The sequence below is a fragment of the Pseudophryne corroboree genome, chromosome 10 (genome assembly GCF_028390025.1).
Source record: "Pseudophryne corroboree isolate aPseCor3 chromosome 10, aPseCor3.hap2, whole genome shotgun sequence".
Lineage (NCBI taxonomy): Eukaryota > Metazoa > Chordata > Amphibia > Anura > Myobatrachidae > Pseudophryne > Pseudophryne corroboree.
This window is the reverse complement of record NC_086453.1, coordinates 367448508-367520596: the sequence shown is the minus strand read 5'-3', so window position 1 is coordinate 367520596 and position 72089 is coordinate 367448508. Positions and strand designations below refer to the sequence as shown.

Below are 72089 nucleotides of genomic sequence, written 5' to 3'. Positions count from 1 at the left end.
CTATTTGAGAGAGTGAGTACTTGAGCCCCATGTTCTGAATAGGACCCACTCATGATTGAATTAATAAGTCAAGTGATCACCAAAAAGTAGAGGGAGTGGATCTGTAAAGCCTATAAAATACATTCCAGTAACACAATCGGGTTAGGCTTGATAAAGCTTATATAGTGAAACGTTCGTTGACGGATCACTCATTATTGTACTATTATGTTGAAATATTGAAAATGTGTTGTGGTCTAAATATGTCAACCTTCAAGACAGAGCAAAAAAGGTTCTGAATAACTATGTGCTGGATTCAATTACCAACTCTCTATGGAACACAACATTACAAAAATGGTTCTCTCCACACAATAAATCTTCCCATGGCGAACTTACTTTCACTTAAACTACACTTACTGTACATTCTGATACATGTAATGGAGATTATACTATATTCAGAAGTGGTATTTACTGTAACTGATTCATTATGATTGTATATGGCCAATGGAGATAGATAAATGAAGCAATAAATTACATATTACCCAGTAAATATATACATTTGGGCTAACCTCATGCTTTAGGTACTTAGTACTGAGAACCTGGTATAAAAATATAGTGGGGCATTTTGACACTTTTAATCATTATTGTTGAGTCAGTCAACTGTGGCCATTGATGTTATTTATTATATACCATACACACACATATTGGAGTTACATTTACTTATTAATAATTTAGATTTTATAGTTCAATATAGGATAAAAGCATAAAAGTAACATATAATGAGACAATTGTTTTAATCACTTTTCTATCTTTATTTCAGAATCTCTACACATTGTATTTTGTTCACTATGGGGGTAATCCCAAGTTGATCGCAGCAGAAATTTTGTTAGCAGTTGGGCAAAACCATGTGCACTGCAGGGGAGGCATATATAACATGTGTAGAGAGAGTTAGGTTTGGGTGTGGTGTGTTCAATCTGCAATCTAATTTGCAGTGTAAAAATAAAGCAGTTAGTATTTACCCTGGACAGAAACAAAATAACCCACCCAAATCTAACTCTTTCTGCACATGTTATATCTGCCTCCCCTGCAGTGCACATGGTTTTGCCCAACTGCTAACAAAATTCCTGCTGCGATCAACTTGGAATTACCCCCTATATTTTTCTGGTAATGTATATATTTTATTGATAAATAGTAAGTAATTTTTTAATTACTATCCTCTTTTTGTGCATCAACACATGACAATCATTCCTTCTTTTCTTGTGTTCTTATTAATATAGGTTGTCACATACAGCACCACCAGTATTAAAACACAATTACTGTATATATGAGACAATTAATAAGTGGTGTTTACTCTAATTAAGAATCATACTTCCAGAGGTTATTCCTTACTTAATTCCTTATTTTGTCCTATACCAGACACCCTGATAGCCAGATGCAGGGGCTGAGGGGCCCTAAACCGTATGTGATGCTTCGCTTCCACAACCGTCCCTACAGGCCTGCTTAGAGACTTTTCTCTAGGAATCAAGTTATTTCATTGAATAACATTGGTTCTTCTTCTTCCCCAGAAGGTGTGACCTAATGACCTCGCTCATCCATATATTATACATTTGTATCTACTGACTTGGAATAAAGGGTGTTTACTTGTACCTGTGTAACCTAAGTGTGCACACTTCACCATTGCCAGGGATTCCCTGTCACCATCAGTAACAAGGAACATAGCATGGAGATGACTGGGAGCTGATTTTACTTTAAATTAACACAACATGTGCCAGTAAATTAACTGTTGGCTGACATACAGAACTGTGGTAAATTAACAGCCAAGATGAAGTTAATAGCATACTCCCCTGACCAGGGCCAGTGACAGGGGGGGCAGTCAAAGGGGACACTTGTACCTGGCACCATGGATCAGAGGGGCCCCAAGGATATGCTACTAAATGCCTGGCAGAGATGTGAGCTGTCTTGTCCAAATAGTGCAGCGAGCTGTACGAAATATCAGGAGCCTCTCACACACTGTGTGGCATGAGTGTGCGACTGATCTTCCAGTTCCTGCTCTGTTGCAGGTAGTTATGGGACATGGCAGCAGATCTGATGGCCAAGATTCCCATGCCCTGTGATGGCATCTTCTAGTGGGGTGTGAGGGCCACATGGTAACTGCGATTTGGTGTTTCGGTCTGGACACTCAGGAGTGCAGTGCAGGTGAGTCTCTCCGTGGGTTAAGAGTTGATTGGTCAGTGGATACAGGAATAGGTTTGGGGAGCTGGGAATGCAGCATGGAGTCATTGGGGAGAGACAGACTGTAGGGTATGTGGGAGTAAGGAAAGAGGGAGACACAGACTGTGGTGTGCGTGGGGGAGGGTGGAGATATATATGTATATTTATGTATGTGTATAAATAAATAAACATATATATTTATTTATTAACAGATTTTACATGGCGCAGCAAATTCCGTTGTGCTTTAATATATATATATAGATCCAGAGAAGGTGCACTCGCATACTGAACTGTCACAACTGCTGGGGTATAATAGCCAGAGATCAGTCTCCTCCAGAAGCTGTCTCAAACATAGAAAAAGTGACAAGGAATGCACTCACCAGTCTTCTTCAATAGTAAAAATAAGATTTCTTTAATTCAGCTCACATAATATACAGGGTCCAGGTCAACATTTCGGTCCTCTATGGAACCTTTGTCAAGACCAAAATTTTAGGCTGCCATCTCCGCTGCACACATCCTGCCTGTGGAGCCATAAATACCAGAAGGGACAGCCCACCAATTAATTCCTAAGCAATACGGAGCTCGTATCTACTATTTGCATCAAAATACTAGTATAGTGTCCACCAAAAAGCCAAGGCCAGTGTGTGAAGGTTAATAACTACAAGCAGCAAAAAGAAATAAAAGAGGCAATAATGAAATAACTATAAAAAAGATAAATGAAAGCTGTTCATGGCGGTGGAACGCACGCCACTGCCGTGGAACGCATCACGCTTCCTGTCTCAGATTGAGCACTTCTGGTTGTGCATCATCCCGTGTCTCCTAGCAACCAGCCCGGCATGTCTCACTAGGATGCAATGTCCGCTCTGGCGCTGGAGGCAGGGGATAGGTGTAGCAGTGGGTAGTATTGCAGAATTACAACATTACAACATGACAGGGCTGGCGCTATCAAAATAACACCATACCCAAAAAAGTTAATAAATATACACACTGACATGCTGCCATCAAGTCATCAAAAATAATAATACAATATATCGAACAACTAAAAATTAGTGTATAATTGCGAGATAAAAAATGCACTGGATATATCGGTGGTTATATAGGCTTCCCATGGTATTTATAGCTCCATAATTCCAAAGCATTCCAAGAGCTCAAATTCAGAGAAGAAATACTTAGTCAAGCGAGTACATATAAACACCACACAGACGAGTCCTTGCGGTCCCGGTCCGCTGAATACAGTACTCATCCTGGTACTGAAAATGATTGTGTGATAGAACAAGACCAATCAGATCTAACATGAACTCAATGGGTGGTCCCTGATAAGGGCCATTCACTAATGCCACCGTCACAGCTGCTAAACCCTCCTCATGAGGTATGACAGTATAAAGTGAACTTACGTCGAGAGTGGCAAGGTAACAGTCAGAGGAAATGTCACACAATGAGGTTATTCTCTTTAAAAAGTCACTGGTGTCTATAATGTAGCTAGTCATGGATTTCACACAGGGCTGTAAAAAAATGATCAACAAATGTAGCCAGTGGTTGCAGAAGCGAACCACAAGCTGATATAATGGGGCGCCCGGGGGGCATAACGGTAAATTTGTGGACTTTAGGGAGCGTTTATAAAACAGGACAAACTGGAAATTTGACTGTAAGATATTCAAGAGTATCCTCGGTGATCCATGCATTCTGGAAAGCAGAGTGTAGGGAGGCATCAACAACACATTTAATTCTGGGGATGGGATTGTAATCAACAAGTGTATAAGTTACATGGTCAGATAATTGTGACCTAATTTCAGCATCATAATCGGAAAAGTTCTGTAAAACAACTGCACCACCTTTGTCGGCATTCCGAATCACAAGAGATGTGTCGTTTCTCAGACCCTTAAGAGCCACCCATACAGTACATATATTTAAATATATATATATATATATATGTAGTTTCCAATGAATAGACACTAACCCTTTAGATTTGCATACAGTATATAGGTGGTCATTCCGAGTTGTTCGCTCTGTAAATTTCTTCGCATCGCAGCGATTTTCCGCTTAGTGCGCATGCGCAATGTCCGCACTGCGACTGCGACAAGTAAATTTGCTATGCAGTTAGGAATTTTACCAACGGCTTTACGAGGTTTTTTCTTCGTTCTGGTGATCGTAATGTGATTGACAGGAAGTGGGTGTTTCTGGGCGGAAACTGGTCGTTTTATGGGCGTGTAGGAAAAAACGCTACAGTTTCTGAGAAAAACGCGGGAGTGGCTGGAGAAACGGAGGAGTGTCTGGGCGAACGCTGGGTGTGTTTGTGACGTCAAACCAGGAACGACAAGCACTGAACTGATCGCACTGGCAGAGTAAGTCTCGAGCTACTCAGAAACTGCACAGAAATGTCTTTTCGCAATATTGCAAATCTTTCGTTCGCAATTTTAAGAAGCTAAGATTCACTCCCAGTAGGCGGCGGCTTAGCGTGTGCAAAGCTGCTAAAAGCAGCTTGCGAGCGAACAACTCGGAATGAGGGCCATAATTTTATAAGGGTTTTCAAAAATCAAGAGAACATGCAAGGCTACCAAGCCTTCAAAAATATACACCAGCAGAGCCATCGCAGTTGAAGACTGTTGATGTATATCGTTAAAGGCTTGGTATGATGTAATGCTTGACAAAGGTCACTATGGACTGAAACATTGCAATTCTATGCTAATGCATAGATGGTGTTAACTGGCTTAGTGCGCCCCTCTGATGAATTTGAGATGTGAGTGTGAAACTCTACTACATTATATATATATATATATATATATTTATTTTTTTGAGCAGTGTGCACATATATATATATATATATATACACTGCTCAAAAAAATAAAGGGAACACTTAAACAACACAATGTAACTCCAAGTCAATAACACTTCTGTGAAATCAAACTGTCCACTTAGGAAGCAACACTGATTGACAATCAATTTCACATGCTGTTGTGCAAATGGAATAGACATCCGGTGAAAATTATAGGCAATTAGCAAGACACCCCCAATAAAGGAGTTGTTCTGCAGGTGGTGACCACAGACCACTTCTCAGCTCCTATGCTTTCTGGCTGATGTTTTGGTCACTTTTGAAAGCTGGCGGTGCTTTCACTCTAGTGGTAGCATGAGACGGAGTCTACAACCCACACAAGTGGCTCAGGTAGTGCAGCTCATCCAGGATGGCACATCAATGCGAGCTGTGGCTAGTAGGTTTGCTGTGTCTGTCAGCGTAGTGTCCAGAGCATGAAGGCACTACAAGGAGACAGGCCAGTACATCAGGAGATGTGGAGGAGGCCATAGGAGGGCAACAACCCAGCAGCAGGACCGCTACTTCCGCCTTTGTGCAAGGAGGGACAGGAGGAGCACTGCCAGAGCCCTGCAAAATGACCTCAAACGATCAGAAACAAACTCCATGAGGGTGGTATGAGGGCCCGACGTCCAAGGGTGGGGGTTATGCTTACAGCCCAACACCGTGCAGGACGTTTGGCATTTGCCAGAGAACACCAAGATTGGCAAATTCGCCACTGGTGCCCTGTGCTCTTCACAGATGAAAGTAGGTTCTCACTGAGCACATGCGACAGTTGTGACAGAGTCTGGAGATGCCAAGGAGAACATTCTGCTGCCTGCAACATCCTCCAGCATGACCGGTTTGGCAGTGGGTCAGTAATGGTGTGGGGTGGCATTTCTTTGGGGGGGCCGCACAGCCCTCCATGTGCTTACCAGAGGTAGTCTGACTGCCATTAAGTACCGAGATGAGATCCTCAGACCCCTTGTGAGCCCATATGCTGGTGCGGTTGGCCCTGGGTTCCTCCTAATGCAAGAAAATGCTAGACCTCATGTGGCTGGAGTGTGTCAGCAGTTCCTGCAAGACGAAAGCATTGATGCTATGGACTGGCCCGCCCGTTCCCCAGACCTGAATCCAATTGAGCACATCTGGGTCATCATGTCTCGCTCCATCCACCAACGCCACGTTGCACCACAGACTGTCCAGGAGTTGGCGGATGCTTTAGTCCAGGTCTGGGAGGAGATCCCTCAGGAGACATTCCACCACCTCATCAGGAGCATGCCCATGCATTGTAGGGAGGTCATACAGGCACGTGGAGGCCACACACACTACTGAGCCTCATTTTGACTTGTTTTAAAGACATTACATCAAAGTTGGATCAGCCTGTAGTGTGTTTTTCCACTTTAATTTTGATTGTGACTCCAAATCCAGACCTCCATGGGTTAATAAAATTGATTTCCATTGATAATTTTTGTGTGATTTTGTTGTCAGCACATTCAACAATGTAAAGAACAAAGTATTTAATAAGAATATTTCATTCATTCTGATCTAGGATTTGTTATTTTAGTGTTCCCTTTATTTTTTTGAGCAGTGTAAATATATACAGTATATATATATACACAGTATATATATATATATATATATATATATATGTACAATAAGGGTGTATAATGAGCGCTTAATACCTAAACGTTTACAATAAATACATAAAACAAAATTTGTGCATAACCATTCACGTCAATTCCAAACAGCACTCCCAAGTGTAGGGGCTGCAGTGTAGACTTTCTTATTGACTCATATTTCGCTGAGTCATAAATACAAATGTTCAATAGAAATAAAGTCTCTGCGCCTTCAGTGCTTTGGTGTGAAAACTTCCATCTGTGTATAACCAAAAAATATATATGCGTACCAGAAATATGATCAAGTTGTGCCTGTAGTGGTATCTTTAATTGGTCATCTTCCCTTGTCCTCTTACTCCATGTATAAACGCCCTCAGCGAGGTGTTAAACCACAATTTACATAGGCAGAGAGGGAAGATGTGTCAGCAAAAATGCTCTTACTATTATAAAGTGACTTGTGACATATTTGTGCCAATATATAAAATATTTTTTATATAAAGTGCTCTGTGCCTATAGTGTTTCTATAAACCACTATATTTTATGTGATTTCTAATATGAATAATCAGAATCACACCCAAGTGGCTAAAAGAATAAAAAAATAATAAAATAATAAAAGGAAGGTAATAACTCACTCCTTTTAAGGATGCTGCTCCTATGAGGTGATCCTTGACAAAGTCTAGTACCTCTATAAAGAAAGCTTTTTTCTCATGGAAAAAAACAAAAAGAAAAAAAGGAGCTAATAGTGTGATATAGATTTTCACAATTTTTAATCACACACATACATAAACAATGGAATCGTACAATTTAAAAATCAATAATAAGCTTATCTGTTGTACAGGTCGTTGGAGAGGTAGTGGAAGCTGGCCCAACGCGTTTCGTCCCTTTAACAGCTTTTTTGGGACTTCCTCAGGGGTTATAGTGCATCTCCCTGCATTCCCATACTCTTTTATACCCTAAATGATCCTTTGGAACTCACTTCCGGTCACTCGCGACCGGAAGTGGCCCGTGCGCATGCTCCCAAATGACCCTATATTGTAGTTAATCCTGTGTGCGCGCCGGGAAACTACATTTCCCATAGTGCTTTGCGCCACACCGGAAGTGCTACTATCTGATTTGTAGAGGAGCGACGCGTGACCGGAAGTGGTCACTCGAGTGTAAACGCTATGTCCTTACAGTGTTATCGTCCCTCCTGTGTGAGCGCCAGGGAACTGCATTTCCCATGGTGCTTCACGCTACATAGGAAGTACTATTAGCCTATTTGTAAATGGGCAACACGTGACCGGGAATGGTCACTCGAATGTAAACACTGGATAATCACAGTGTTAGTAATCTATTAGATCAGAGATATTTATGCCCTTAAGACAACCTTATATATTAGAGGTATAAATAAAGTTAATATACACTTAATTAGTGTTGTGTGATCCTCCACTTTTTGCATTTGAATAATGCTGCGCTTCTATTATTATAATTGGCTGTAACCATGACAACCCGTTTTCTGTTGGTATAATGACATATGGGGAATGCCTGGCAATGCATATTTACAAACATATTATACCATAATAATCCCGTAAAACATCATCTAAAACATGATATACCGACTTGGATAATTTCATACGGTATTAAAAACATTAATCTTATACGTATAAATACATGCATAAAATATTATAATCTGTAGATAAGATCCAGGACCATTTAAATATATGTTCAGTATTATATAAAATATAAAATATAGTGTCCCACTATTTAAATTAAAATGAGAGCAGATATAAACGAAAGAGGATAAGAGAATAAGGTATAAAATGCTGAGAGGATTATAAATAAAGAAATATCATTTCTATGTACATTGTTATGTCCATAAACGAAAAACCAAGAAACGCCAGTACTATATTTGTGTCACAGTGCACAGTTCCTGACGTTCCCTAGTTCAAAGTCAGAACCCAATATTACCATGTACTTTAATCATATGAATCGGTTTTTATTCCTATATCTTATAAAAAAGGTGCTAATTCATAATATTCATTAAGACCTGTAGGGGTTAATGTGTTTAGTTGGTATATCCAATACATCTCTCTTTTAGCTAATTTGTTGTCACGATCTCCTCCTCTATCGCCCAGAACCACATGTTCTATGGCTTTGAATCTCACATCATCTGGATTTGCATTATGATATTTGTTAAAATGTCTTGGTACTGAATGGTTGTCCATCCTGTTTTTTATAGCTCTGATGTGTTCCTGTATTCTCAGTCGTACGGGTCTCTTTGTTTTCCCTATATATTTAAAGCCACAGGAACATTCTAAAATATATACCACGTAAGTACTTGAGCAGTTCATCAGATCTTTGATTTTATAGGACTTAGACAGATCCATATTACTGAATTGTTTGCTATCCTTATGTGTATATTTGCAAATACAGCAGTGATTACACTTATAGAAGCCAGTGGTTTTCATCCAGGAGTCTGTATTCTCCATGCGGATCGGTTTCAACATACTCGGAGCCAGTATTTCCTTTAAATTTCTCGCTTTTCTGTAAATTATTCTTGGATGTAGAGGAAGTACAGGGTTCAACACTGCATCCGTCCGTAAAATATTCCAATGTTTGTTTATGGCTTTCTTGAGAATTCTTTCTCCACTATTATATGTAGTGATGAAGTTGAAATTTTGGTTTCCCAAGTCTTCCTTTTTCTTGTAAGTGAGCAGATCTTCACGTTTCACCTCACGAGTTTTTAGTTTTGCTGCTTCAATCACGGATGTTGGATAGCCCCTATCTTCAAATCTAGTAGCGTATGTTGTCGCACTGAAGGCGCAGAGACTTTATTTCTATTGAACATTTGTATTTATGACTCAGCGAAATATGAGTCACTGCAGCCCCTACACTTGGGAGTGCTGTTTGGAATTGACGTGAATGGTTATGCACGAATTTTGTTTTATGTATTTATTGTAAACGTTTAGGTATTAAGCGCTCATTATACACCCTTATTGTACACATTTTATTTTATTTCACTGGTATAATAAGCTGCTCCTTGAGTTTACAATATGAGTTCATTACGTTCAAATTTAGGTGGCACTAGAACCCTTATGTGCCAAAAAAAGTCCTAGCATTAATATTAATAATGATTTGGACAAAGAGTTCTGGGATCTAGAAAAATTATTGATCAAAGAGACCAAAACCTGGTGGGACATCGCTGGTCTGGAACAATATCTAAAGGTAAATAGGATACCTAGAGGCCTAAGAGTTACCAAAATTCCTACTTTTGGGCAAAACAACGAAGACTTTGTCTTAAATATTTAAATGGTCCTGGATCTTATCTACAGATTATAATATTTTATGCATGTATTTATACGTATAAGATTAATGTTTTTAATACCGTATGAAATTATCCAAATCGGTATATCATGTTTTAGATTATGTTTTACGGGATTATTATGGTATAATATGTTTGTAAATATGCATTGCCAGGCATTCCCCATATGTCATTATACCAACAGAAAACGGGTTGTCATGGTTACAGCCAATTATAATAATAGAAGCGCAGCATTATTCAAATGCAAAAAGTGGAGGATCACACAACACTAATTAAGTGTATATTAACTTTATTTATACCTCTAATATATAAGGTTGTCTTAAGGGCATAAATATCTCTGATCTAATAGATTACTAACACTGTGATTATCCAGTGTTTACATTCGAGTGACCATTCCCGGTCACGTGTTGCCCATTTACAAATAGGCTAATAGTACTTCCTATGTAGCGTGAAGCACCATGGGAAATGCAGTTCCCTGACGCTCACACAGGAGGGACGATAACACTGTAAGGACATAGTGTTTACACTCGAGTGACCACTTCCGATCACGCGTCGCTCCTCTACAAATCAGATAGTAGCACTTCCGGTGTGGCGCAAAGCACTATGGGAAATGTAGTTTCCCGGCGCGCACACAGGATTAACTACAATATAGGGTCATTTGGGAGCATGCGAGTGACCGGAAGTGAGTTCCAAAGGATCATTTAGGGTATAAAAGAGTATGGGAATGCAGGGAGATGCACTATAACCCCTGAGGAAGTCCCAAAAAAGCTGCTAAAGGGACGAAACGCGTTGGACCAGCTTCCACTACCTCTCCAACGACCTGTACAACAGATAAGCTTATTATTGATTTTTAAATTGTACGATTCCATTGTTTATGTATGTGTGTGATTAAAAATTGTGAAAAACTATATCACACTATTAGCTCCTTTTTTTCTTTTTGTTTTTTTCCATGAGAAAAAAACTTTCTTTATAGAGGTACTAGACTTTGTCAAGGATCACCTCATAGGAGCAGCATCCTTAAAAGGAGTGAGTTATTACCTTCCTTTTATTATTTTATTATTTTTTTATTCTTTTAGCCACTTGGGTGTGATTCTGATTATTCATATTAGAAATCACATAAAATATAGTGGTTTATAGAAACACTATAGGCACAGAGCACTTTATATAAAAAATATTTTATATATTGGCACAAATATGTCACAAGTCACTTTATAATAGTAAGAGCATTTTTGCTGACACATCTTCCCTCTCTGCCTATGTAAATTGTGGTTTAACACCTCGCTGAGGGCGTTTATACATGGAGTAAGAGGACAAGGGAAGATGACCAATTAAAGATACCACTACAGGCACAACTTGATCATATTTCTGGTACGCATATATATTTTTTGGTTATACACAGATGGAAGTTTTCACACCAAAGCACTGAAGGCGCAGAGACTTTATTTCTATTGAACATATATATATATATATATATATATATGTTGCTGGCCCTGCCCGTGACAGACCCATGTCTCATTAAACAGTCTTGATTCCATCTGCCTGCAGGGTGGAACCTATTAGAAAGATGTGGGGTCTTGCTGTAAATGTATGTTGATTGGAAGAATCGGGGAGTTATTTTGAAGGATCAAAGGTAGTCATTCGGACTTGATTGCTCGCTAGCTATTTTTTGCAGTGCTATGATCAGATAGTTGCCGCCTATAGGGGAGTGTATTTTAGCTTTGCAGGTGTGCGATCGCATGTGCAGCCGAGCGGTACAAAAAAGTTTTGTGCAGTTTCTGAGTTTCCCAGAACTTACTCAGCTGCTGCGATCACTTCAGCCTGTTCAGCCCAGAATTGACGTAAGACACCTGCCCTGCAAATGCTTGGACACGCCTGCGTTTTTCCCAAACACTCACAGAAAATGGTCAGTTGACACCCACAAATGCCTTCTTCCTGTCAATCACCTTGCGATCGGCTGTGCAAATGGATTCCTCATTAAATCCATTGCTCAGCAACGATCCACTTTGTACCCGTACGACGCACTTGCATATTTCAGTGCATTCACATGCGCAGTTCTGACCTGATTGCAGCGCAGCTAAAAAACCTGGCATGCAATCAGGTCTGAATGACCCCCTAAGTTCTAAAGTCATTTATAGTCTCTTTTTCTCTGTGACATGAATTATCATCTATTCCTTGTCTCTATGTCAGATATCAGTGGGATAATAAAATATGTAGGTTATTGTAGTAACGACAAGTCTGCTGACAGCAGTTATCCCTGGTGGGTGACTGAACCACTCACAGATCACACATGAACATAGGTGTGCACAGGGGGGGTTCCTGGTGCGCACAGGCACCCCCTAATGTCTGGCACCCAGATCTCACATGCCTTATGCAGTGATCGCCGAGCAGGCTGATTACTGTCCCCTCTGCGCTGCACCCTGTCAGGACTGCATTACTGACCGGACGCCTGGGTTAATCAAGGGTGCCACTGCTACCGGCTTTCAAACTCCCAGCTCCACCTCCATGTACAAAAACAGAGTGATGTGATGATTACATCATGCTGATCGCATGTCCACCCACCACACCTGCCACATGCCCACCTCTCTCCTTCTATGCTATGCCAATGCCAGCCACTGATGAGGATCAGCATGCAGCCAGCGATCCTCTTGGGAAGACAAATTCAATACTGGCAGGCGGTCGTCAGCAGCATTAACACGTCTCTCGTTTTTCCAGCAGCAGCAGTACTAGTCTATGACTGTCGGTGTCAGTGAGTGACTGACTTGTAAGTAAGCTGCTGCAGCTTGCAGGGGAAAGGGAGGGGGAGCAAGACCAGGCTGAGGAGGAGCAGTGTAATTGCAGTGAGTGCCATCAGGGGTGTTTTTTTGGTGCACACCACAACATCTGACAATGTATCTGCTGTATTAGGATTGGTACAAGGGTGGATATTTTATATTGCGTTGACCTTCAATAGATAGTGCTAGACACGCCCAATAGGCGGTGCTAGACACACCCATCCGACGGTGCACCCCCTAATAAAATGTGCTGCGCACGCCTATGCACATGAATCTCACTCTTTAATCAAACAGTAAACAGCAAAAAATTACCAATTACTTTATTTGTTGATCAGGTTTTAACATCAGCTCAATACAAATTTATAGTAATATATCTGATTTTTTTTATTAAGGTTTATCATTTGCAAATTGTCAGGAAGTTCTTGTGTATTTATGTATTTTTGCATCTCAGACTTACAGTAGAGGCTGATCTGAGTCACACACTGCGGCCGCTTCTGTTGGTGTAGTTGTATCTGCGACTAAATGCTAATGCAGGTAAAAGCCCTTCCCCTGGTGTACAAGCTGCGTCTGACTGTGCCAGGACTGAGATGCTGACCTCCAGTATCTGTAGATACTGTAATACCACTCACTACATCATTAAATGCCACCATCAGCCCACCATAGACACTTACCCCAGCCCCATGCTAGGTACAGAGTTTCCAACTGAGTGTGACCTCCAATGTGAGTGTCTAAACGTCTGTGTATGCAGTCACTTCAGTAACATGCCTACAACACTTCCATGACACTCTCATATAAACCACCCAACATGCTCCAAGAGTCTACTAAACCATAGGAGAGGAGAGGCCCCACACAGAACCTGCACATGGCCCCCTCCTCTCTGTAACCACCCCTTGGAAAAACCATTGCATTTTCAATACACTTCTAAGTGCGTGTGTCAAAAATTGCTACTTCAACTCTATACAAACACAATAAGGATGCATAAGACACTTGCATAGTATAAAAAATTTCAAATGCGCCCGACATAGTGTAGCATGTGACTCAGAATCAGGCCCTTATTACTCTCTACAAGCTGTAATAAACAGAATTCCATCATAGTCAATAAGGCCACTCACAGATGTTCTTTTGTGGACTGCACAGTGATCAATAATAAATCCTTCTTCAGTGAGAACTTTTCTTGCAAATTTCTCATCATATTTGCACACATGTACCTTGTCCTGCCCAATCATTATATAAGTTGTATTTAAAAGCCCAAACATTATCAGGTATCCTTCAGGTTTTAGCAGCTTCACAAATTTCCTGAAATTACTTATATAATCATCTTGGTCTTTGCTGATGAAATCCAACATTAATGCACTGGTGACACAGTCTGCTTGTGGGAGCACCTCCGGGTCTGTGAGATTCTCATTGTCAATGTTACATTTCATGATCTTTGTTATTGCAGTCTTCAATGTCATATCTTTGTCCTGACACTGGTCACTGAAATATACAAACACAATAAGGGTCATTGGGATCGAGGACTAGCCATGCCACCACATGAGAAATAAGATGTCATTTTATATGGAGATCCAAGAGGTTGGAAGGTTTAATTTAGAGAGGCATTGTTTGTTTTTTGGTAGGGTTCCTCGAAAGTGGTAGAGATTGTGCAGTATTCTATACTTTTTATGAGGCACCCTTTTCTCTTCCATGTGTACAGTATTTTAGATGGTAGTGGTGGAGAACTGCCATACAGTGAGTGGGGAGCCCTAAATATACCTGGTGGCAGTAATAACTAGAGATGAGCGGGATTGATTCTCAGAGAACCGAAACCCCCCCAACCAGAACTTCATGATCTAAACTGATCTTGGGACTTCCAACCAGACTCAGATCCCAGAATGTGGCAAAATGTCATAATCCCACTCTCGGATTATCGCAAGTTTTGGATCCCATATAAACCGCCGCGCATCACCACCATTTTCACTCCAGACTTGGAGAATGAGGGATACGGACCTCTGTCTCTTTGTGGGTGGTGGCATTGGGAAGTGTCAGTGTGTGCTTTCTAGGGGTGCTGTCCTGTCACTGTTGTGTCCCTGTGATGTTAGGGGTACTGTCCTGGCTATCACTGGTGTTTCATGTGCTATTAGGGGTGCTTCAGCTGTACATGGGTGTTGCTGTCCTGACTGTCACTGTGTTGTACTGGGGCATGGTCACTGTCCTCCTCTATGCTGTGAAAATACAGGGGTGCTGGCCTTGTCTTGTAGGCTGTAAAAATTCAAGGGTGTAGTGAAAATAAATGTACACTGACCCTATCTTGTATGCTGTAAAAATTCAGGGGTGCAGTGAAAATAAATGTACACTTGCCCTGTCTTGTATGCTGCAAAAATTCAGGGGTGCAGTGAAAATAAATGTACACTGGCCCTGTATTGTATGCTGTAAAAATACAGGGGTGCAATGAAAATAAATGTACACTAGCCTTGTCTTTTATGCTGTAAAAATTCAGGGGTGAAATGTAAATAAATGTACACTGGCCCTGTCCTGTATGCTGTAAAAATTCAGGGGTGCAGTGAAATAAATGTACACTGGCCCTGTCTTGTATGCTGTAAAAATTCAGAGGTGCAATGAAAATAAATGTACACTGGCCCTGTCTTGTAGGCTGTAAAAATACAGGGGTGCAATGAAAAAAAGTACACTGGCCCTGTCCTGTATGCTGTAAAAATTCAGGGGTGCTGTTAAAATAAAAGTACACTGACCAAATAGAGGGGTGTTGTTGTTAAAATATAAGTACACTGGCCCTGTCCTGTATGCTGTAAAACACAGGGGTGCTTTTGTTAAAGTAAAAGAACACTGACCCAAATACAGGGGTGCTGTTATTAAAAAAAGAACACTGGCTCTGTCCTGTATGATGTAAAAATACAGGGGTGCTGGGAATGTAAAGGGGTGCTGGCACTGCCTTGTGTGCTGTAAAATTACAGGGGTGTTGTGAAAATACAGGGATGCTGGCACTGTCCCGTATGCTTTAAAAATACAGGGGTGCTGTGAATATATAAGAGTGCTGGCCCTGTCTTGTATGCTGTAAAATTACAGTGGTGTTGTGAAAATATAGGGGTGCTGGAACTGTCCCGTATGCTGTAAAAATACAGAGGTGCTGTGAATATAAAGGGGTGCTGGCCCTGTCTTGTATGCTGTAAAATTACAGGTGTGTTGTGAAAATATAGAGGTGCTGACACTGTCCTGTATGCTGTAAAAATACAGGGGTGTTGTGAAAACAAATGAAATATTAAAGGGGTGCTGTCCCATGAAATGGAGAACAAAAGTTTGGAATAAAAAATAGTAAAAGATCAGGAACCACTTCCAGTTCCTAGTACTAGTCCTGAAGCTGCTGCTGCTATCAGTCATAACGTTGATTATGCAATTACTCCAATGCCCAATGTCAGAGGGCATGTAAAACCCAAGAAGCAAAAATTAAATACAAAAAATAAAAGAAATTATCTGATAAGAAACGTAATATTGACAATATGCCATTCACGACACAAAGTGGCAAAGAAAGATAAGGCCTTGGCCTATGTTCATGACTGGTGGTTCAGCTTCTCATGAAGATGGAAACCCTCCTACCTCTCGAAAAATAAAAAAAGTAAATCTTGTTAAAGCACAGGAAAAACAACTGTGCGTTCAGAGATATCACAAATACCCAAGGAGAGTTCAAGTATGTCTGCGGTTGCGATGTGGAGGCCTGACCTTCACTACACTGTATGGGAAGAGGAGGCTCCTCCCACTACTTGCATGCCCCCTGCAAGTGCTGGGAGGAGCACCACCAGTCCAGTTGCTGATATTGAGATTGAGATAGCTGGCACTGAGGAGTAAGTTGATAATGAGGATTCTGATGGTGATGTGGTTTGTTTGAATAAGGCACCAGTGGAGACAGATGTTGGCCATGGGATGAAAAAGCCCATTGTCACGCCTGGGAAAATACCAAAATAGCCATTTCTTCGGTGTGGAATTATTTCTCTACAAATATGGACAACAAGTGTCAAAGCATGTGTTGCCTTTGTAAATCCGTAATAAGTAGGGATAAGGATGTAAACCACCTAGGAACATCCTCCCTTATACGTCACCTGCAGCGCATTCAGAAGTCATTGTCAAGTTCAGAAACTTTGGGTAATAGTGTAAACAGTCCACTGACATCTAAATTATGTTGTCTGTTTAAATATTATTTCTCTGTGAGGATGAGGATGTAAACATTGAAGGGAGGAATCTGAGGATGAGGATGACATCTTGCCTCTGTAGAGCCCGTTTGTGAAAGGAAAGATTAATTGCTTCTTTTTTGGTGGGGTCCAAACAAACCAATCATTTCAGCCACAGTCATGTGGCAGACCCTGTCGCTGAAATTATTGGTTTGTTAAAGTGTGCATGTCTTGTATGCTTGGAAGGCATGTTGTTCCTTGTAGTGTCAATGGGAGATCCTGGGGGTGGCTCTTGGGTCAGTTAGCTATCTGTCTGGATGTGTTTTAGTAATAGCCTCTATCATGAGGCCTACTGTGACAAATTACATGGCCCTATGTGGTTAATGCTCTTATGTAGTGTTAGGACTGCTGATATTGGAGAAGCCTTGAAGTGGCTCAGCAGCTTAAACATGTGTTTGCAAACACGTGTAAACTAATTCTCTGAATGTCTATTACCAGATAGGTTCAGGTATGGTTACAGGTAATTTTTAGTGTGCTGAAGGGAAATGTAGGGGTGGGATTTGCAAACCCCCCTCTCTGTCTGTTTGTCTGTGACCCCTCCCCCTTTCCAGCACCTGATATATAATTATCTCCAGGAATGAGCGAGCAACTACCATTGTTTGTCTGCTTGTGTGCGAGAGGCATTGAATGGTACCAGTATTTGGAAGGCATGCTATTCCTTGTAGTGCCAATGGGAGATCCTGGGGGTGGCTCCTGGGTAAGTTAGCTCTCTGTCTGGATGTGTTTTAGTAATAGCCTTTATCATGAGGCCTACTGTGACAAATTACATGGCCCTATGTGGGCACTGCTATTATGTAGTGTTAGGACTGCTGACATCGAAGAAGCATTGAAGTGGCTCAGCAGTTTAAACATGTGTTTGCAAACATGTGTGAACTAATTCTCTGAATTTATATTACCAGATAGGTTCAGGCATGGTTACAGGTAATTTTTAGTGTGCTGAAGGGAAATGTAGGGGTGAGATTTGCAACCCCCCCCTCCCTGTCTGTCTGTGACACCTCCCCCTTTCCATCACCTGATATATAATCATCTCCAGGAATGACCGAGCAACTACCATTGTTTATCTGCTCGTACTGTGTAATTATTCAGGGGTGCTGACTATACTGTATAAGTCCAGGGGTGCTGCCGTATTATTCCAGGGTTACTGCTGTAATTGATCCTAGGTTTAAATTAAAGCCTAGAGCAGAATATGAAACAAGCTTCAACAGCACAAACAGATTTGAGAAAACATAGCTGCAAAGGTGGAAATTTTGGCGGAGTGTTTTCCAATGAGACCACATTTGTGGCCAAAGTCAGTCAGACTCAGAAGAGACAGAATCATAATCCAGAGCAACTGCCACAGAGGTAAAAGAGAGATTTTTTGACGGAGCAGTAGAGAGAGGTTCTTCTCAATTATTTCATGTTAGGGACTCACTCAAATGAATGGCTCCAATTAGTCAACCTTTATTTTGATTTATTATTAATGTTCCACATTTTGGGATTATTTATTTGCAAAATGCACATTTGTTCTACAAGGTTCTTTTCCTAAGGGCTGCATAGGGTTATCGTAAGACTTCATGGTGTTAGAAGAACAGAGTTTCAGTGATTTTGCATTGCATCAGCTTTCCATTGCACTGCAGCACTAGATGGGCAAGGAGATCCTGTGAGGCACAAACAGTTACTGAATATGGCCCAGTATGGAGTCTCATGGTGGCTTATAGCCAGGAAGATATCTGTCTTGCCAGGCTGAGGCATGATGGTGACACAGAGGTTAGCATTGCTTCCTCCCACAATCCCACTTGTAATATGAAATGAGTTTGGACTGTAGAGTGGTAAGTTCCACTAGGGCAGGGGCTCAATAACAAAACAATTTACTGCACAGTCCTGCTTAGTACTTTACCGAACCCACCCGAACTCAACTTGCCCCATCCGGGGCTACTATGGGGGCTCAGGATGGGCTGCTAAAACATCTAAGAGGCTGCTTTATTTAAAAATAAAATATGAATAAAATAAACAAGACACACAGGTATGCTCACAGGTGTGTAACTGGGAGCATAGAAAAACGAAAATAAAGCATCTGCCACACAATATGTAAATAAAAATGGAAAGAAAGAAACCCACGAGATTTTCACAAAATAAGTCTCCAGACTCCATGGAGGGGAAAATATCCAATCTTGATCCTGTGGTATACACCAGTTTATTTGCATCCCACCTGAAAATGGAGAAGGGGGTACAAATTCAGAGGCTTTGGCCCCTAGTTTTCAGTTTGTCCAGTAATGTGGTAATTATATATTTGCTTGGTTGAAGATCTTTCAGTTCCACATAAATACAAGAGTGGAGGTGAAAGCCTGTGTGTGGTTCCTGATTGCGTGTGCCTCTCTAATTAAAAATCCCCCCAAATTCTTTGATTTTAGCTGTTTTTATGTTGTTTTTTTCAAAATAATCCAGATCCAAAACCAAAACCCGAAAGGGTGGTTTTGGCAAATCCAATCCAGATCCAAAACATGAACGGAGATCCAGATCCAAAACAAAACCCAGAACCCCAAAAGTGTCCGCCGCACATCTCTAGTAATATCACATGCCAATCTATTTCTGACAAAGTTTCACTATTAGACAGGAGGGACAGTTAAAAAAATCCAGTTATTGGTGAATTTATGATCATTATCAGCCACATGTCACAGCCTGCGGGTTCGGGAGTTTGTGACATCTCAGTGATTTAGTCACAAGGTTTTAATCAATAACATATCCCCAAATTCTACACCTGCCGCTATTACATGTGGCCCTAAGAGTCTCTTCCTTACACCCTATCTGGGGCTTTTGTATTTTTATTTAATTTCCTAAATTGAATTATTTGCTAATTTATGTCGGTTTCTGTAACATCTACTGATTTTATAATGCTAATTATTGTTATCCTCATGGTATTTTCTTTATTCATGCAGTTTATAAATGTGAAATAATGCAATAATATCTTTATCTGAGAATGAATTACACAATGTGACCTTGTGCTGAAATTGTTATTCCACATGTTATTACATTTGTTGTGATTTTTTATTACCATCTGCAATAACTTATTCAGTATTTTTTCTTACAGTATGTTTGTCCCATATAGTAAACATTAAATGTCACTATTTACACAGAGAAAATGTGAATATGTTGTGAGGTGGCCCTAACAGCATCAGGAGCCATTTCCCACATAATGGGGGATTACTAATTCTGCATCATTTCTACTCAGGAAATACATAGAACCTATTTATTTCATTCTGTGTTATATATCTGATTCAGGAACAATATCATTTTTGGATACTGTCATAGTGAATGGAGAAATGACGAAATAATAATAAAATACATTATACAACAACAAGTTTATCTGCTTTCATTTTGATTGGGAGCCAATTAACCAACCAATATATTTTTTGGGGTGTGGGAGGAAATCGGAGCACCTGGAGAAAACTCTTGCAAGTACAGGGAGAACATGCAAACTCCACAAAGGGCCATGGTGGCAATCAAACCCACAACCCACTGCCCAAATTAATTGAGTAACAATTTCTCCTTTCACAGCTGAGGTATGTAATGAACCACATGAATAGTAGTGTCTTCCATTCAGACAAGTTGCCTTTTATGTCTCTTAGTAGGACGGAAACAATGTGCCATGTGGTATATGCATTTCCTTAGTGCTTAATGATCTGTATTCTGAGGACACTGAGAATGTGGCACTATTTATATTTTTTGGGTTGTCACGCTGAGCTCCATCAAGAAGGATATTACATGTATTTGATAAATGAATGCCTGAAAGGTCACTGTGTAAGCGGATTGTTGTAACTCCGTCTAGACCAGGCATGTCCAAACTGCGGACCTCCAGCTGTTGGGATCTCTTCTATTGGGGATAATTCCAAGTTGATCATAGCAGGAATTTTGTTAGCAGTTGGGCAAAACCATGTGCACTGCAGGGGAGGCAGATTTAACATGTGCAGAAAGAGTTATATGCCCTACACACATGCCGATTTTTTTGAAAGATATGAACGATCTCGTTCATAAATGAACGAGAACTCGTTCATATCTTTCAGTGTGGAGGCTCCAGCGATGAACGATGCGCGGCCCCGCGCTCGTTCATCGCTGGTCCCCCGTCGGCTGTGCATGCAGGCCAATATGGATGATCTCGTCCATATTTGCCTGCAGTTCAATGGAGCCGCGTGACGGGGGGAGTGAAGAAACTTCACTCCCCCCGTCACTGCCCCCCCCCCCCCCCCGCCGCCGGGTCGCTCGTCGGCCGTATCCGCCGTCGGGCAGCTCAGCGGCGGATCAGCATGTCTGTAGGGCCCATAAGATTTGGGTGTGGTGTGTTCAATCTGCAATCTAATTTGCAGTGTAAAAATAAAAGCAGCCAGTATTTACCCTGCACAGAAATAAAATAACCCACCCAAATCTAACTCTTTCTGCACATGTTATATCTGCCCCCTCTGCAGTGCACATGGTTTTGCCTAACTGCTAACAAAATTCCTGCTGCGATCAACTTGGAATTACCCCCATTGTGAGAATGAGTTATTAAGCATACCGAATTAGAAAATCATGATGTGGAAAGGAATCAGCTACATAGATAATGTAGACTGAAGACACATTGAAATATGTTTTTATACTGTTTCTATTCAGTAATAGAGTCACACTCTGGAACATTATTGTGTGATTACCTCTGCCACCTGTCCTACAGGTCAGGATTTCTGCTTGCCCTGTCTGAGAACCTGATGTACTTACATCACCATCTGGGAGCTTGTCAGGTGACTACTTTCCTCCAGTTGGAGTGCTCCTGCCTCAGCTGATCCTAGCAGCCAATAAGGCTTCACAGTTTCTACATATTCCCTGTGAAGACTCTTTGGCTTCTGTTTGCATTACTGTTTATCTGTCTGTAGATCTGCAGCTTGCTACAGTTTTCCTAGATTTCTGTGTCTTCCTTCATTGCTTGGTTTCACTCTACAAGTGTCACAGCAGGCCGAAGTAGAGATTCTGAAGGCTGGGCATTCGCTGGGGTAGTGGCTGTGGAAGCAGGGAGGAACTGGGGAGGTCGGATGTAATTCCTTCTCATATAACTTGAGGTTCAAGGGTGAGTAACAGAAGAACAGAACTTAGGGCTAGGCTATAATACTCTGGAAGGAGCTGTAAGAATGTTCACTGAGAGTAGTGGCTGAAGAACTGAAAAGACTGCTGCCGAAGACTGAATGCCGATGGGGCATTACTGAAGAACAATGAATATTACTTTTGGAGAATGAATGCTGCGATGTCGTGACTGAAGAAAACTGAATGTAACTGTTGAAGAACGAATGCTGCGGAGGGCGGGCAGCTGCGGACTCCGGAACAGAGAAGCCGCCGGCAGAGGTTCAGTGGAAGGTGACAGACATGCTTGATCAGCAGAACTGGGAAAACACAGGGGACACCTGAAGGAGCTCAGAGCTGGATCTTCTGCTCTAGGCGGTAACATAAAGCACTGGCAGCATTCAAGAGTGGGCTGACCCCTTTTGTAAGAGGAATATGCCTCCCATTGGACTGAGCATTCCACAAAGCTCAGTGATTGGACACAGAGAACCTTGGTCTCCAACATGGTAGCTCCCAGTGATGCAGACACACAGGAGCATGCTCCTTCTTACCGAGCAGGTCCCGCATCTCCCACACTCTGGCAGCTGCATCATCACCGCTGCCAGCCCCTCTGTGCCTCACCACGGCCATGCAGCACTGCAGGCACCTGGACGGGCAAGCTCCGGACCCCATCTTCGGAGGTAATCCCCCAGCACCTGACAATTTAGGTAAAATAAAGCCAGTTTGTTCAAGGGCCTCCAAATTTCCTCTTTCTCCTGACAGTATACGCACGGACTGTCTGACATGCCTACAGTGATGCTGTCACCCATATAGTCCTCCACCATTCTTTCAATGGTAACAGCATCATATGCAGTGAAAGTAGACATGTCAGTAATTGTTGGCAGGTCCTTCAGTCCGGACCAGATGTTAACACTTGCTCCTGACTGCCCTGCATCACTGCCAGCGGGTGGGCTAGGAAATTATATCCTTTTCCTCGCATCCCCAGTTGTGGGAGAAAATGAAGGAGGAGCTGTTGACGGGTCACGTTCCGCTTGAGTTGACCATTTTCTCACCAGCAGGTCTTTGCACCTCTGCAAACTTGTGTCTGCCAGAAAGAGAGATACAACGTAGTCTTTAAACCTAGGATCGAGCACGGTGGCCAAAATGTAGTGCTCCAATTTCAACAGATTGACCACCCTTGAATCCTGGCAAAGCGAATGAAGGGCTCTATACACAAGTCCCACATGCTTAGTGGAATTGCTCCGTCTTAGCTCCTGCTTCAATTTCTCCAGCTGTTTCTGCAAAAGCCTGATGAGGGGACTGACCTGACTCAAGCTGGCAGTGTCTGAATTGACTTCATGTGTGGCAAGTTCGAAGGGTTGGAGAACCTTGCACAAGATGGAAATCATTCTCCACTGCACTTGAATCAGGTGCATTCCCCCTCCTTTGCCTTTATCATAGGTGGATGTATAGGCTTGAATGGCGTTTTGCAGCTCCTCTATACTCTGAAGCATATAGAGTGTTGAATTCCACCTCGTTTCCGCCTCTTGCTTCAGGTGATGGCAGGGCAGGTACAGGAGTGTTTGCTGGTGCTCTATTCTTTGGCACGCAGTTGCTGGATGTTAAAAGTGGGCTGCAATTTTTCGGGCCACCGACAGCATCTCCTGCACACCCCTATAATTTAAAAAAAAAATTCTGCACCAATAAATTAATTGTGTGTGCAAAACATGGGATGTGCTGGAATTTGCCCAGATGTAATGCTGGCATAATATTGGTGGCATTGTCAGATATCACAAATCCCCAGGAGTCTAGGTAGGGTAAGCCATTGTGCGATGATGTCCTTCAGTTTCCATAAGAGGTTGTCAGCAGTGTGCCTCTTATGGAAACCGGTGATACACAGCGTAGCACGCCTAGGAAAGAGCTGGCGTTTGTGAGATGCTGCTACTGGTGCCGCTGCTGTTGTAGCTGCGGGAGGCAATACATCTACCCAGTGGGCTGTCACAGTCATATAGTCCTTAGTTTGCCCTGCTCCACTTGTCCACATGTCCATGGTTAAGTGGACACTGGGTACAAACACATTTTTCAGGACACTGAGGACACTTTTCTTAATGTCTCTGTACAGTCCAGGAATCGCTTGCCTAGTGAAGGGGAATCTAGATGAGATTTGGTACTGGGACACAGTATGTCTGTCTAAATCCCACTGCACTAGTGGCGCTTTGCAACAGGGTGACTGCTGTCATAGTTCATCTTCCTCGCAAAGGACTGTTGGACAGTCAATTGCTTAATTGAAGTAGTACAAGTGGTCTTCCGACTTCCTCTCTGGGATGATGATCGACTTCCAGCAGCAACAACAGCAGCAGCAGTAGGCGTACCACTCAAGGATCCTCCGGAGGATTCCCGGTTAGGAGAGGACTCGTCAGTCATGCCAGTGACATGGCCTGCAGTATTACTTCCGGGCACTACGGGCAGTACGGATTGTGTAATGGTTAGCATTACTGCCTCACAGCACCGAGGTCATGGGTTCAACCATGGCTCTACCTGTGCGGAGTTTGTATATTCTCCCTGTACTTGCGTGGGTTTCTTCCGGGTACTCCGGTTTCCTCCCACAATCCAAAAATATACTGGTAAGTCAATTGGATCCCAGCACATTTTAACTGTAGTATGAATGTATGCTCATGTACATGTGGTAGGGAATATAGATTGTAAGCTCCACTGGGGCAGGGACCGATGTGAATGGGCAAAAATCTCTGTAAAGTGCTGCGGAATATGTGTGCGCTATATAAATAACTGGTAATAAAAAATAAATAAATAAAAATAATTACGTTCCTGACTGAGGAGAAAATTGACGTTGAGGGAGTTGGTGGTGTGACTTACCGGAGCTTGGTTACAGCAGGAACAAGAGATTTAGGTGTCAGTCAAGGGCATAGCTACCATAAATGCAGTCAGTGCAACTGCTATGGGGCCCAGAGCTGAGAGAGGCCCACCTTCCCTGTCAAAGTTACATGTGTTTTATAAATTTTTTGCCATTGGGTGGTACGTAGGGGTCCTTTCAAACTTTTTTCTTGGGGCCTGCAATAAATCTAGTTATGTCCCTGGACCTGCTTATTGTAGTGTGGTATAGAATGAACTGGAAGGCATTTTAATGTTACATAATATGAACCAGGGCACTGTAATGAGGCACAATGTGAACTGGGAGCACTATATATCTGATCATAATGTAAATTGAGCGTACTGTGCGGCATAATGTGTTCTGGCAGCTCTGAAATGTGACATAGGGTGACCCTAAGCACTACTGCGATTTATAAAAGAAACTAAGGCACTACTATGGGGCATAACATTAAATAAGGCTCTACTATGGTTCAGAAAATTAACTAGGGCACTATTATAGGGCATAAAATGAACAACTGCTGCAGGGAAGTTTCTCTAAAGAAGCATTGGGATGGGGGTGCCCTTCAAAATGTTGTTATGGGGCCACAAAGTTCGGGCTATGCCCCTGGTGTCAGTGGACTGCTTACACTCATACCCAAAGTTTCTGAACATGACAATGACTTCTGATGAATGCGCTGCAGGTGACGTATAAGGGAGGATGTTCCTAGGTGGCTAACATCCTTAACCCTACTTATTATGGATTGACAAAGGCAACACACGCTTTGACACTTGTTGTCCATATTTGTGGAGAAATAATTCCACACCGAAGAGTCCTTTTTTGATATTTTGCCCAGGCATGACAATCGTCTTTCTTATCCCATGGCCATTATTTTAATAACAGCTTCCCTGTATTTTTACAGCATACAGAACCAGTGTACTTTTATTTTAACAGCAGCACCCGTGTATTTTTACTGCATACAGGACCAGTGTACTTTTATTTTAAAAACAGTGCCTCTGTATTTTTATAGCATACAGGACCAGAGTACTTTTATTTTAACAACAGTACCCCATTATTTTCACAGCATACAGGACCAGTGTGCTTTCTTTTAACAACAGCACCCCTGAATTTTTAAAGCATGCAGGACCAGTGTACTTTTATGTTAAAAGCAGCAGCCCTGTATTTTACAGCATACAGTACCAGTGTACTTTTATTTTAACAACAGCAGCACCCCTGAATTATTACAGCATATAAGACTGGGCCAGCACCACTGTATTTTCACAGCATACAGGACCAGTGTGCTTTTATTTTACCAACAACACCCCAGAATTTTGACAGCATACAGGACCAGTGTGTTTTTATTCTAACAACATCAGCACCCCTGAATTATTACAGTATACAAGACTAGACCAGCACCCCTTTATTTTCACAGCATACAGGACCAGTGGGCTTTTATTTTAACAACAGCACCCCTGAATTTGTACAGCATATAGGACCAGTGTGCTTTTATTTTAACAGCAGCACCCCTGAATCTTTACAGCATACAAGACTAGGCCAGCACCCATTTATTTTCACAGCATACAGGACCAGTGTGCTTTTATTTTAACAACAGCACCCTTGAATTTTCAGCATACAGGAGGACAGTGCCTCTGCCCCTTTACAAAACAGTGACACCCAGGACAGCAACACCCATGAACAGATGCAACACCCCTAACAGCACATGAAACACCAGTGCCAGCCAGGACAGCACCCCTAACAGCACAGGTACGCCACAGTGACAGGAGAAGCACCCCTACAGAGCACACACTGACCCCACCCAATGCCACCACCCACAGGGAGACAGAGGTCTGTCTCCCTCACTCTCCAAGTCCAGAGTGAAAATGGCGGCAATGCACGGCTGTTTGTATGGAATCCAAAACCCACGAGAATCCAACAGTGTGATGATGACGTTTTGCCTCTTTCTGGTTTCCTGGTCTGGTGGTAAGTCCTGAGCCGGCTCAGAGCGTGAAGTTCAGGGGGGTTCAGTTCTCTGGGAACTGAACCTGCTCATCTCTACTGAAAAGTGTTACTAAATTGCTTGAGCAACTACCATTATATATTGCTAGTTTACTCTCTACTGTGCATCATATACAGTATATGGTTGTGCAAGAACTATTGGTTGCAAAGGAGCTTTTAAAAATATTGAGTTATCAAGTCACCAAGTAGGAGGACTCTTATCATGGAGAAAGCAGAAGGATCTGACAAGACAACTGATGCTACATTAGCCATGACCAGGCAGTACGTTCTTACTTTTATTTACATGAATTTTTGAGAATATGCCTTATGTGTGCAAGTATGCGAGTATGCTCGGGTATGGAGTACCCTTAAGAATTTGGCAGTAGGTACGCAGTACCACCCACTGCACACTTTGCTCCTGTTGCTGCCATTACCACAATTTTAACGCGCTGCCGAGCAACAAGACCATGGTGTTTAGCAGCATGATGGTTCCTCCTATTTTGTCAGGGCTGCAGGGAGCGTGATGGTGATGTCATGAGATCACATCACGCTACCTCTCCTGTCGGCCGTGGCTGTCATGAAGAGGGGAGTCTGGGGACTGAGCTCTGGGCACCTTTTCCCACTGTGTCCAGCTGTTTCTCTTCACTTGGCTCGAGTGACGCATCTGCACTGAACAGCTTTTGTACTTCACAGGCTGGGCTGCTGGGTATGTCTCTGGCTTCACTGTGTGGGGTCATTAATTTATCAAAATAATGTGGACAGTAACATATATTTCTATTATACTGGGGGGCACTACTACAGTATATATTCATGTTATAATGGGGGCATTAATATGTATTTTTAAATTTGGGGGCATTACAATATATTTCTATTATACTGGGGGCATTACAATATATTTCTTATTATACTGGGGTTATTACTAGAGATGAGCGGGTTCGGTTCCTCGGAATCCGAACCCGCCCGAACTTCAACTTTTTTACACGGGGCCGAGCGACTCGGATCTTCCCGCCTTGCTAAGTTAACCCGAGCGCGCCCGAACGTCATCATCCCGCTGTCGGATTCTCGCGAGGCTCGGATTCTATCGCGAGACTCGGATTCTATATAAGGAGCCGCGCGTCGCCGCCATTTTCACACGTGCATTGAGATTCATAGGGAGAGGACGTGGCTGGCGTCCTCTCCGTTTATAGAGAAGAGAGTGAGACTAGAGTAGAGAGAGACACAGTAGTAATTTTGGGGAGCATTAGGAGGAGTACTACTACTTGCTGAAGTGATAGATAGATAGTGTGACTGTATAATGTATATCTGACTTGTGGGGGAGACACTGACAGTGGGGAGCAGTTAGAGTCTGAGAGCAGGACTCAGGAGTACATATAACGTACAGTGCACACTTTTGCTGCCAGAGTGCCACACTGCCATTGTGACCACACTGACCACCAGTATAATATATATTGTGATTGTCTGCTTAGGAGTACTACTTGCAAGTTGCTGATAGTGTGACCAGTGACCTGACCACCAGTTTAATAATCACCACCAGTTTAATATATATAATATATATATATAATTGTATATAATATATATATAATATTGTATACCACCTACCCGTTTTTTTTTTTTTTTTTCTTTCTTCTTCTTTATACATACTACTATAGTAGCTTACTGTAGCAGTCTGCGGTGCTGCTGAGCTGACAGTGTCCAGCAGGTCCGTCATCAGTCATTACATAATAAATATATATACCTGTCCGGCTGCAGTACTAGTGATATTATATATATTGATTTCATCTCATTATCATCCAGTCTATATTAGCAGCAGACACAGTACGGTAGTCCACAGCTGTAGCTACCTCTGTGTCGGCAGTCGCTCGTCCATCCATAATTGTATACCACCTACCCGTGTTTTTTTTTTTCTTTCTTCTTTATACATACTACTATAGTAGCTTACTGTAGCAGTCTGCGGTGCTGCTGAGCTGACAGTGTCCAGCAGGTCCGTCATCAGTCATTACATAATAAATATATCTACCTGTCCGGCTGCAGTACTAGTGTGATATTATATATATATATATTGATTTCATCTCATTATCATCCAGTCTATATTAGCAGCAGACACAGTACGGTAGTCCACGGCTGTAGCTACCTCTGTGTCGGCAGTCGCTCGTCCATCCATAATTGTATACCACCTACCCGTGGTTTTTTTTTTCTTTCTTCTTTATACATACTACTATAGTAGCTTACTGTAGCAGTCTGCGGTACTGCTGAGCTGACAGTGTCCAGCAGGTCCGTCATCAGTCATTACATAATAAATATATCTACCTGTCCGGCTGCAGTACTAGTGTGATATTATATATATATATATATATATATATTGATTTAATCTCATTATCATCCAGTCTATATTAGCAGCAGACACAGTACGGTAGTCCACGGCTGTAGCTACCTCTGTGTCGGCAGTCGCTCGTCCATCCATAATTGTATACCACCTACCCGTGTTTTTTTTTTTTTTCTTTCTTCTTTATACATACTACTATAGTAGCTTACTGTAGCAGTCTGCGGTGCTGCTGAGCTGACAGTGTCCAGCAGGTCCGTCATCAGTCATTACATAATAAATATATCTACCTGTCCGGCTGCAGTACTAGTGTGATATTATATATATATATATTGATTTCATCTCATTATCATCCAGTCTATATTAGCAGCAGACACAGTACGGTAGTCCACGGCTGTAGCTACCTCTGTGTCGGCAGTCGCTCGTCCATCCATAATTGTATACCACCTACTCGTGTTTTTTTTTTTTTTCTTTCTTCTTTATACATACTACTATAGTAGCTTACTGCAGCAGTCTGCGGTGCTGCTGAGCTGACAGTGTCCAGCAGGTCCGTCATCAGTCATTACATAATAAATATATCTACCTGTCCGGCTGCAGTACTAGTGTGATATTATATATATATATATTGATTTCATCTCATTATCATCCAGTCTATATTAGCAGCAGACACAGTACGGTAGTCCACGGCTGTAGCTACCTCTGTGTCGGCAGTCGCTCGTCCATCCATAATTGTATACCACCTACCCGTGGTTTTTTTTTTTCTTTCTTCTTTATACATACTACTATAGTAGCTTCCTGTAGCAGTCTGCGGTGCTGCTGAGCTGACAGTGTCCAGCAGGTCCGTCATCAGTCATTACATAATAAATATATATACCTGTCCGGCTGCAGTACTAGTGATATTATATATATATATATATATATATATATTGATTTCATCTCATTATCATCCAGTCTATATTAGCAGCAGACACAGTACGGTAGTCCACGGCTGTAGCTACCTCTGTGTCGGCAGTCGCTCGTCCATCCATAAGTATACTAGTATCCATCCATCTCCATTGTTTACCTGAGGTGCCTTTTAGTTGTGCCTATTAAAATATGGAGAACAAAAATGTTGAGGTTCCAAAATTAGGGAAAGATCAAGATCCACTTCCACCTCGTGCTGAAGCTGCTGCCACTAGTCATGGCCGAGATGATGAAATGCCAGCAACGTCGTCTGCCAAGGCCGATGCCCAATGTCATAGTACAGAGCATGTAAAATCCAAAACACCAAATATCAGTAAAAAAAAGGACTCCAAAATCTAAAATAAAATTGTCGTCGGAGAAGCGTAAACTTGCCAATATGCCATTTACCACACGGAGTGGCAAGGAATGGCTGAGGCCCTGGCCTATGTTCATGGCTAGTGGTTCAGCTTCACATGAGGATGGAAGCACTCAGCCTCTCGCTAGAAAAATGAAAAGACTCAAGCTGGCAAAAGCACCACAAAGAACTGTGCGTTCTTCGAAATCCCAAATCCACAAGGAGAGTCCAATTGTGTTGGTTGCGATGCCTGACCTTCCCAACACTGGACGTGAAGAGCATGCGCCTTCCACCATTTGCACGCCCCCTGCAAGTGCTGGAAGGAGCACCCGCAGTCCAGTTCCTGATAGTCAGATTGAAGATGTCAGTGTTGAAGTACACCAGGATGAGGAGGATATGGGTGTTGCTGGCGCTGGGGAGGAAATTGACAAGGAGGATTCTGATGGTGAGGTGGTTTGTTTAAGTCAGGCACCCGGGGAGACACCTGTTGTCCGTGGGAGGAATATGGCCGTTGACATGCCTGGTGAAAATACCAAAAAAATCAGCTCTTCGGTGTGGAAGTATTTCAACAGAAATGCGGACAACATTTGTCAAGCCGTGTGTTGCCTTTGTCAAGCTGTAATAAGTAGGGGTAAGGACGTTAACCACCTCGGAACATCCTCCCTTATATGTCACCTGCAGCGCATTCATAATAAGTCAGTGACAAGTTCAAAAACTTTGGGCGACAGCGGAAGCAGTCCACTGACCAGTAAATCCCTTCCTCTTGTAACCAAGCTCACGCAAACCACCCCACCAACTCCCTCAGTGTCAATCTCCTCTTTCCCCAGGAATGCCAATAGTCCTGCAGGCCATGTCACTGGCAATTCTGACGATTCCTCTCCTGCCTGGGATTCCTCCGATGCATCCTTGCGTGTAACGCCTACTGCTGCTGGCGCTGCTGTTGTTGCTGCTGGGAGTCGATGGTCATCCCAGAGGGGAAATCGTAAGACCACTTTTACTACTTCCACCAAGCAATTGACTGTCCAACAGTCCTTTGCGAGGAAGATGAAATATCACAGCAGTCATCCCGCTGCAAAGCGGATAACTGAGGCCTTGGCATCCTGGGTGGTGAGAAACGTGGTTCCGGTATCCATCATTACTGCAGAGCCAACTAGAGACTTGTTGGAGGTACTGTGTCCCCGGTACCAAATACCATCTAGGTTCCATTTCTCTAGGCAGGCGATACCGAAAATGTACACAGACCTCAGAAAAAGAGTCACCAGTGTCCTAAAAAATGCAGCTGTACCCAATGTCCACTTAACCACGGACATGTGGACAAGTGGAGCAGGGCAGGGTCAGGACTATATGACTGTGAATGCCCACTGGGTAGATGTATGGACTCCCGCCGCAAGAACAGCAGCGGCGGCACCAGTAGCAGCATCTCGCAAACACCAACTCTTTCCTAGGCAGGCTACGCTTTGTATCACCGGTTTCCAGAATACGCACACAGCTGAAAACCTCTTACGGCAACTGAGGAAGATCATCGCGGAATGGCTTACCCCAATTGGACTCTCCTGTGGATTTGTGGCATCGGACAACGCCAGCAATATTGTGTGTGCATTAAATCTGGGCAAATTCCAGCACGTCACATGTTTTGCACATACCTTGAATTTGGTGGTGCAGAATTTTTTTAAAAACGACAGGGGCGTGCAAGAGATGCTGTCGGTGGCCAGAAGAATTGCGGGACACTTTCGGCGTACAGGCACCACGTACAGAAGACTGGAGCAACACCAAAAACGCCTGAACCTGCCCTGCCATCATCTGAAGCAAGAAGTGGTAACGAGGTGGAATTCAACCCTATATATGCTTCAGAGGTTGGAGGAGCAGCAAAAGGCCATTCAAGCCTATACAATTCAGCACGATATATGAGGTGGAATGCACCTGTCTCAAGCGATCCTAGATTTAAAACCTACCTTGGATCTCTCTTTCCGGCAGACACAAGTCTGCTGGGGTTCAAAGACCTGCTGGTGAGAAAATTGTCAAGTCAAGCGGAACGCGTCCTGTCAACATCTCCTCCTTCACATTCTCCCGCAACTGGGGGTGCGAGAAAAGGCTCAGAATTCCGAGCCCACCCGCTGGCGGTGATGCAGGGCAGTCTGGAGCGACTGCTGATGCTGACATCTGGTCCGGACTGAAGGACCTGTCAACGATTACGGACATGTCGTCTACTGTCACTGCATATGATTCTCTCCCCATTGAAAGAATGGTGGAGGATTATATGAGTGACCGCATCCAAGTAGGCACGTCACACAGTCCGTACTTATACTGGCAGGAAAAAGAGACAATTTGGAGGCCCTTGCACAAACTGGCTTTATTCTACCTAAGTTGCCCTCCCACAAGTGTGTACTCCGAAAGAGTGTGTAGTGCCGCCGCTCACCTTGTCAGCAATCGGCGTACGAGGTTACTTCCAGAAAATGTGGAGAAGATGATGTTCATTAAAATGAATTATAATCAATTCCTCCGTGGAGACATTGACCAGCAGCAATTGCTTCCACAAAGTACACAGGGAGCTGAGATGGTGGATTCCAGTGGGGACGAATTGATAATCTGTGAGGAGGGGGATGTACACGGTGATATATCGGAGGATGATGATGAGGTGGACATCTTGCCTCTGTAGAGCCAGTTTGTGCAAGGAGAGATTAATTGCTTCTTTTTTGGTGGGGGTCCAAACCAACCCGTCATTTCAGTCACAGTCGTGTGGCAGACCCTGTCACTGAAATGATGGGTTGGTTAAAGTGTGCATGTCCTGTTTATACAACATAAGGGTGGGTGGGAGGGCCCAAGGACAATTCCATCTTGCACCTCTTTTTTCTTTAATTTTTCTTTGCGTCATGTGCTGTTTGGGGAGTGTTTTTTTGATGGGCCATCCTGCGTGACACTGCAGTGCCACTCCTAGATGGGCCAGGTATTTGTGTCGGCCACTAGGGTCGCTTATCTTACTCACACAGCTACCTCATTGCGCCTCTTTTTTTCTTTGCGTCATGTGCTGTTTGGGGAGTGTTTTTTGGAAGGGCCATCCTGCGTGACACTGCAGTGCCACTCCTAGATGGGCCCGGTGTTTGTGTCGGCCACTAGGGTCGCTTATCTTACTCACACAGCTACCTCATTGCGCCTCTTTTTTTCTTTGCGTCATGTGCTGTTTGGGGAGTGTTTTTTGGAAGGGCCATCCTGCGTGACACTGCAGTGCCACTCCTAGATGGGCCAGGTGTTTGTGTCGGCCACTAGGGTCGCTTATCTTACTCACACAGCTACCTCATTGCGCCTCTTTTTTTCTTTGCGTCATGTGCTGTTTGGGGAGTGTTTTTTGGAAGGGCCATCCTGCGTGACACTGCAGTGCCACTCCTAGATGGGCCCGGTGTTTGTGTCGGCCACTAGGGTCGCTTATCTTACTCACACAGCTACCTCATTGCGCCTCTTTTTTTCTTTGCGTCATGTGCTGTTTGGGGAGTGTTTTTTGGAAGGGCCATCCTGCGTGACACTGCAGTGCCACTCCTAGATGGGCCCGGTGTTTGTGTCGGCCACTAGGGTCGCTTATCTTACTCACACAGCTACCTCATTGCGCCTCTTTTTTTCTTTGCGTCATGTGCTGTTTGGGGAGTGTTTTTTTGAAGGGCCATCCTGCGTGACACTGCAGTGCCACTCCTAGATGGGCCAGGTGTTTGTGTCGGCCACTAGGGTCGCTTATCTTACTCACACAGCTACCTCATTGCGCCTCTTTTTTTCTTTGCGTCATGTGCTGTTTGGGGAGTGTTTTTTGGAAGGGCCATCCTGCGTGACACTGCAGTGCCACTCCTAGATTGGCCAGGTGTTTGTGTCGGCCACTAGGGTCGCTTAGCTTACTCACACAGCTACCTCATTGCGCCTCTTTTTTTCTTTGCGTCATGTGCTGTTTGGGGAGTGTTTTTTGGAAGGGCCATCCTGCGTGACACTGCAGTGCCACTCCTAGATGGGCCCGGTGTTTGTGTCGGCCACTAGGGTCGCTTATCTTACTCACACAGCTACCTCATTGCGCCTCTTTTTTTCTTTGCGTCATGTGCTGTTTGGGGAGTGTTTTTTGGAAGGGCCATCCTGCGTGACACTGCAGTGCCACTCCTAGATGGGCCAGGTGTTTGTGTCGGCCACTATGGTCGCTTAGCTTACTCATACAGCTACCTCATTGCGCCTCTTTTTTTCTTTGCGTCATGTGCTGTTTGGGGAGTGTTTTTTTGAAGGGCCATCCTGCGTGACACTGCAGTGCCACTCCTAGATGGACCCGGTGTTTGTGTCGGCCACTAGGGTCGCTTATCTTACTCACACAGCTACCTCATTGCGCCTCTTTTTTTCTTTGCGTCATGTGCTGTTTGGGGAGTGTTTTTTGGAAGGGCCATCCTGCGTGACACTGCAGTGCCACTCCTAGATGGGCCCGGTGTTTGTGTCGGCCACTAGGGTCGCTTAGCTTAGTCATTCAGCGACCTCGGTGCAAATTTTAGGACTAAAAATAATATTGTGAGGTGTGAGGTATTCAGAATAGACTGAAAATGAGTGGAAATTATGGTTTTTGAGGTTAATAATACTTTGGGATCAAAATGACCCCCAAATTCTATGATTTAAGCTGTTTTTTAGTGTTTTATGAAAAGAACACCCGAATCCAAAACACACCCGAATCCGACAAAAAAAATTCGGTGAGGTTTTGCCAAAACGCGGTCGAACCCAAAACACGGCCGCGGAACCGAACCCAAAACCAAAACACAAAACCCGAAAAATTTCAAGTGCACATCTCTAGTTATTACTAAATATTTCTATGAGATGTGGTTAACATACCACCCGTCGGGATCCCGGCTGTCTCATTACTGACACCGGAATCCCGACGGGGGTACTATACCACCACTGGAATACTGGCGAGGTAGGTGATTCCCCCTCTGTGGGTGTCCTCAACAGAACAGAACCTGTGGTAAGCTAAGCTAAGTTCTCCACTGAGCCCGCAGCGTGACAAATGCAGTGAGCCCACAAGGTGCTTCGTTGCGCTCACCCCCCCCGCCGGCATTCTAGCGCTCAGGATGCCTATGTTGGTATACTGACATTCGCCATCCCGAGCAGCGGGTTCACATACCTTATTTCTATCATACTGGATGCAGTACTATGTATTTCTAGGCTGTTATCTTTCACAAATGATCTCATTGCTTTTCTATTCCACTAAGGCCATATGGGTGTGGAATTAGATCTACACTCAATAGGTCTACCACTAATGGTAGACATGCATTAGGTAGATAGGGTCAAAAGGTCAACATGGAAAAGGTTGACACACAAAAAGGTAGGCACTTTTTTTGCTTTTTTGGGTGTTGTGTCACTTTTCTGCCACAAACAAGCCTGATTAGTGTCCCCTCTCATGGCTCCCTTCACTTGCCATGCTTCGGGTAAGGTTACTATTCCCAATTGTAGTCCATGTGGATGGCTGAAATGTAAAAACAACAACATTGTGTCTATCATATGTGTGTCGACCATTATCATGTCGACCTAATGCATGTCTACCATTAGTGGTAGACCTATTGACTGTAGACCTTTTTAGTGTCTACAGTTCGGATACCGGCCATATGCCTATTAGTGTTCTGGCATAAGGGGTAACAATTGTTGGAATTGGTTCTGGTGTGACAGATTAGTACACAAAATCTTATAGTATCTGAAGTGTTCTATTATTATCACACAATGTATCTCTCAATGTCTGATATCATTATAGGCTATATGAGTAGCTTTTATTGGGAGTATCTATAGTCACAGTCAGTTAATGTAGCTGCTATTTGATGATATACTGTATACTACCGTATAAGATCACTTTATTTCAGTAACAACTTCAGTGAGTGAGTATATACTAGTCAGCTGTTTATTGCAGTCTACACATTCATTTTGCAGCTATTGTTACTATGGTCCTAATTCAGGGGTGTGGTATGGCCGACGCCGGGATCCCGGCAGCATACTGATGATGAAATCCCAGAAAGTGGGAGGGGCGAGTGCAGCAAGCCACTTGCGGGCTTGCGCTGCGCTCACCATGCTGCGGGCTCTGTGGTAACCTACAGTCGCCATGGGTTCTTTTCACACTCTATGGGTGTCGTGGACACCCACGAGTGGAAATAGTCCCTGTTGGTCGGCATGCCGACTATTGGGATAGTGAGGGGGTGGGATGTTGGGGGAGGTCATGTGACCATCGGTCTCCTGACTGCCGGTCACATGAATACCACCCCTAATTCAGACCTGATCGTAGATGTGCGAAAAAACACACATCTATGATCAAAATCTTAGGCATGCGGGGGGATGCTCAGCACAGGGCAAGTCCACCCCACATGCTGGGTCCTGCCCCCCCCATCAGACATGTGAAAGCATCGCACTGCGGCGATGATTTTGTACCTGCCGAGGCAGGCGTCTACCCACCATGTTTTTGGCCACAGCGGCTGTGTGTGACGCAAACGGCCCAGACACGCCTGCATTGTCCAGACCGCACCCCAAAAACACCACCGCAATGCTGCCTACATGCCCTGTGACCACCTCTGCATGTCAATCAGTTGCCATTGCATCTCACTGTTTGCACACGTGCAGTGCAGCTGCTGTGCATGCACACATAGCACAGGGATTCAGCCTGCACACGCTGCTGCAGTGACCAGTTCTGAGTTAGGCCCCATACCATAGAGAATTTGATCGAATTTCTGTGTCATAGTGTCTCCTACCCCCACATGCCGGATCAGTGTGCTGTGTCTCTGTGTCTATGACAACATATAAGTGCACAGTCTGGAATCTGATTCCTAGAGGAGGAGGTGGGCCAGCATGCACTGGGGCTCACATGGGGTTTCCCCTGCACCCCTGTGGCCAGACTGACTCTGGCCAGGTCAGATAAATGGCAATAGAGATTGCATCAGTTAGATATGAAGCATTAGCACCGGGCAGGCATTACACTTGTTTATATTATCAGAAACATTAGAAATTGACTAAAGTCAGAAACATTTCATCCTTTGAGATGTTTCTTCAATTACTACAGTTGTTCTTAAACTGTGGCTCCCTGGTGTGTCTCAGGGAACTTGCAGGGGAGCCTTGGATTTATGGTCCAGGACTAATTCATATGATTTATGGTCAATGTAATAGGCAAAAACCAGAGCTGGTGGCTGCTAATTATACAATGGGGTACATTTACTAACATTCGTAATTTCCGAAAAAAGGTCAAAGTTCAATCACGAATGACATCGAAAGTGTAAAACTGCAACTTTTTGAATTTGTTACGATGGATTTACTAAGCTGTCGTATTCGGGTTTTTCTTTTCTTCCGATGTCGATGTCATTCGTGTTTTTTTTGTGTTTTTTACGGCAGTGATTAGCAAAACACTGCCGACTTTTTTACAATTAATCTCGGCCGGATCTGTGTGATCCGTGCTGGGGTTTTATTTTTTTTTTTAATTAAACACTGTAAAATTAAAAAAAAAAAATTGCGTGGGGTCCCCCCTCCTAAGCATAACCAGCCTCGGGCTCTTTGAGCCGATCATGGTTGCCGAAATATGGGAAAAAAATTGACAGGGGTTCCCCCATATTTAAGCAACCAGCATCGGGCTCTGCGCCTGGTCCTGGTTCCAAAAATACGGGGGACAAAAAGAGTAGGGGTCCCCCGTATTTTTAAAACCAGCACCGGGCTCCACTAGCTGGACAGATAATGCCACAGCCGGGGGTCACTTTTATATAGTGCCCTGCGGCCGTGGCATCAAAAATCCAACTAGTCACTCCTGGCCGGGGTACCCTGGGGGAGTGGGGACCCCTTCAATCAAGGGGTCCCCCCCCCAGCCACCCAAGGGCCAGGGGTGAAGCCCGAGGCTGTCCCCCCCATCCAATGGGCTGCGGATGGGGAGGCTGATAGCCTTTGTTGTAAAAGAAAAGATATTGTTTTTAGTAGCAGTACTACAAGGCCCAGCAAGCCTCCCCCGCATGCTGGTACTTGGAGAACCACAAGTACCAGCATGCGGCGGAAAAACGGGCCCGCTGGTACCTGTAGTACTACTACTAAAAAAATACCCAAAAAAACACAAGACACACACACCGTGAAAGTATAATTTTATTACATACATACACACATACATACATACATACATACTTACCTTATGTTCCCACGCAGGTCGGTCCTCTTCGCCAGTAGAATCCAAGGGGTACCTGTTGAAGAAATTATACTCACGAGATCCAGGGGCCCAGGGTCCTTGGAGAAATCCTTTGTAATCCACGTACTTGAAAAAAAAAAAAAAACGCTTACCCGAGCCACGCACTAAAAGGGGACCCATGTTTGCACATGGATCCCCTTTTCCCGACTGCCAGAAAACCCACTCTGACTGATGTCTAAGTGGGTTTCCTCAGCCAATCAGGGAGCGCCACGTTGTAGCACTCTCCTGATCGGCTGTGTGCTCCTGTCCTAACTGACAGGCGGCACACGGCAGTGTTACAATGTAGCGCCTATGCGCTACATTGTAACCAATGCTGGGAACTTTCTTGCTCAGCGGTGACGTCACTTTAGGTCAACCGCAGGGCAGAAAGTTCCCATCATTGGTTACAATGTAGCGCATAGGCGCTACATTGTAACACTGCCGTGTGCTGCCTGTCAGTGAGGAAAGGAGCACACAGCTGATCAGGAGAGTGCTACAACGTGGCGCTCCCTGATTGGCTGAAGAAACCCACTTGGACAGAAGTCAAAGTGGGTTTCTGGCATTCGTGGAAAGGTGACCCATGTGCAAACATGGGTCCCCTTTCAGTTCGTGGTCGGGACACCGTTTTTTTTTTTTTTTTTCAAGTACGTGGATTACCCCTGGATTTCCCGAGGAGCCTGGACCCCTGGATCTCGTGAGTATAATTTCTTCAACAGGTACCCCTTGGATTCTACTGGAGAAGAGGACCGACCTGCGTGGGAACTTAAGGTAAGTATGTATGTATGTGTGTATGTATGTAATAAAATTATACTTTCACGGTGTGTGTGTCTTGTCTTTTTTTGGGTATTTTTTTAGTAGTAGTACTACAGGTACCAGCGGGCCCGTTTTTCCGTCGCATGCTGGTACTTGTGGTTCTCCAAGTACCAGCATGCGGGGGAGGCTTGCTGGGCCTTGTAGTACTGCTACTAAAAACAATATCTTTTCTTTTACAACAAAGGCTATCAGCCTCCCCATCCGCAGCCCATTGGATGGGGGGGGACAGCCTCGGGCTTCACCCCTGGCCCTTGGGTGGCTGGGGGGGGGACCCCTTGATTGAAGGGGTCCCCACTCCCCCAGGGTACCCCGGCCAGGAGTGACTAGTTGGATTTTTGATGCCACGGCCGCAGGGCACTATATAAAAGTGACCCCCGGCTGTGGCATTATCTGTCCAGCTAGTGGAGCCCGGTGCTGGTTTTAAAAATACGGGGGACCCCTACTCTTTTTGTCCCCCGTATTTTTGGAACCAGGACCAGGCGCAGAGCCCGATGCTGGTTGCTTAAATATGGGGGAACCCCTGTCAATTTTTTCCCCATATTTCTGCAACCAGGATCGGCTCAAAGAGCCCGAGGCTGGTTATGCTTAGGAGGGGGGACCCCACGCAATTTTTTTTTATAAAATAACAACTTTCCCACCCCTTCCCACTGATATACATGCACGGATCTCATGGATCCCTGCATGCCTATCCAATCACGGAAAAAAAAAGTAGGTCTGTTTTTTTTTAGCACTTTTTTACGAGCTGTAATTTTTCACGGCAGTGTTTGTTTTTTTTTTGCTGTGCACTTCTTAGTAAATGACCGAGATTCATACTTAAACAGCCGCGTTTTGACCGATGGTGTATTCATTCGTGATTTTTTTCTTGGACTTCAAAATATTACGAATGCCCTCATCACTGCCGTGATTATTGCTTAGTAAATTACCGAGATGACACTTTGATGAAAAAACGGCATCTCGGTCAAAATCGGGAGCTTAGTAAATTTACCCCAATGTGTGGAGAAACAGAAGCAGATCTTGCCCCTCACCACACAATTGATCCTAATGATGACAATTACTTCATTTAATATTTATTTCTTAATAACTCAGTAAAGAAACTTTTAGCCTATGGGTGCCATGAAAAGATTTCTGGTACTGTAGGACGCCGTGATTCAAAAAAGTTTGGGAACCACTGGATTAGGAGATTTACAGATATAGCTAGGCTCATCATTGCTGCAATGCGTACATACATTCCTTACACATCACAGCAATGACTATCCATGCCTGGCTATGCCTATTCGCACCTATGACTGAGGGGGTCATTCAGACTTGATCGCTCGCTAGCTATTTTTTGCAGCGCTTTGAACAGATAGTCGCCCATAGGGGAGTGTATTTTTGCTTTGCAAGTGTGTGATTGCATGTGCAGCTGAGCGGTACAAAACAGTTTTGTGCAGTTTCTGAGTTGCCCAGAACTTACTCAGCCGCTGCGATCACATCAGCCTGTCCGGTTCCGGAATTGACGTCAGACACCCGCCCTGCAAACGCTTGGACATGCCTGCATTTTTCCAAACACTCAGAAAACGGTCAGATACCACCCACAAATGCCCTCTTCATGTCAATCTCCTTACGATCGACTGGGCAAATGGATTCTTCATAAAACCCATCGCACAGCAACGATCTGCTTTGTACCCGTGCAAAACGCGTTCGTATTGCGGTGCATACGTATGCGCAGTTCTGACCTGATAGCAGTGCAGCGAAAAAACCTAGCATGCGATCAGGTCTGAATGACCCCCTAAGTCCATTCAATGTGTATGCATCACGGGCATGAATATACACACACACACACACACACACACACACACACACACACAGATGTGCACGTGCATCGCAGCAACTTAGTCGCAACCATGACTATGTGCAGCCACAATGAGTGTGGCTACAACTGTAACTGTTTAATGCAGAAAACAGGAATTTATAGGAGATGTCAGCATTCACAGTAGATCACAACAAACAGTGGCGTAAGTTCGTCCCAGTTGCCCGGAAGCAAGATAAATATTGGTGCCCCCCTATTTCCTATATTAAGATAAATATATGTATGTATGTATGTATGTATGTATGTATGTGTGCGCATATATATATATAATATAATATGTGTGTGCGTGTGTGTGTGTGTGTGTGTGTGTGTGTGTGTGTGTGTGTAGTGTTCTGAAAAAAAATGTATATACTGTATTTTTACATATAATTTTCTTTTATTTTAAATCACACATTTCTTAGCAGTCATACCCAGGATTAGAACCCATGACCTGTTACACTGACAGCAGACACTTTACTGATGGAGTTATTTGCTCCTGTAGAGAAAGCATGAGAATTCTAACTATTTGAAGTTGTGTAATTGTCAGAGAATTGTCAGAGAAGTATCTTCATATAGTTAAAATTCTCATATTTCCTATACAGGAGCAAACAGCTTCATCAGTAAGGTGTCTGCTTCCAGTGTAATAGGTCGTGGTTTCTAATCCTGGGTGTGATACTTGTAAAACATGTATCTACAGTATAATAAAACAGGGTGTGATTTGTACGGTGCAGGGACCAGTGTGGAAGTCGGCCACTGAAAAGACAGCGGCAGCTATCAATTAACTTAATTTAATGGTGTCACAGAATGGGAGGAGAGGCCAGGTGGGGAGCATCCTCTCTCCCTGCCTCCTTCCTGCCTCCCACAACCAGCTTTGTGCAAGCAGAGTGTGGCTGCGGGTGGCCCAGGAGCTCAAAATCTATACCTGCCTGGGAGGCAGATGTCACCATGCTCCCTGTCCCAGCCCGCCACTGGCTGCATCCCACCTATAAAAGTAGATGCCAGCACTTTAATCAATCTGACATAATAATATGTTCATTCATTGACTACAAGAGATTAATAACGAACAGCCAACAGAATGGTTTCTCTTACTGCAGCCAGACTCACAATGGTTATGTGCTACAAGGCTCCTTTTGGTTAATTCATGTCTATACTCTGCAAGGTGCAACTTCATGTCCCTCACTAAAGTTTTTTTTTTTTTTTTTTTTACCTATTGCTCTCATTCAGGAGAGAAGAAGAATCCATATGGATCTAGGCGATGAATGAAATTGAAATCCAGGGATTTGGGCAAGTTGTTTATTTCAAATAAAATATTTAAACAGTAAGGGATTTAGTAATATTAGCTAAGTCTGCTGAACTACATGTAACAGGAGACCATGTCATGAGCTGTACAACAGGGATATTTCTTTCATCCCAGGATAAATGACTCCCAGTAAGCATTTGGAATAGGTTACTGAGCACTGACACTGGGCTTACGCTTGATAGATGTTTTGGAAAATATGTTTTCTTACCTGTTTTCTTCTGTACATTTAATATATTCCATTATGTGAGACCAATCAAACGCTCCGGTATGTGTGTTAACCCATTTGTTCAGCTCCATAATACATTGCTCAGAGCACTTCAGCGCAAGGATCTGTTTGAAATATCCGCTGGCTGTATAGAGATGATGAATAAAGGATCCACTACTGATGTCAATCAAAAGATCTCCCTTAATGTGACCTGCAGGGAAAGACCCCAGTGATTACAGAGTGTAATATACTGTAATATGTAGCATCTACTGTACTCTACTATACATCATTCTGTAATGTCCTGTTACTGGTAGAGGTGTACGGGTTCTTATTTACTCAGTACGTTTTGCCAGATTTATTGCAAGTTTGGATTTATCCAGATTTATCTTATTGGTTATCCAAAACAAGTGAGAACCCGCACATCCCTAGATACAGGTAAGCCACTTCCTCACAACACACCTGTTGCTGCTTCACTGTAATGTATGAGGTATGTAAGTACTTCTTTGATCAGCATTTCCAGTAATTGGAGCCACTTTTCCAGCATATACACACAGACATTTACACACCTCAGAAGTGTCTATAATGTGCCGTAATGTAAACTCTTAGGAAACATGCACACTTAGATATCACTGATTCCTGGTGTGTGTGAGTTACCAGTTCCCTCTGCTAGCGTCAGTCGCAATGCAATGCACCTAGCCCGTACCAGGAGACTGTGCTGATTAATATGATATGCAACACTTGTATATCTGTGTGACTGTATATGAAGCACAACAGAACTTGGCATGGAAACAAACTGTTGCCCCTGCTATTCCTAATCATCTGACAGTGTGATTACACAGGATTCTGTCATCCACACTCATTATACAGTAACTACAGTATGTCAGTGACAGATATAATGATGTAATGCATATTCCTAACACTCAATGGCAATCAGTATGTACTGTACACAGTCATGTTCCATCATCAAAGACAGACTCATAGGCATTGCATTTAGGAAATAAAAAAGTAATTCCTTCACTTTAACAAATGCATAGAAATATATAATCTTAGATCCATCATAAAGTATCATTATTACAATGTATTTATATAGTCCAAGCATTTTATACAGCGCTGTAAAGAGAATATATTTATCATGCATATCAGTCCCTGCTCCATTAGAGAATACAGTCTAAATTACCTAACACACAATCATATACATGTAATCACTCACACTAGGGGTAAGTTGGTCAGTACAGTATACATACTGTCAGTATAATATACATACCCTCACTGAATGCACGGTGTAAACATTCCATTGGAAATTTAATTGTATCATCTCTAAACACCATGTCTGCTTTGCTAGATAAATATGTTTCCAGATGTTCTCTAGAATCAATGCCGTGTACAGGATAGAATTTATGGGTGCTGGAATCCATCTTGTATTACTGTGTCACAGGCTGTCTGACGCTCACATCTATTAATTTACTGGCTCAGGAATTCTGTTTATATTCACTAGGATCCAGTTATGTATATTCATAAGTAACCAGGATGTCAGTGTTATCACATGATGGTTTATCAGCGTCAGGAGATGTCATGGGAATGCAGGTGACTGTGTAATCATCTCCTAAAGCAGAATAAATCATCATACTAATTATTTTTCAATACACATACTGTATACAGATATTGGGACTGTCATTGTGGAATCAAAATTCAGTGAAGCTCCTTTAATTTCCTCCAGGGCTTCAAATTCCTCAGCAGAAGTAATCAGCTGTTGGTTGGCTAATATAGAGGTAGATGTACGCCTGGACAAGTGATAAAATAGTAAAAAAGAAGTGACATTGAGGCTATCAATACTACTTCCCTATACTCCCTGCTCAACTCACTTCTCTCTCCTATACTGTCTCTCTCATGCCCTGAACAAGCCACTTCCTATACAATGTGTCACTTACTTCTGCTCTTTACTCTGTTACTCCACATACCACCATTCACCCTCACAGGTCAACACCTGAACCCTGACACACTAAATGCTCCAGATATCTTCAAAAATGCTCACGTACTGCTGAGGGACAGTGGAAGAAATCGCGCTCTAAGGCAGACTTCCTCCATTTTAAACTTATGCTCTCATCCTTCAGTGCTGCACTTTCCCTCATTAAAGTCATACTTCAAGAACCTCATCTCCTTCCAGTCTTCCACCCCCTATGTGCCTCTTTGCTTCCCTCAACTCCCTCCTCTGCCCACCCCCACCTTGTCTCCCCTCCAGGGCCGGTTCTACACCTTGTGGTGCCCAGTGCAAAAGTTTCCACTGGCGCCCCCCCAGTGGTAAAACAGTTAGTGCGCGCCAAAGGTGCGTGCCAAAAAATAAGGGCATGGCTTCATAGGGGAGGGGAGTGGCCACAGTTATGCCCCCAGTAGTTGTGCCCCCAGTAGCTGTGCTCCCAATAAAATCGCACCAAGTAGTTGTGCCCCAGTCGATTTGCCCCAGTAGATTTACCCCAGTAGCTGTGCCCCCAGTAGATTTTCCCCCTGTAGCTATGCCCCCAGTAGATTTGCCTCAGTAGTTGCGCCACCTATAGCAATGCCCCCTGTAATTGTGCCCCTGTAGTTGTTCCCCCTGTAGCTGTGCCCTCAGTAGTTGTGCCTCCTGTTTCTGTTGCACTTAGTAGCCAATTACAAACACACACAAAAAAAAAAACAATAGTTACCACTGCCCCGCTCCTGCTACCCGACCGCTGCTGCTACATCATGATATCTCTCCCATAGTAGCGCCACACTGACAATAGAGGTCAATTATGACCTCTAGCGCTTGACAGGTGCTCCGGCTGCAGCGGACGCCCACACAGCTCACGGCATCTTCTGCAGCTGGGGAGCGGGGTGCTGGTAGGCGGTGGGCACCTGCAGGGTGACTGCGACCGCACCACCAGGCCGCAGCGCCCCGGGCACAGGCACTGCTTACCCGCACCAAGAACAGCTCCTGCTACCCTCCTCAATCTCTGCTCTTGACTTTGCCACTTACTTCACTTCCAAAAATCACTCCATATGTCAGGACATTACATTCAACCAAACCATCAGCAACTGGCCACCTCCTCTCCTATACCACTCCTCCGCATCCCTATTACCAACTCTGACATCTTTCTCCCATGTATCTGGTGAGGGAGTCATGGCCCTCATCTGTTTCCCTCCCTCCACCTCCCCACTTGACCCTATCCCCTCCCACCTCCTCCACTACCTCTCTCTTTCTGCCTGTTCCAGGCACTGCCCCCTCTGCTTCAAGCATGCACTCATCTCCCCTATTCTTAAAAAACCTACCCTTGATCCACACACACTCTCCAACTACTGACCCATCTCTCTCCTCCCTCACTCCTACCTTTTGCCTTCATTTTCCTTGAACATATTGTCTACAACCACCTTACTGTCTTTCTTTCTTCCCACTCACTGCTTGACACATTCCAGTCTGGCTTCCATCCTCTTCACTCAACTGAAACTACCCTCTCGAAAGTCTGAAATGTCCTCCTTTCTGCTAAATCCAAGAGCCACTACTCTCTGCTTATTCTCCTTAACCTCTCTACTGCTTTTGACACTGTAGACCACCCACTCCTTCTGCAAAACCTTCACTCCCTTGGTCTGCATGATACTACCCTCTCCTGGCTATCCTCCTTCCTCTCTGACTTTTCCTTCTCTGTCTCCTCTCATGACTCCACCTCCCCCCAACTTCTACTAACTGTAGGCAGGGGTGTAGCGAGGTGGCGAGGTGGCTCCAGTGGAGCGTGAGCTCCGGGCGCCAAAAAAGTTAGAGGGCGCACTACCGCCGCCACCCCCTTCCCTTTTTAATTTATCTGAGATGCTGTATTTGAATTAAACAAGTAAATGGTTAAGTACAGCTACTTCCACAGCGGCTCTGCCATGGTGTAATGTGTGCAAGGGGCTCTCCTGTGTGGTGTAACATGTATAAGGTGTACTACTGTGTAATATAATGTGAATAACAGACACTACTGTGCGGTGTTATGTGAATTGGTACTATTCTGTGGACATGCACCTTCCCAAATAATTATTTATTTATTTATTTATTATTACTATTATTTAAGAGAGTATTTTTTCCATTCACATCAGTCTCTGCCTCATGGAATCTTACCCCCCACACACACACATGGTTAATTTTTGTTCGGAGCCAATTAACCTACCAGTATATTTTTGGATTGTGGGAGAAAACCAGAGTATATGGCGGAAACCCCTGCAAGCATGGGGAGAATATACAAAATGCACACAGTTAGGGCCATGGTGGGAATCGAACTCATGACCTCAGTGCTATGAGGCAGTAATGCTAAGCATTACATCAGCTATACTTCCATTCCCCTATATTGTTGAGGGGCACCAAAAGGAAACTTTCGCCCTGAGCTCCACAAGGTCTAGAACCGGCACTGTCACCAATTTAGGATTTTTAAATATTGTTTCTTTTCAAATGTAACATGTCATCACATGTTGGCTAAGCCCACAATTCAGTACAGGGGAGGGGAGTGCCAAAACATACACTTGCTCCGGGCACCATGGCGCCTAGCTACACCTCTGACTGTAGGTTTTCCCAAGGGTCTGTTCTTGGTCCGCTCCTATTCTCTCTATATATGTCTTTAGGTGAGCTCATTACCTCTTTTGACTTACCATATCATCTCTATGCTGATGATACTCAAATCTAACTTACCTCCACTGACCTCTACCCTGCTCTTCTCACTTGTGTATCCAACTGTTTATCTACTATATCTTCCTGGATATCCCAGTGCTTTCTTAAACTTAACATATCTAATGCTAGCCATACATCAGACCAACTTTTCTCCAACACTCCAAACTTCCAACCATCCAACTTGTCTGTTCAACTAAAACAGTGCCCCACACATCTAACCAACTTTTTACCAGTGCTCCACACATCTAACCAACTTTTCATCAGACCAACCAACCTACCAACTTCTGTCCAACTTGTGATGTCACCGAAGTAGGCGGACAGTGCCTTCCTACAGTTCTTCATTTTTGTTTTGTTTTTTTCATTTCAAAACATGCAGAATTGTCTTTTTTTTCAGTGAAACTGGGCTTTTCTTTCACCACCATACATTTATTAGATTTACTTGTTTTTATACTGAACTATGGATACCAGCATGGTTGGGCTGCCAAGGCAAAATATACCAGATGTAGATATTCGGCACTCCCAATGTAGTAAAATGTAAAGCTTGCCTGGTGCCCTCCTGAGCTTCAAAAAGCAAACATATCACAAACGATAGGCGGCACTCTAGGACTTTTCAAAAATCAAGAACATACGTGACCCTGTTCTGACAGCTTAACGTTTCGGTCATTTTCAATCCGCCACACTTTGCTGGCGGAATCTAATAAAAAAATTAAAAAACATGTTTTTTTTGGTGTTTTTTTGGGTGGGTAATAGCATATCTATTTATATTAGAAGGGATTAGGTACTTGGTTTGTCTTTTTTGGAGGCACAAGTATTATTTATATATTTTTAAAAAGATTATTATTATTTTATTTTTTTTAAATGGAATGGGAAAAACCTGAAAAAAAATTGCGTGGGGTCCCCCCTCCAAAGCATAACCAGCCTCGGGCTCTTCGAGCCGGTCCTGGTTCTAAAAATGCGGGGGAAAAACGGACAGGGGATCCCCCGTATTTTTAAAACCAGCACCGGGCTCTGCGCCTGGTGCTGGTGCAAAAAATACGGGGAACAAAAAGAGTAGGGGTCCCCCGTATTTTTTACACCAGCATCGGGCTCCACTAGCTGGACAGATAATGCCACAGCCGGGGGTCACTTTTATACAGTGCCCTGCGGCCGTGGCATTAAATATCCAACTAGTCACCCCTGGCCGGGGTACCCTGGGGGAGTGGGGACCCCTTCAATCAAGGGGTCCCCCTCCTCAGCCACCCAAGGGCCAGGGGTGAAGCCCGAGGCTGTCCCCCCCATCCAAAGGCTGCGGATGGGGGGCTGATAGCCTTGAGAAAATTAAAAGAATATTGTTTTTTCCAGTAGTACTACAAGTCCCAGCAAGCCTCCCCCGCAAGCTGGTACTTGGAGAACCACAAGTACCAGCATGCGGGATAAAAACGGGCCCGCTGGTACCTGTAGTTCTAATGGGAAAAAAATACCCAAATAAAAACAGGAGACACACACCGTGACAGTAAAACTTTATTTCACACATGTCGACACACACATACTTACCTATGTTGACACGAAGCAGTCGGTCCTCTTCTCCAAGTAGAATCCACGGGTACCTGAAAATAAAAGATAATTATACTCACCTGATCCAGGGTCCAGATTATAATCCACGTACTTGGCAAAACAACAAACCGAACACCCGGACCAAACGGACTGAAAGGGGTCCCATGTTTACACATGGGAACCCTTTCCACGAATGCAGAGACACCCCGGTCACAGATGTCACAGAAGTGTCTCTTCAGCCAATCAGGAAGCGCCACTCCGTGGCACTCACCTGATTGTCTCCGTGCGCGTCTGAAGTGACAGAAGGCTGGCGGAGGGGGGCCGCGGGGGTGGGGTGGGGGGGGGGGTGAATTAGCGGTGCGGGAGCCGGTGCGGGCTGGAGCTGGCCCTGGTGGTGGTGAGGGGGAAGGGGTGCCGCGATCTTGGGGATATGCGGGGGGTGCCGCGATCGTGGATGATATGCGGGGGGTGCCGAGATCGCGGGTGATATGCGGGGGTGCCGCGATCGTGGGTGATATGCGGGGGGTGCCGCGATCGCGGGGGGGGGGGGGGTGCCGCGATTGCGGGTAAGTTGCGGGGGGTGCCGCGATTGTGGGTAAACTGCAGGGGGTGCCATGATTGCGGGTAAGTTGCGGGGGGTGCCGCGATTGCGGGTAAGCTGCGGGGGGTGCCGCGATCGCGGGTGGGGTGCGGGGGTGCCGCAACCGCAGGTGGGGTGTCAGTGATCGGGGGTGGCGTGCGTGGGTGCAGCAATCATGGGTGGGGTGCGGTGGGTGCCGCGATCGTGGGGTATCGCGGGAGGGGTGCCACTGCTGGGTGTCCTGTGACAGCGGCAGCCCGGCAGCAGTGATGTGCTACTGTAGCGGTGCGGGTGCGGGGGGTGCGGCTGATTAGCGGTGCGGGGGGGGGGGTGCGGCTGATTAGCGGTGCGGGTGCGGGGGGGGGGGGTGCGGCTGATTAGCGGTGCGGGTGCGGCGAATTAGCGGTGCGGGTGCGGGGGGGGAATCGGCGAGTTAGCGGTGCGGGTGCGGGGGGGGTGCGGCGAATTAGCGGTGCGGGTGCAGGGGGGGTGCGGCTGATTAGCGGTGCGGGTGCGGCGAATTAGCGGTGCGGGGGGGTGCGGCGAATTAGCGGTGCGGGTGCGGGGGGGTGCGGCTGATTAGCGGTGCGGGTGCGGCGAATTAGCGGTGCGGGGTGCGGCGAATTAGCGGTGCGGGGGGGCGGCGAATTAGCGGTGTGGGGGGGGGGGCGGCAAATTAGCGGTGCGGGTGCGGGGGTGCGGCGAATTAGCGGTGCGGGTGCGGCGAATTAGCGGTGCGGGTGCGGCGAATTAGCGGTGCGGGTACGGGGGTGGGAGGGTGGCTGGCGGGCGGCAGGGCGGGCGGTGAATTACCGGTGTGGCAGCCGGTGCAGGCGGAGGGAGGCTGGCGGGCGGGGTGTAAATTTGCGGTGCGGGAGCCGGTGCGAAGGGAGGCTGGCGGCCGGGGGGGGGGGAATTACTGCTGGGCGGGCTGAGGGAGGCTGGCGGGATGGATGGGGCGGCCGGCGGAGGAAAGGGACTGGCGGGCGGAGGGGGGTTAATTTGTGGTGGGACTGGCGGCTGGGCAGTGGCGGGTCACTGCGGCTGGGGCGGTGAGGTGGCCGGAGGGGTATGGAGCACAGAGGGTCACCTGCAGCACGAGACAAAAGTAGGCGGACACTAGCAGCCAGTGTCCGCCTACTTATCGTTCAGTTGGGGCGAAGTTTTCCCCTACACCTAAACGATTGGTTGGGAAAATCAAACAGGTTTGATTTTCCCAACTAGTTGGTCAGACTGTTTCTGACCGTTTTTTAGTGTGTGGGAGCAAACGGCTGATAATCGTTTGCTCCCACACACTGCCAGATTATCTTTCCAACCAGCCAACTAGTTGGCTGGTTGGAAATATATCGTCCTGGTGTATGGCTAGCATAAGACTCATCTTCCCACCCTCTCGCACTATCTACACCTCCCACAATTTCATTATCTATTGATGGCACTACTATCTCCTCTAGCCCCTAAGTATATTTTCTTGGAGTAATCCTTCACTCCTCCCTCTCCTTCAAACCACACATTCAGCACATCTCTCAAACCTGTCATTTTTATCTCAGAAATATTTACTGGATCAGACCCTTTCTCACCCAGGATACCAGCAAGACCCTTATCCTCTCACTGATAATCTCCATACTGGACTACTGTAATCTTCTCCTTTCTGGCATCCCTGACAAATGCCTCTCTCCACTCCAATCTTTTCTCAGTGCTGCTGCCCGGCTCATCTTCCTCACCAAACGTTCTGAATGCACCCCTCCCCCCCCTTACAAGACCTTCAGAATCCATTTCAAGCTTTTCTCTCTCACCTACAGAGCCCTCACCCACTCCTCTCCCATTTACATCTCTGACCTTATCTCTCTTTACACTCCCATCTGTCCTCTTCATTCTGGTAATGCACCTCTACCGCCAAGATTTTTCACGTGCTGCTCCCTTTCTCTGGAATTCTCTACCTCTCTCCCTCAGACTCTACACCTCTCAACAAAACTTCAAACGGGATCTCAAAACCCACTTTTCACTAAACCCATCTATCTCATCCTAAGCCCTCTGTCCCATTCGCTTTTGGCCCCATCTGTATCACCTCTGTATGTGTGCCCCTCCTATGTAGAATATAAGCTCTCATGAGCAGGGCCCTCTTTCCTAACAGCTTTTCCATCTCTGAATTAACCTATCTTCTTTTCAATACTCCCTTCGATGGCACCAAATCCCCCAGTTCTCTGCTGCCCTGATATTCATTTCAGTGTTGTCTGCTGATGCAGCTATGTTTATATACCCTGTACTTGTCCTATATTGTCCTATATAAGTAACTATTTTCTTGCATGACCTATTTGTTTATGTACTCTGTAACTGGGCACTGCAGATCCCATGTGGCGCCATAGAAATAAAAATAAATAATAATAATAATAATGATGATGATAAGTGGTAGGTGATAATGCACCAGCCAATGAACTTCTAACCCGTAATGATTGGCTGGTACGAAATCACCTTCCACTTATCACTGCATTATCACTGCTTTATCACTTCTCCAGGCTTAATACATCTGCCCCATAGACCCCAGATACTCAGGGTTCTGTCTGTCTCCTTGAGGGAATCAGTGTTCATACTGTAGGTGCTGAGGTTGTAAATTCCTTCTTATTATTCACAAATAATTTAGTAAGTAGGAATTTCCTTCCAGATAGGTGTAGGTCCTTTTCCCTTTCAAATCGATGAAATATATTATTGTCAGAGAAAATTAGTCCCTTTTGCAAGACTGATATGTGGTAAGGTGTAAACACAATCCTAGTAAGACTGATCACCTGTAAATAATTTTTGTCACCTATTTTCTCCTGTTGGTCCCTTGTGATTGGTGCTGGGGAATTGGTGTGTCCCATAGCCTTTCTTCACTTGTTCTTCCTTCCACTTCTCATGCATGGGATGGGATTGAAATGCCAGCGATTAGGATGCCAGCAGTCATAATACCGATTGCTGCATACCTATGATCAGATTTCTGATAGGTGAAGGTAAGTATACTTACCTTCCCCCTCTGGCCCACTAACCCTAACCCACCCTTTTAGCCACATAAAGCAAACCGTCCCACCCCTGCAGCCTAACCCTAACATTCCCCTGTGGTGCCTAAACATAACCCCCCCCCTGCATCCAAAACCTAATTCTCCCCTGCAGCCTTACTCTAACCCTCCCTAGGGAGTGCCTACACCTAACCCCCCTCCCCACAGCCTAAAACTAACCCCCCCCCCCCCCCCCGCAACCTCAACCTAACCCTCCCTCGGGGTGCCTAAACCTATCCCCCCTCCCCCTGCATCCTAAACCTAACCCCCTCGCAGTTTACCTCTCCAGCGGCTGGCAGATGCTCATTCGGGATCCCATCAGTTGGGATCCTGGTGGTGGGCTGGTAACTCTATTCGGGATTCCGGTGTCGGCATTCCAAGTAGTGTCAGTAGTCCGGCATCAGTATTCTGACGGACAAAATCCTGACTGGATCCCCTAATGCACAGCCTCTGAGTTTCCGATACCTTTCTTTGGTTCCCTGAGGACTCTCTAAACAAGATAGACCTGAGGTGATAGAGGTGGAATTTGTGGTTTCCTCTGCATTAGATTAGACAAGTACTGATTGTTGCAGGGTATTGGGGCTTCACTGTTTGAATTGCAACTCTATCTGAAAATCTTTCTACTAGTGAAGTTCCATTTGTTGCTAGCAAAGTTCTGCCTTTTCTCTCAATGATCATCTGCTCATATTCTTGTAAACCTTATTTAGTTTTGCAAAACACATTTGATAACATTGGTCTTTCTGCAAAACTTCTAATTTTATTGCCCAGTAATTCAATCTCCATGTCACATTCATCTATGACCAATAGAATGTGTTTAACCAACACTGACATTGGGTATTGTGAGCAGTTAAGTAAACATGTTCCCCATTCTATTTGTAAATTGGTTCTGACTAATTGGAAAACAGGAAAATCTTGAGATCTCAGTCACCCTAGGACAATTTTCTTGTTTAAAATAGCTCTCAATTGTCATTAAATAACATTGTACTCTTGCAGGGTATCTCTATACATTTGAACATATACAGATACATTATTATACCTCTCAATTGTCCTGATGTTTGCGAGACAGTCCCTTTTTTTGGGCTGTCCCTTCTGTGGGCTGCAGTGTCCCACGGTGGAGGGGGGGGGGGGTGTCAGTTGGGAGGTTCCCATCACTTGCTGCTCTGCTTAGTTCAGAGCAGAGCAGCACTGAATAGATGCTGTGCGTATGTGCACAGCATCTATTCCAGTGAGCCAGGGGGACTGGGGGCATGGCCAGCAGCTCACATAGTGCTGGCCATGCTCCCACTGTAGCAAAAATGGGAGGCGTGACTCGCGAGCATATCAGTCACACAAAGCCAAGCCCCTTTAAAACAGACCACACCCCCTTTCCCACGGCATGCGGCTTCACCGCACGAGGTATCCTTCCTGCAGACCTTCGGATAATGGGAGGTAAGCATTATTATAAATCCATTCCTATGCAGACTCTAAGCCCAAAACAAACATTACTTTTTCAGGGCTGCAACTGGGGGGTGTGAAGTTCTAATTATTTTAAATAAACATTTCAATGCCAGCGTTAATATATACTGCAGATGCAAGGTGCATCTTATTACCATATACGATAAAAGTACGCTGAACATTGCAACACTATGTCCCTTAAGAGAAAGCAAGCAGTCGCACACATTGTATGCTGAGGTCCAACGCTCAGAGATATATATATTTGATATTAAAAGGGTATGCATACAAAATTACATATGTACAGTATATCATTAGGTTTAACATGTATATATATGGTTACAGAGTTACAATTACACAAGAAGCAGTTGCAGTTACATAAGAATCAGTTACAGCCAATATACATATGCTTAGTTTCACTGGAATCAGGCAGCCAGTCATCAGGTAGGAGACTTCTGATAAGGTTGTGTATGAGTGTGTGTGAGAGTGTATGTGTGTGTGAGAGTGAATGAGAATGTATCAGAGACCTGCCTGCTTCTGGGTCCCTATTTTTATAGAGTAAAAAATGGGTGTATACAACAGTGGGTTTTGTCTTCTTCCATTGGTCCAGAGGCCAGACTTCTCAAGAACTTGATGGCTCATAGGTCAGTGTGAGGGCTTTTGTCCTATATTGCAAACACATGTTTTTGCCCCCAGGGTCATGCTGCAGGCTTGTCAGGCTTATTGGCAGGCTGATGGGCTGCTCAGGGCTGTTTAGCCTTGGGCTTGGAGAGTTTGGGGTTGCGAGACTGTCTAGGGTATGACTGACCTATAGCTTTTCCCTGAGGCCGAAAGGAATGAAAAGTGTTATTCTTGGCCTTCTGAGAAGGATTAGTAGTGGGGAGAAAAGCTGTCTTGGCAGCTACCAGTTCAGACCCTATTTTATTTAAGTCTTCCCTAAACAGAATGTCCCCAGTGAAGGGGAGGATTTCCAAGGTTTTCTTGGAAACTAAATCCACTTACCACGGTCTCAACCACAGAATGCAGCATGCCAGAAAGGACGTAGCAGATGCCTTGGCAGACAGCCCTCCTCCCTCAGATGACACTTCTTGTTTGTAATAAGAAGCCATCTTAATGTGAGAGAGGTATAGTCTGCCTTCCTCAGAAATATGCTTGGTAGCTCATCCTCCAGCATCTGAACCCAAGCTTCTATGGCTTTTGCAGCCCAATAAGCAGCTATAGTGGGTCTGAGAACAGCTCCTGTAAAGGAGTAAATAGATTCCAGACACCCTTCAATACATTTATAAGTCAGTTCCTTCAAAGATGTGACTGAAGTAACTGGCAGCATGGATAACACCACAAGGCGGGTGAAATGAGAATCCACCGGTGGTGGATTTTTCCATTTGTTACACAGCTCTGCAGGGAGAGGATAATGAGCTGAAGCCCTTTTGGAGACAGGGAAATTTTTGCCTAGGGTAGTCCAGGGTTCCCATCTGATGTCCAATAAATGATCAGAATGGGGTAATTCAGTTTTTACCACCTTCTGCTTTTTAAACCTGTCAGTATTTTAAGCCACTGTAGTGGAATCCGGGTGGTCTTCTGTTTGCCGGCGGTCGGGCTCCCGGCGCTCAGTATACCGGCGCCGGGAGCCCGACAGCCGGAATACCGACAATTATTTTCCCTCGTGGGGGTCCACGACCCCCATAGAGGGAGAATAAAATAGTGTGGCGCGCATAGCGCGCCACCGTGCCCGTAGCGTGGCGAGCGCAGCGAGCCCGCAAGGGGCTCATTTGCGCTCGCCAAGCTGTCGGTAAGCCGGCGGTCGGGCTCCCGGCGCCGGGATGCTGGTCGCCGGGAGCCCGACCGCCGGCCAGCCGTAGTGAACCCGTGGAATCCTCCTCCTCAGAAAGTTGGAGGATATGCTTAATAGCATTCACCTGTGCAGGGACATCTATGGACATAGCATAATCCTCATCTGCAACACATGAGTCTGTGTCAGAGAGAAGAAGTAGCCCGCTTGGAGGGATTAGAGAAATGTTTGCCCTGTGGGTGCATTCTGCATAGCCAGCGACTGATTAAGTTGCTGTAATTGATTCAATGAATTTTCCACCCACGGTATGTTCACATTATGGACAATTTGAGGATGCAGTGCCACAGGTGGACCCATAGGGAGCAAAGCGTTCTACCAGAGTATCCAGTAATGATGAAAATGCTGCCCATGTGGGCAGAAGCAGCAGACTGACTGGCAGACATAAGTATAACAAACAGTACAGAGACCGCCATGTAATATGTCCCCTTCAGCCAATCCAGCTGAGCACACTCTGCTAGACATTAATACAGCAATGGAAACAACTGGACTTATACAGTACGATAAAGGCAATGTAAACAGTACAGAATACTTAATGCAAGCAGTACAGGGTACAATGAGACTGTGACACAGATTAATAAACTATATGCATATAGATAAAACCTGTGTTACTTATATTCTAAACCAAATGCAACACAGCCCAGGGTATAGAATAATAGGGAGATATATTTGAGATACACTGAAAGTAAATCCAGACAGCAGGTAGAGTCACTCAGTCACACACAACACAGAGATTATATCACATTAATACTGCAATGGACCCCTATATCACAGGACAACAAGAGACTGGAAGATATATCAGACATCTCGTACCCCCAGACCAATGTGTGTACAATTTAATGGTGGGTCCTGCTAGGAGATCCTCCTACCTGCCTCCCGGTAGCAGCCTCATTAACCCATGGAGCATTCCATGGCTGTGCCTATGACCACAGACACTCGCACCGCAAGTACCTGGGCAAGCCAGTGGGAGTATGCGGAGCCACTTGGGAGGTTTTGGAGTTGCAGCGCTATAGTTACCCTGACTTACAGCACATCCAGCTCATAAAGAAAAAATTTAATTTCTTGTAAAAAAACAAACAAAAGCTTTTAGGGTTGCCTGAGCAGCCCCCCTGTCTAGTGTCTTGCTACTACAGACACCAACTACAAAACTGAGCTCACAGTGCCTGGAAGTGGGGTTATAGACAGAGCCAGATTAAGGTTAGTGCCCAGGAGGTCAGTACCCCGGGCCACCCTGTCTTAAGGGGCCCCCCAGCCAGAGCTCTATTGCCATTATTCAGGTTTCCGGGACAGGAGAGATCCACGTTGCCGGGGGAGGAGTGTGTGCATGCGGCTTCCTCCCCTCCTCTCGGGCAGCACGGTCGGGGACTGAGTCAAGCAATCTCCACCCTTCGCTGCTGTCAGGAGAGATGCTGCTGGTGGCGGAGGGTAGAGATTGCTTGTCTCAGTCCCCAACTGTGCTGCCCGAGAGAGGAGGGGGGAGGAAGCCACATATACAGCTGCACTCCTACCCCAGCAGCGTGGATCCCTCCTGCCCCGGTAACCTAGTGTCTTCTCTCACTACTGTAGCGTGGCTCCCGTTGCCTGTGTGACAGGGGCAGGTGAGCAGTGCGTGCAGCCGGGGGGTACTGGTGATCGGTGGGGTAGGGTATGTGGGTTTGGGCGGGGGGCACTCCAGTCTTGGGTGCCCTGGGCCCCCCAAGGGCTTAATCTGGCTTTGGTTATAGAAAAGGTTCCCCAATGCATTCTGGGATAGCTAAAGCTTTGCCTGTTGGTGCCTGGATCCAGAACCATCTCTACACCCCAATAGTTCCTAGCGATCACTTCAGACTGTTTAGTTCCTGGTTTGCCGTCACAAACACGCCCTGCATTCAGCCAACCACACCTCCGTTTCCCCGCCATGCCTGAATTTTTATCTGACACGCCTGCGTTTTTCCGCACACTCCCTGAAAACGGTCAGTTGACACACAGAAACACCGACTTCCTGTCAATCACTCTGCGGCGAGCAGTGCGACTGAAAAGAGTCGCTAGACCTTGTGTGAAACTACGTCGGCATGCGCAGAATTGCCTTTTTTGACCTAATCGCTGCGCTGCGAACAACGGCAGCTAGCGATAAACTCGGAATGACCCCTTTTGATGGCACCTAACCCCGGGTTTTCTATACCTGTCCTATATTGTCTTGTACTGTAAGTGCCGTTTTCTTGTTTGCTCATTTGATTATGTACTGTGTAATGGGCGCTGCGGATCCATTGTGGCACCACATAAATAAAGGATAATAATAATAATAAAATAATAATAATAATAATAATAATAATGGGGGTCATTCCGAGTTGTTCGCTCGGTAAAAGTCTTCGCATCGCAGCGATTTTCCGCTTAATGCGCATGCGCAATGTCTGCACTGCGACGGCGCCAAGTAAATTTGCTATGCAGTTAGGATTTTTACTCACGGCTTTTTCATCGTTCTGGCGATCGTAATGTGATTGACAGGAAATGGGTGTTACTGGGCGGAAACAGGCCGTTTTATGGGCGTGTGGGAAAAAACGCTACCGTTTCCGGAAAAAACGCAGGAGTGGCCGGAGAAACGGGGGAGTGTCTGGGCGAACGCTGGGTGTGTTTGTGACGTCAAACCAGGAACGACAAGCACTGAAATGATCGCAGATACCGAGTAAGTCTGGAGCTACTCAGAAACTGCTACGAGGTGTGTAATCGCAATATTGCGAATACATCGTTCGCAATTTTAAGATGCTAAGATTCACTCCCAGTAGGCGGCGGCTTAGCATGAGCAAATCTGCTAAAATCCGCTTGCGAGCGAACAACTCGGAATGACCCCCATTGTGCAGATGCCTATCGCACACCTTATATACCCAACAAGCCAGCTCACAACACTTGACGTACTTCATGGGCTACGCACTGCCGACATCAAATGTAGGAGGTGGCCATAATAATGTGACTTGACTGTGTATATATATATATATATATAACTACTGGCTGATGTGCCTAGTTTCAACTAGGCAAAGGTTTGCTGGGCAAAACATTTTATACTTTTTCAACCCCTTAAGAGTCGAATTTAGAAAAATCTCTGCTTAGTGAGTGGCTGCAAACACACAGTTTGCAGACCATTCAGCAGGTCACATGTTCCAGGTCACCCAGCAGGTGCATAGGAAGAGTTCACCAACTGTCACATTTTCCAGAGCACAATGGTGACGCATGAAAATGGCAGGTGGGCGTTTTGCCACATAACTCTGAAATTAAGCAACCAATTACCATGCCAATATTTTTCTGCAAATCTATGGCCAATGACCTTTAATTTGGTATGTGAAGTGACCTGTTTAGACAATGCCATAATAGAAATATGTCACTCCTAATAGTCGTCAGTCTTCTATTAATATATAGATATTTATACTGCTGTATATTTACACTACATAGTGTATTTTGTTTTACTTCACTAGGATTCCCTGCCATCATTCCAATTCTCTATCAAAAAAGAAACAATAATGAAATATCAGTAGTATATACCTATTTTTTGGCCACCCTGTATTTATTCTATAAAAAGGTTCAGAAAGCACCTCATTCTCATTACAAGAGCTGGTGTCCATTATTTGGAAATTATGAAGACTCTGATATATATTTTATAAAAAAAATATCTTTCTTACTCAATAACCTGGGATGCCTGTCATATAGTATAACAGGGTTGGGGAAATAACACATGACAGACACGTTCCTGGTGTAACAGTGTCTTTTTCTGGAAGCAGACACTGGACTTCATCAAATACAGACAGTAGCCTGGAAAACAGGCATAGTAATTAAATAAAGAGGTTTACTCAAACAACCTATCACCAGAGTCTCATTCTGCTGCCCTGGAGTGCAGCCATCTCCTACCATGCTTCCCAGCACACTCTGGCCTACTCACTGGCCACTATTCAACATTAGTGCTCAGAGCACTTGGCAGACAACAGTTTTAAACTCTTTGGCAGCCTGGAAAACCCAGAAATCCAAGCCACCATTGCTGCTGAAGAGTATACCGGTATTGCTTTGCTCTCCCTTGTAGGTAGCTGATCCCACAGGAATGTGAGTAATTCAGGTGATAGACAATCCCTCTTAGCACAATAGATATTGTCAAACATACAAATATGCACCAAGAGATCAGGAGTTGGTCATTTGTCAGTGTGAGATGATCAGATGATTCTATTATGTAATTAGATAATATGGAGGTTATTTTGTGTCAGTATCAGATAGATGATAATGAGGTTATTTTCTGTCATTGTGAGATTATCAGGGGATAGTTTTCTGTACATATGAGATGATCTTGTATTCACATGAGATGAGCAGCAACTGGATTTGTGTCAGTATGTCTTAATAAGGTTATGATCTGATGTAAATAGGAGATGCTCAATAGATAGTCTTGTGTCAGTGCAAGATGATCAGGATATGGGGCCTAATTCATGTTTGTATGCTATGGCTGATGTTCATGCAATGAAGTGATTATCAGCAGACGTTGCATGTGCTGCAATCACAATGCCCATGTGCCAAGGTGCCGCTGGGATCTTTCTCACAATAAGGATTTTAGGGAAAAGTGATTGACACAAAGTCACTGTTTGGAGTCATTAATGAGGAGTGGTAGGAAAAATGCAGGCATGTCATGGCCTTTTTTAGGGCATGTATCTGAAGTCACCTGTGAGCTCATACATGCTAAAACATGGTGTATGAGTTCCTGTTGCTGTATCCAGTCTACTTAGCTATATGCTGCCCTTAGCCTTGATGTGCCTCTTATTTGTGTATTGTAAGTCACAAATGTGAACCTAACTGTGAGTGAGTTTGCGATGGCTCCGGTTGGTGACTCTTTTCTTTTCTAGGTGGTAGCTTCACTTGCTATTAGCAGTTTCATAACTTAGATAATTGCAACTGCATTTGATCAGGAGATGGGCTTTCGTCAGTGTGAGATAATCTGGAGATGGGCTTGTACCAGTGTGAGATGACAGAGATGGCCTTGGGTCAGTTTGAGATGATCAAGATATGGACTTGTGTCAGTGGGAGATGATACGGAGATGGACTTGTTTCAGTGTGAAATGATATGGAGATGGACTTGTGTCAGTGTGTGATGACAGAAATGGCCTTATGTCAGCGTGAGTTGATCAGGAGATGGGTTTGTGTCAGTGTGAGATGATCAGGAGATGGCCATGTGTCAGTGTGAGATGATCAGGTGATGGCCATGTGTCAGCTTGAGATGATCAGGAGATGGCCATGTGTCACTGTGAGATGATCAGGTGATGGCCATGTGTCAGTGTGAGATGATCTGGAGATTAGGCTTCCCTCTCCTAAGCCTGCCCCCAGACTCCTGTGAACTAGCTAGAGAGAGTCTGGGGGCTGGCTTAGGAAAGGGAATCCTAATTGCCAGACCTAGGGTTCTGCTTGGCAGCTGTGGTATACAGTGCTGCTGCCAATCTCGGACATATGCCAGCACATATATTACTTACATACTGGAAGACATTTACCGTGAGTTATTGAGATTTAAGAGGACAGAGATCGATTACAATTATCATGGTTTGTCGCTCAGCGACTACTATAGAGCCCCAAAAAATCCCTAGGGGCCCACGAGTTTGCAATGGCCCCACAATTGGAAAACACGATCCCTCCTTCTACAAAAAAAGGTTCTCAATAACCAGTAAGAGTAGAATAGTGAACCACTTTCTATCAAACTCATTTTTGACAGGTGACCACGCCTACTCTCCACCTCTCTGTCTACTCTCCGCCCATAATTATGCAAATCACACCTCTAACCATGCCTCTAACCCATCCTCCGACACTCCCACTTTTCATCTCCTTCTGCTGTTGTTTTATATGAAATAAGCTTACAAAATCTGTTATAAGCGCTTTTTATACACTGTGTAGTATCACTGATGATGCAATGACGTATATTATTTCAAAATGATTTATAAAATAAGTATTAACTCTTAATATTAATAATATATGAAGAAATCATTGTGTGTTTAAGTATTTTTTTTTCCATACATTCACTGTTGTTCTGGGATCCTCTTACACGCTGAAAGTCCAGAGGGGGGGTTGGTGAGAGGCCCGTTGTTTAAGATAAATGCTAATAATGCGGGCTACCAGCACCCAACAGCACTTGTGTAAATAGATAAGAAATTGCTAACTTTTTTTTTTTTAAAGCATATTACAAATACTCAGCAAAACACAGTACACATTTTTTTTTTATCAGAGTGCTGATGCTAATAATAATAATACAATGTTTTACACGTCTATTTGTAATATGCTGGTGCTTCATCTTTTTGACTTTGCCCTTGATATTTTAGGAACAATAGTATATATTGTATATGAATCAATGTTTTGGCTCATAGGACCGTTATCATGAGGTATACTGCAAATATGGCTTGTTTATAATCATTCTGATGATGTATACGTGTATACTATTCCCAATTGATTTATCACTGATGATGCAGCGTTGTATATTATTCCCAATTGATTTATAAAATAAATGTGCTGATTCGATCATGATATAATTTTGAATTTTAAAATTAATTTTAAAATGAGTTATTGTTGGAGGACGTATTTTTTTTTCTTCATACATTCACTGTGGTACTGTGATCCTCTAACACAGTGAAAGCCCTGAGGGTGGGTTGATGAGAGGCCCGTTGTTTAAGATAAATGCTAATAATACGGGCTACCAGCACCCAACAGCACTTGTGTAAATAGATAAGAAATTGCTAACTTTTTTAAAAAAAAGCATTTTACAAATACTCAGCAAAACACAGTACACATTTTTTTTTTATCAGAGTGCTGATGCTTCATCTTTTTGACTTCTCCCTTGATATTTTAGGAACAATAGTATATATTGTATATGAATCAATGTTTTGGCTCATAGGACTGTTATCATGAGGTATACTGCAATTACTGTATGTGGCATGTTTATAATCATTCTGATGATGTATAAGTGTATACTTTTCCCAATTGATTCATCACTGATGATGCAGCATTGTATATTATTCCCAATTGATTTATAAAATAAATGTGCTGATTCGATCATGATAGCATTTTGCATTTTAAAATGAATTTTAAAATGAGTCATTGTTGGAGGACGTATTTTTTTTCTTCATACATTCACTGTGGCACTAAGACCACAAACCTTTTTCCGCCACACGCTGTCCCTTTGTAAAGTATAGAGGTGCAAATTTATAGTTTGCAGGAGGGCGACAAACACCCTAGCACTGGCTCTGTATGTTAGGTTTCAGAGGAATGTGGGGGGTTAGACTAAATGTGTAGACTAAATGTCATCCTCTATATCTATATATATATTCAGAAAAATTATAATCATTAGACAAATAATTGCCTAATTTCACAAACTGCGCTGTTTCAGACATACTGCCCCCCTTATGCCGAAAGCCGACAATCATCCCAATTTGCAACTCAGATAAATCGCCCCTTTTTACCCAGGACAGCAATGAGTGATATGTGCAGATGGCCTATCGCACACCTTGTATACCCACCAAGCCAGCACATGACTCATGACGTACTTCATAGGCTACACACTGCAGATGTCAAAAGTAGGAGGTGGCCATAATAATGTGAATTGACCGCGTACGTACGTACGTACGTACGTACGTACGTACGTACGTACATATATATATATATATATATATATACACTCCTCCAACAATAACGCGGCACTCCAAGGGACTCGTCTCAAAAGTGATTTATTCACGGTGTTGACATCAACATGTTTCGAGGCCGCAGCCTCTTCCTCAGGAATCACCGACAAACAAATAACAAACACACAGAAAGACATTTAAATACCTGATATCCCTCCTGTCCTCCCGCCGCCGTAATCGTCCACAGCTGCAGCCGCCGAGTGTCCACGGGTGCCTCACTTCCGGGTAGACGCAAGCGGATGTTGCCAAGCAACCTCCTGCTTGCGTTCCAGCATGGGGAAACCAGCCATTACATCATCGAACGGCGCTGTCAGTGGACAGGGCTGGGGGAGAACAGACAAATACAACAACATTAAAACATATGCCTAAAAACAGCGTTCATTGTCTTTATATAAGGCTATATCCTATAATATCTGTATATGAGCAATAGCCACATCAGTTACCTCCCCCACCTATTCCAGAAGTACCTAGACGTGCAATACCCCATCCATTAAACTATAAGGCTAATCACCCTATAGATTATTTCTCATTACCTGGAGTGTACATGCCCCTGTGTCTTATTACAAAAGACTATTCCAATTCATTTTATCGTTTAATCCTTTTGGGGCAATAGTGTCAAGGCGAACAATCCATCTTGCCTCTGTGACAATTAAGGATTTCTCCCGATTTCCCCCACGGGGGGAATCTGGTACATGGTCAATTAAGAAATATTTCAGATCAGCCAAAGAGTGACCCATCATTCTAAAGTGGCGGGCCACCGGTTGGTCATTAGCTTTTCGTTCTAATGACAAGTGAATTGCCGACCTATGTAGAGCCATCCTCTCGCGGAATTTCCGCGAGGTCTGGCCCACATAGTACAGGCCACAAGGGCATGTAATCACGTATACGACAAAAGATGAGGTACATGTGAGCAGGGGTGTATCTAGGGGTCCGAGCGCCCCTGGCAAAGTAAGGGACTGGCGCCCCCCATATTTGAAATAGGGAAGGCGCATGTGCAAAAAAGGGACATGATCTTGTGGGAAAGGGGCATGATCATACAATAGTTCCCCCAATTCAAATTACGCTACACAGTAGTAACGCTTATACACATCATGCACACACAGAAGCAGTTCCCTTTACACAGTATGCCCACGCAGTAATTCTTATAACGCTGAGGAGACATCAGCAGTGCCTGGCCTGGCTGAGGACACAATGCCACCCAAGGCCAGGTAGTATAATCAAATAGTAGTGCACAGAAGTGCAGTGGTGCAAGTAGAAAAAAAATGTTAGTGGTACTGCTTCGGTGCGTGCACGCCCGAAAAAATGGGTGTGGCCACATGCCACATGGGTCAATGAAAGTGGGGGTGTGATACACATATGCCAGATACACACATGCCCCCAGAGTGTCAGATATGCCCCAATGGTGCTAGATATGCCCCCACAGTTCCAGATATGCCCCCACAGTGCTAGATATGCCCCAACAGTGCCTGATACACATATTTCCCCACGTTGCCAGATATGCACCCAGATTGGCAGATACTCATGCCCCCACGGTACCAGATATGCCCCCACAGTGCCAGATGTGCCCCTACAGTGCTAGATATGCCCCCACAGTGCCAGATACACATATGCCCCCATGGTGCCAGATACACATGCCCCCACAGTGCCAGATAAGCCCCCACAGTGCCAGATATGCCCCCACAGTCATATAGTCATAGTCCCGATCCCCCTCCTAGCACATAGCTGTAGTCTGCACTTAGCACATAGTAGTAGTCTCCCCCACTCCCAGCACATACATAGACTCCCCACACAGCACATAGCCCTAGTCCCCACCCCACAACATCCCAGCGTGTCTGGCAATACCTGCTGTGCCGAGCTGCCTGGGAAGGAGGGTGGAGGATCGCTCTGCAGTCAGGAGCTGGCGCCGGTGTTGGGCACCGCACCAAACTACGTGAAGAAACTGAAAAAAAAAAAAACTACAGCTGGAGTTGTCGTTTATTTCCAGTTTCTTCCCTGTAGTGCATTGCTGTGCCGGACAACGGCGCCAGCTCTTGCCTGCTGAGCGATCCTCCGCCCTCCATCCCAGGCAATGCACAGGCAGCACTGCACAGCAGGCATTGGCAGACAATTCAGCTTAAGGGATTCCACTCATTGGCCGAGGGTGGCACCGTCGGGCGGCGCCTCCTGCTCAGCTTGTGCCCCTGGCGAGTGCCATCCTTGCCAATGGGTAGATACGCCCCTGCATGTGAGTACATGCCGAATATCATATCCTTTTGGTGAGTGAGGGTGCTGAAAGGTTTTGCACGTTACCATAAATCTACAGGTGGTACAGTTATGACAGCTGTAGCAACCAGCTGGTTTAACATAGACATTGGGCATCCAAAGTATGCCTCTCCCAGTAATATCAGTAATCATAAGTCTATCCTTAAGATTCCGACCTCTCCTGAATGCTGCAAGAGGGCGTACATTCCTGAAACATGGCAAATCCCTATCTGTGCACAGATACACAGAACACCGTGAATAAATCACTTTTGAGACGAATCCCTTGGAGTGCTGCGTTATTGTTGGAGGAGTATGTGTACCTGCACGTGGGCACCGAGATCAGGTGTATAGAAGCGTGGAGTGCCGGCTGAAGTGGAAAGCTATATATATATATATATATATAACGAAGGAAGTCTGGCGGCACTCAGGAGACTTTTCAAATGATGAATTTATTGAGGTAACATCCAACAATTGTTTCGGGCCTCCGCCCTCCCGTCGGAGGCCCGAAACAATTGTTGGATGTTACCTCAATAAATTCATCATTTGAAAAGTCTCCTGAGTGCCGCCAGACTTCCTTCGTTATATTTGGATGTTTTCATCTTATGGAGGGCACCGGAGCAGTTGATACATCAGCAAGGGGAGTGCCGGCTTCATTGTTGCTATATATATATATATATATATAAATATATATATTTATATATATATTTAGTACTACTGGCTGATGTGCCCGGTTTAAACCGGGCAAAGGTTTGCTGGGCAAAACATTTTGTCCATTTTCACCTACCCCCTCCCTAGGAGTCGACTTTAGAAAAATCCCTGCTTAGTGGGTGGCTGCAAATAACTGTCACAGTTTGCAGACCATTCAGCAGGTCACATGTTCCAGGTCATCCAGCAGGGGCAAATGGAGAGTTCACCAACTGTCACATTTTCCAGAGCACAATGGTGATGCATGTAAATGGCAGGTGGGCATTTTGCCACATAACTCTGGAATTAAGCAACCAATTACCATGGCAATATTTTTCTGCACATCTACGAACCAGGACCTTTAATTTGGTATGTGAGGTGACCTGCTCAGACAACGCCATAATAGACATATGTCTCTCATAATAAACACATCAGTCTTCTATTAATATATAGATATTTATTCTGCTGTATATTTACACTACATAGTGTATTTTGTTCTACTTCACTTGGATTCCCTGCCATCATTCCAATTCTCTGAAAGAAAAAATAATTAAATATAATTAGTGTATACCTACTTTTGGGCCACCCTGTATATATTTTATAAAAAGGTTCAAAAAGCACCTCATTCTCATTACAAGAGCTGGTGTCCATTATATGGAAATTATGAAGACTCTGATATATTCTATAAAAAATATAGTATGACAGCGTTGGTGAAATAACACACGGCAGGCATGTTCCCGGGGTAACAGTGTCTTTTACTAGAGGCAGATACTGTACTTCAACAAATACATACAGTAGCCTGGAAAACAGGCATAGTAATTAAATAAACATTTGTACTCACTGGCCACTATCCAATATTAGTGCTCAGAGCACTGGGAAGGTGACAGTTTTAAACTCTGGCAGCCTGGAAAACCCAGAAATCCAAACCACCATTGCTGCTGAAGAGCATACAGGCTTTGCTTTCCTCTTCCTTGGATGCGGGCAATTCAGGTGAGAGACAACCCCTCTCACCATAAAAGATATTGTCAAACATACAAATATTTACCAAGAGATCAGGAGTTGGTCATGTGTCAGTCAGTGTGTAATGATCAGATGATTTTCCTATGTAATTATGAGATAATTTTGGAGGTTATTTTCTGTCAGTGTGAGATTATTATGATTCTGTACGTATGAGATGATTATGAGATGGTCTTGTATTCATATGAGATGAGCAGCTGCTGGTCTCATGTCAGTATGCGATTATAAGGTTATGATCTGATATAAATTAGAGATGTGCACTGGAAATTTTTCGGGTTTTGTGTTTTGGTTATTGATTCGGTTCCGCGGCCGTGTTTTGGATTCGGACGCGTTTTGGCAAAACCTCCCTGAAAATTTTTGTCAGATTCGGGTGTGTTTTGGATTCGGGGTGTTTTTTTTTTCAAAAACTCCTCAAAAATAGCTTAAATCATAGAATTTGGGGGTAATTTTGATCCTATAGTATTATTAACCTCAATAACCACAATTTCCACTCATTTCCAGTCTATTCTGAACAGCCCACACCTCACACCTCACAATACTATTTTTAGTCCTAAAATTTGCACCGAGGTCACTGGATGACTAAGCAAAGCGACCCAAGAGGGCGGCACAAACACCTGGCCCATCTAGGAGTGGCACTGCAGTGTCAGACAGGATGGCACTTAAAAAATGGCCCCAAACAGCACATGATGCAAAGAAAAGAGAAAAAGAGGTGCACTGTGGTCGCTGGACGGCTAAGCTAAGTGACACAAACACCTCAATATCACAGGAATTATTCGGTCTAATCAATGGTATTATTGGCCCAAATCACTGGAAGAAAATGACAAAATCACTGGAATTATTCGTTCTAATCAATGGTATTATTGGTCCAAATCACTGGAAGAAAATGACAAAATCACTGGTATTACATTTGTAGAAAGTCACTGCTTTCTGATTACAGAAATGCTCAGATATTCCTGCGAATCCACAATCCCTTCCCAGAGGAAAAAGAAATTGAGAAACCGTTGTTTGAGAACGTTTGTTTTCTTTCCCTTACAAAGGAACAAACCACTTTCCAAGAAGACTGACGTTTAATGGGATTATGGAGACATAATGTTTTTGAATATAAATCCTAAAGCAGGTGGTGTATTAGAGCAAAAGAGTGCAAGAGACCAGCCATGCAGTTTCTGAAATATTATGACAAAATGTTCCTGTATTTCATAAGCACTTATTCCTAACTCTGCTAAGTACTGTTTGGTATACTGTATCTAGCTTCCATGAGGTAGTTGTCCATTATTTTAGCTTCCAATGACCTTTCTGAAAGCGATAGAAGTTATCAATTCTTTTTTTTTTTCCCTATTTTTAATTTTCTCCTGCATAGCCCAGTAAATGTTGCAATGTTAAGTATTGACTTGTGCTTTCTGGGGGTCCACTTCTTCACCAAACCCAGCCAAATCTCATCCTAACCCTCTGTTCCACGTTCTCTATGTACCCCATCTGTGTCACCCATGTCTATCTACCCCTCCCCTTTAGATTGTAAGCTCTCACGAGCAGGGCCCTCTTCCCTCATGTGCTTATCCTTTGTCTTACTTTAATAATCTTCAACTGTACCACATCCAGCAGTCTTCTGCCACCTGATACTTATTCCAGTGTCATCTGCTGATGTAACTATGTGTATTTACCCTGTACTTGTCCTATACTGTCATCAACTGTAAGTTGCTGTTTTCCTGTTTGATTATTTATGTACTCGGTAATTGGGCGCTGCGGAACCCTTGTGGCGCCATATGAATAAAGGATAATAATAATATAGGGTGTATAATCCCCAGGTGTATCTCACACATCGCTCAGTACAGATTACAGGATGTATAATCACAAGGTGTATAACACACGTCGCACAGTACAGTATACATACTGGTCACAACAATGCAGCAGATATTGAGCACTGATCAGGATACTAGAAGTGACATAGAGCTGCAAGATACAGCAATGGCCTACTGTACTGTACTATATATGTATACTGCTGGTCACCAAAATGCTGCACTGTCCTACTATATACTGCTCACAAAAATGCAGCACAGATATGGAATGGATACTTGCAGTGACACAGAGCTGCAAGATACAGCAATGGCCTACTGTACTGTACAACTATATACTGTTGGGTCACCAAAATGCTGCACTGTAATACTATATATACTGCTCACAAAAATGCAGCACAGATATGGAATGGATACTTGCAGTGACACAGAGCTACAAGATACAGCAATGGCCTACTGTACTGTACTACTATAAGTATAATTATATACTGGTGGTCCCCAGTCCCCACAATAAAGCACACTGAGCACAGATATTTGCAGCACACTGAGCACAGATATGAAGCGTTTTCAGGCAGAGAACGTCAGTGGCACATGCAGGGAGGGGGGGTTTCTGAGCTCCCAGAAATCCCCCCTGATGGACCAAGTTTTTTTTTTAATTTGAGACAAGCATAGCTTTGCTCGTCAGAGCTCTCTGTTTTGAAATGTACAGTACGAAGACACACACTTCAGGAGCCGCACCTGGATCCCGGACCTGTACTCAAGGAATCCACTGACCTGCTCCTGCAACATGAGTGTGGTCTGCACTGCGCATGGGACACAGCACAGCCGACTGCCACCGCTTCAGGAAGGAAGAGCAGCTGCACTGCGCACGGTACACAGCACAGCCGGTGCAGACCACACTCATGTTGCAGGAGCAGTCATGTCAGTGGATACCTCGAGTACAGGTCCAGGACAGAAGACGTCTGAAAGGGCGCTGCTCCTCCTCCTCTCGAGCCGCGTCCAGTTGGCTGCACTGCATTATTCATACAGGAGGAGTATGCCAGTGGAGTGGACATGGAGGCCCCCAGTTCCAGGTGCAGCTCCTGAAGTGTGTGTGTGATATCGGATATAGATATAGATATAGATATATATACAGGAAAAAAGCATCCGGCACTCTGATTAAAGGGACAAATTGCCTGGGTGCCCTCCAAGTAATCATATACACAGAGTATCCTTCCCCACCTGTGGCTCAGGTGTTTTGCGGCGAAGGAACAGGCGGCACTCCAAGGACTTGTGTAAAAGCTGGTTTAGTATTCAAAACATGGTGACAAAAAGCAAAAACAAAATGCAGGTATCTTACAACGTTTCAAGGCATGGCAGCCTTTTCATCAGGTAAGTAAACCCTGGTGCTGTGAAGAAAAACACAAAAACGAACCAAAAAAGGTTTGGTTCGTTTTTGTGTTTTTCTTCACAGCACCAGGGTTTACTTACCTGATGAAAAGGCTGCCATGCCTTGAAACGTTGTAAGATACCTGCATTTTGTTTTTGCTTTTTGTCACCATGTTTTGAATATTTAACCAGCTTTTACACAAGCCCTTGGAGTGCCGCCTGTTCCTTCGCCGCAAAACACCTGAGCCACAGGTGGGGAAGGATACTCTGTGTGTATATATATATATATATATATATATATATAAAAATATCTTTTATTTTATTTTTACAGGGGGTTTCCATTGATGTCATATTACAGTCCATTAGAAAAGGCACTCAGATAGCCCCACAAACTTTACTTGCCATGGTACACAGCACTGAAATACAATACTTGGCAGAAATGAGCTGCAATTCAGCATTTTGAAAACATGGCACAAATCACACATTCTTTCTTCAAAATTTCGGAGTTTATGTATCCTTCCCAATAACAGATTAAACACCGAAATGTTGAAGTAAGGACATATGTTTTGCTATATATCATGTATGGAAACCCCCCCTACAAAACCTGCATTTGCCCCTGAACGTAGATATTTTCAGCACACTGAGCACAGATATTTGCAGCACACTGAGCACAGATATTTGCAGCACACTGAGCACAGATTACGGAGCTTTTCAGGGAGAGAACGCTGCCATGTCCTCTCCGTTCAATCTCCAATGCACGAGTGAAAATGGCGGCGACGCGCGGCTCTTTATATAGAATACAAATCTTGTGAGAATCCGACAGTGGGATGATGATGTTCGGGCGCGTTCGGGTTAAACGAGCAAGGCGGGAAGATCCGAGGCTGCCTCGGAACCGTGTAAAATGGGTGAAGTTCGGGGGGGTTCAGATCTCGACGAACCGAACCCGCTCATCTCAAATATAAATAGGAGATGCTCAATAGATAGTCTTGTGTCAGTGCAAGATGATCAGGAGATGGGGCCTAATTCATGTTTGTATGCTGTGGCCGATGTTCATGCAATTAAGTGATTATCAGCAGACTGTACATGTGCTGCAATCATTTTTATATTGTATAATCCACGTACTTGGCAAAATAATAAAACGGAAACCCGACCACGCACTGAAAGGGGTCCCATGTTTAAACATGGGACCCCTTTCCCCGGCTGCCAGGACCCCCCCTGACTACTGTCAAAGAGGGTCCATTCAGCCAATCAGGGAGCGCCACGTCGTGGCACTCTCCTGATTGGCTGTGTGCTCCTGTAGTGTCTGTCAAGCTGCACACGGCAGAGATACAATGTAGCGCCTATGCGCTCCATTGTAGCCAATGGTGGGAACTTTGCGGTAAGCGGTTGACCGAAAGTAACCTCACCGCTGACCGCAAAGTTCCCACCATTGGCTACAATGGAGCGCACAGGCGCTACATTGTATCTGTGCCGTGTGCTGCCTCACAGACACTACAGGAGCACACAGCCAATCAGGAGAGTGCCACGACGTGGCG

The 72089-nt window shown here is 44.4% G+C and overlaps 1 protein-coding gene across 1 annotated transcript; it reads right to left on the bottom strand.

Annotated features, from left to right (window-relative positions):
• Positions 1-13012: 13012 nt before the first annotated feature.
• On the bottom strand, positions 13013-42801 carry LOC134965681 (nicotinamide N-methyltransferase-like). Its single transcript, XM_063942001.1, has 2 exons — positions 42727-42801; positions 13013-14139 (listed from the first exon to the last, which is right to left on the bottom strand). Exons 1-2 carry the CDS (start codon positions 42756-42758, stop codon positions 13719-13721), a joined length of 453 nt encoding a protein of 150 aa, XP_063798071.1. The 5' UTR covers positions 42759-42801; the 3' UTR covers positions 13013-13718.
• Positions 42802-72089: the final 29288 nt, after the last annotated feature.

Excerpts from the sequence above, each read along its gene's own strand:
- LOC134965681 (XM_063942001.1), bottom strand. The coding sequence starts at position 42,758 with ATGGAATATATTAAATGTACAGAAGAAAACAG. Across the intron at positions 14,140-42,726 it reads AAATGTACAGAAGAAAACAG|TGACCAGTGTCAGGACAAAG; the intron begins GTAAGAAAACAT and ends TGTATATTTCAG.